The sequence below is a fragment of the Eschrichtius robustus genome, chromosome 7, assembly GCF_028021215.1.
Source record: "Eschrichtius robustus isolate mEscRob2 chromosome 7, mEscRob2.pri, whole genome shotgun sequence".
Taxonomy (NCBI): Eukaryota; Metazoa; Chordata; class Mammalia; order Artiodactyla; family Eschrichtiidae; genus Eschrichtius; species Eschrichtius robustus.
This window is the reverse complement of record NC_090830.1, coordinates 28,413,620-28,485,708: the sequence shown is the minus strand read 5'-3', so window position 1 is coordinate 28,485,708 and position 72,089 is coordinate 28,413,620.

Here is a 72,089-nt window from a genome sequence, read left to right as displayed (position 1 = left end):
TTTTGACCGCAGAAATTTTCTGGAGGGCGGGTGCCATTTACAGAACTGCAAGTTGGTGAAAATTTAGTGACCTTTTGCAGTGGGTTCAAAGCTGCTGTTGTGGGAAACGGCCTCAAGGAGGTAGCATTTCTCCATTCCCCAATCTGGGTACTAGGGCAGCAGAGCCTTTCTGGAAGTCATTGTCCTAGGTTGTAAATTAGAATGGAATTTGCCAGGAGAAATCCCCATAAGTTTATGTCTCATTACTTCTTCTTGGTTTTTAAATTTTTTTTTAATCTGTGTAAAGTTTGGAACATTGTCTGTCCTAGGTGTACACAATCTGGTTCATTTGTACATTATGTATGTCTATGAATGTACAGATCCTCTTCCCATGTAAAATATTACAGTGTTCCGTCGACCTCCCTTGCTATATGTTCGGTCTTTTTGATACATGGATATAATATGTATTTGTATATGTATAGTAACACTAATCTTCATTTCTCAATTTCCCCCCTCCTTTCCTTTTAGATGAGCATAGTTTGTTTTCTAAGCCTGTGAGTGTCTTTCTCTTTGGAAATATGTTCATCTGTGTCAGTTATTAGATAATGCCATAAGTGATAATATAGGCTATAGGTCTTTGGCTTTCCGACCTACTTCATGTTTTTTGATTATCTCCAGGCTCATCTATGGTGCCTCAAAGAGCAGTGCTTCAAGGTTTTCCATGGCTAATATTCCATTGTGTACATGGACCACTTCTTCTTGGTGCATTCCTCTGTTGATGGACATGTCCGTTGCTTCCAAGTGTTGCCTATGGTAAATATTGCTGGAGTGCAGGATTGCCAGCCTGTGATTATTGATTTTCATTTTCTCAGGTGATAGACCCAGCAGTGGGTATGATTGATTGACTGCTATGGTAGCTCAACGTTTACCTTTTCAAGGCACCTCAATTGTCCTTTCATTAGTGACTCTTACCACGTCCCCCTTAGAATCGAGGGGACGCATTTCTCCACAATCACGTCAGCATATATTGTTTGCAGGATTTTTGTTGATGGCCATTCTGACTGGTGTGAGCTGATAGGTTTTTGTAATTTGGGTTTACATGCCTGTCAAAATTCCTACAATTCATCATTTGTCCACGCCTTTTTCTTTTCTGTTAAAAGAAAAAAGAAAAAAAGTGTGAGTATAATATACCTCTTCAAATTTTCTTTTTGGAAGGTTGCACTCTAGAATTTTTTGGTCGATTTTCGACCTCAGTATTTTTTGGAGGGCAGGTGCCATTTACAGAACTGCCATTGGTGAATATTTAGTGACCTTTGGCAGTGGGTTTAAAGCTGCTGTTGTGGGAAACGGCCACAAGGATGCAGCATTTCTCCATTCCCAAATCTGGGTACTAGGGCAGCAGAGCCGTTCTGGAAGTCGTTTGCCTAGGTTGTAAATTTGGATGGAATGTGCCAGGAAAACCCCCCATAAGTTTATGTCTCATTACTCCTAGTTCGTTGTTTTAATTTTTTCATTTGGGGTAATGGTTAGAATGTTGCTTGTCCAAGGTGTACACACTCTGGTTCATCTACATATTCTATATACCTATTTATGTAGAGATCCTCTTCCCCTGTAAATTATTACAGAGTGTTCCGTAAACCTTCCTTGCTATAGGGTCGGTCTTTTTGATATATGTATATAATATGTATTTGTATACATATGGTAACGCTAATCTTCATTTATCCATCCCCCCCACCTTTCCTTTAGGTAAGCATAGTTGTTTTTTTTTTAAATAAGTCTGTGATTGACTTTCTTTGTGGAAATATGTTCATTTGTGTCCGTTATTAGATAACGCCTATAAGTGATATCATAGGATATAGGACTTTTGCTTTCCGACTTACCTCATGTTCTGTGATTATCTCCAAGATCATCTATGGTGCCTCAAAGAGCAGTGTTTCACTGTTTTCCATGCCTAGTATTCATTGTCTACATGGACCACCACTTCTTCTTTATCCTTTCATCTGTTGATGGACATTTTGGTTGCTTCACTGTCTTGTCTATTGTGAATAAGGCTGCAGTGCAGCTTTTGCAACCCGGGTCTTCTTCATTCTGGTCTTCTCAGGTGAGAGGCCCATTGGTGCGCCTGCTGGATTGAATGGTACCTCAGTTTTTCCTTTTCAACGCAGCTCCTTTCTGTTCTCATTATTAGCGTTTAACCCTTTTACATCTCACCAGCAGCTAGAGGATACACAGTTCTCTAAAACCTCTTCAGCATTTATTGTTTGTAGACTTTTTGCCAATGGTCAGTCGACTGGTGTGAGTTGAAAACTTTTTGTAGATTAGATTGCATGAGTCTAATACTTCCTGAGGTGGAACTTTTATCCATTTTCCTTTCTTTAAAAAGAGAGTGAGTAAAACTTACCTCTTTATACTATCTTGAAAATCCTGCGTGTTTTGATTTTTTTTTTTTATCCATTCCCTACCTCAGCACACTTTTTTAGGGCAGGTGTCCTTTACAGCCCTGAGTCCTTGTGAATGGTAAGTGACCATTAGCTGTGGGTTAAAAGCTGCTCTTGCGGGAATCGGCCACAAGGCGGCAGCATTTCTCCTTTACCAAATCTGGTTACTAGGGCAACAGAGCCTTACTGGAAGTGGTGTTCTAGGTTGTAAATTAGAATGGAATGTGCGAGGAAAAAGCCCTTTAAGTTTATGTCTCATTACTTCTTGTTGGTATTTTTAACTTAATTTTTATTTTTTATCACAGCAAACTTGATTACAATGTTTTCTTTGTTCTAGGTGTGCAAGATGTGGTTCTTTCACACATATGCATATATCTATTCTTCTTCGGATCCTTTTCCCATGTCGGTTATGACACAATGTTGAGTAGTCTCCTCTTGGTATTGCGTAGGTCTTTGGTGATTATATATTTCACATGTGTTTGTATCTCTCTGTTAACCTCAATATGGTAATGTATCCAATCTCACACCTTTCCATTTGGTGAACCATAAGTTTTTTTAATGAAGCTATGATAGTGTTTCTCTGTGGAAATATCTTTGTTTGTATCATTTTTTAGGTAACACCTATATGTGATATGATAGGATATGGGTCTTTCGCTTTCTCACTTACTCCAAGTTGCGTGATTACTTCTAGACTCATCTATGGTGCTGCAAATGGCATTGTTTCATTTTTTCACAAGCTCATATTCCATCTGTACATGTAGCAGTCCTTCTTTGTCCGCCCATCTGTCGGTGGACTTTCTGGTTACTTCCATATCTTGGCTATGGGAATACTATGCAATGCAGATTTGCGTACCTGTGTCCTTCCAATTCTGTCTTCTTAGTTTATAGGTCCAGGAATAGGTCTGCTGGATCCTATGGTAGCTCAATGTTTACATTTTAAAGGCACCTCTATTCTGTTCTCTTTAGTGGCTCTTTCCAGGTTACGTCCCACATAAAGTTGAGGGTATGCATTTCTTCCCAGCACCTTCAGCATTTATTCTTTGTAGTTTTTGCTGATGGTTATTCTGAGTGGTGTGAGCTGATACCTCTTTGTGGTTGAATTTGCATGTGTCTCATAATGCGTTGAAATTGAGCTTTTAGACATGTCCTTTTTATTTTTCCAGCTGTGATTAGAGCTTATTTCTTCAAAGTGTTTTCTTAAAGTATGTGTCACCATTTGAAATATTTTGGCCATTATCTCCCTCAAGATATTTTGAGGGCAGGTTTCATTTACAGCCCTGCAGTACTTGTTCATATGAAGTGACCATTAGCTCAGGCTTTAAACCTGCTTTTGCAGGTAACGGCCAGAGAGCGGCAGCCTTTCTACGTTCCCCATGCTGGTACCAGGGAAACAGACCTACCGGCCAGTGGTGTTCTTCGGTTATAAACTAGAGTGCAATGTGCCCGGATAAACCCACAAATGTTGATGTCTCCTTGCTTTTGTTTGTTTTTAAATTTAATTTATATTTATTATTAGAGTAATATTCCATTGTGTACGTGGACCACTTCTTCTTGGTGCATTCCTCGGTTGATGGACATTTTCATTGCTTCCAAGTACTGACTATGGTAAATCTTGCTGGCGTACAGGTTTGCCAGCCTGTGACTTTTTGATTCTCATTTTGTCAGGTGATAGGCCAAGCAGTGGTTGTGATTGATTGACTGGTAGCTCAATGTTTCCCTGTTCAAAGCGCCTACATTGTGTTTTCATTAGTGGCTCTTTACATGCCCCGCCCTTACAACCGAGGGTACGCATTTCTCCACACTCCCTTCACCATTTATTTTTTGTAGCATTTTTCCTAATGGCCATTCTGACTGCTCTGAGCTGATAGGTTTTGTAATATGGGTATGCATGTCATTAAAATTTTTAAAATTCATCATATTCCTACGCCTTTGTCTTTTCTCTTAAAAGAAAAAACCGTGAGTACAATATAGCTCTTGAAATTGTCTTCTTCGAAGGTTGCCCTCTTTTGAATTTTTTGGTCGATTTTTGACCGCAGAAATTTTCTGGAGGGCGGGTGCCATTTACAGAACTGCAAGTTGGTGAAAATTTAGTGACCTTTTGCAGTGGGTTCAAAGCTGCTGTTGTGGGAAACGGCCTCAAGGAGGTAGCATTTCTCCATTCCCCAATCTGGGTACTAGGGCAGCAGAGCCTTTCTGGAAGTCATTGTCCTAGGTTGTAAATTAGAATGGAATTTGCCAGGAGAAATCCCCATAAGTTTATATCTCATTAATTCTTCTTGGTTTTTAAATTTTTTTTTTAATCTGGGTAAATTTAGAACATTCTCTGTCCTAGGTGTACACAATCTGGTTCATTTGTACATTATGCATGTCTATGAATGTACAGATCCTCTTCCCATGTAAAATATTACAGTGTTCCGTCGACCTCCCTTGCTATATGTTCGGTCTTTTTGATACATGGATATAATATGTATTTGTATATGTATAGTAACACTAATCTTCATTTCTCAATTTCCCCCCTCCTTTCCTTTTAGATGAGCATAGTTTGTTTTCTAAGCCTGTGAGTGTCTTTCTCTTTGGAAATATGTTCATCTGTGTCAGTTATTAGATAATGCCATAAGTGATAATATAGGCTATAGGTCTTTGGCTTTCCGACCTACTTCATGTTTTTTGATTATCTCCAGGCTCATCTATGGTGCCTCAAAGAGCAGTGCTTCAAGGTTTTCCATGGCTAATATTCCATTGTGTACATGGACCACTTCTTCTTGGTGCATTCCTCTGTTGATGGACATGTCCGTTGCTTCCAAGTGTTGCCTATGGTAAATATTGCTGGAGTGCAGGATTGCCAGCCTGTGATTATTGATTTTCATTTTCTCAGGTGATAGACCCAGCAGTGGGTATGATTGATTGACTGCTATGGTAGCTCAACGTTTACCTTTTCAAGGCACCTCAATTGTCCTTTCATTAGTGACTCTTACCACGTCCCCCTTAGAATCGAGGGGACGCATTTCTCCACAATCACGTCAGCATATATTGTTTGCAGGATTTTTGTTGATGGCCATTCTGACTGGTGTGAGCTGATAGGTTTTTGTAATTTGGGTTTACATGCCTGTCAAAATTCCTACAATTCATCATTTGTCCACGCCTTTTTCTTTTCTGTTAAAAGAAAAAAGAAAAAAAGTGTGAGTATAATATACCTCTTCAAATTTTCTTTTTGGAAGGTTGCACTCTAGAATTTTTTGGTCGATTTTCGACCTCAGTATTTTTTGGAGGGCAGGTGCCATTTACAGAACTGCCATTGGTGAATATTTAGTGACCTTTGGCAGTGGGTTTAAAGCTGCTGTTGTGGGAAACGGCCACAAGGATGCAGCATTTCTCCATTCCCAAATCTGGGTACTAGGGCAGCAGAGCCGTTCTGGAAGTCGTTTGCCTAGGTTGTAAATTTGGATGGAATGTGCCAGGAAAACCCCCCATAAGTTTATGTCTCATTACTCCTAGTTCGTTGTTTTAATTTTTTCATTTGGGGTAATGGTTAGAATGTTGCTTGTCCAAGGTGTACACACTCTGGTTCATCTACATATTCTATATACCTATTTATGTAGAGATCCTCTTCCCCTGTAAATTATTACAGAGTGTTCCGTAAACCTTCCTTGCTATAGGGTCGGTCTTTTTGATATATGTATATAATATGTATTTGTATACATATGGTAACGCTAATCTTCATTTATCCATCCCCCCCACCTTTCCTTTAGGTAAGCATAGTTGTTTTTTTTTTAAATAAGTCTGTGATTGACTTTCTTTGTGGAAATATATTCATTTGTGTCCGTTATTAGATAACGCCTATAAGTGATATCATAGGATATAGGACTTTTGCTTTCCGACTTACCTCATGTTCTGTGATTATCTCCAAGATCATCTATGGTGCCTCAAAGAGCAGTGTTTCACTGTTTTCCATGCCTAGTATTCATTGTCTACATGGACCACCACTTCTTCTTTATCCTTTCATCTGTTGATGGACATTTTGGTTGCTTCACTGTCTTGTCTATTGTGAATAAGGCTGCAGTGCAGCTTTTGCAACCCGGGTCTTCTTCATTCTGGTCTTCTCAGGTGAGAGGCCCATTGGTGCGCCTGCTGGATTGAATGGTACCTCAGTTTTTCCTTTTCAACGCAGCTCCTTTCTGTTCTCATTATTAGCGTTTAACCCTTTTACATCTCACCAGCAGCTAGAGGATACACAGTTCTCTAAAACCTCTTCAGCATTTATTGTTTGTAGACTTTTTGCCAATGGTCAGTCGACTGGTGTGAGTTGAAAACTTTTTGTAGATTAGATTGCATGAGTCTAATACTTCCTGAGGTGGAACTTTTATCCATTTTCCTTTCTTTAAAAAGAGAGTGAGTAAAACTTACCTCTTTATACTATCTTGAAAATCCTGCGTGTTTTGATTTTTTTTTTTTATCCATTCCCTACCTCAGCACACTTTTTTAGGGCAGGTGTCCTTTACAGCCCTGAGTCCTTGTGAATGGTAAGTGACCATTAGCTGTGGGTTAAAAGCTGCTCTTGCGGGAATCGGCCACAAGGCGGCAGCATTTCTCCTTTACCAAATCTGGTTACTAGGGCAACAGAGCCTTACTGGAAGTGGTGTTCTAGGTTGTAAATTAGAATGGAATGTGCGAGGAAAAAGCCCTTTAAGTTTATGTCTCATTACTTCTTGTTGGTATTTTTAACTTAATTTTTATTTTTTATCACAGCAAACTTGATTACAATGTTTTCTTTGTTCTAGGTGTGCAAGATGTGGTTCTTTCACACATATGCATATATCTATTCTTCTTCGGATCCTTTTCCCATGTCGGTTATGACACAATGTTGAGTAGTCTCCTCTTGGTATTGCGTAGGTCTTTGGTGATTATATATTTCACATGTGTTTGTATCTCTCTGTTAACCTCAATATGGTAATGTATCCAATCTCACACCTTTCCATTTGGTGAACCATAAGTTTTTTTAATGAAGCTATGATAGTGTTTCTCTGTGGAAATATCTTTGTTTGTATCATTTTTTAGGTAACACCTATATGTGATATGATAGGATATGGGTCTTTCGCTTTCTCACTTACTCCAAGTGGCGTGATTACTTCTAGACTCATCTATGGTGCTGCAAATGGCATTGTTTCATTTTTTCACAAGCTCATATTCCATCTGTACATGTAGCAGTCCTTCTTTGTCCGCCCATCTGTCGGTGGACTTTCTGGTTACTTCCATATCTTGGCTATGGGAATACTATGCAATGCAGATTTGCGTACCTGTGTCCTTCCAATTCTGTCTTCTTAGTTTATAGGTCCAGGAATAGGTCTGCTGGATCCTATGGTAGCTCAATGTTTACATTTTAAAGGCACCTCTATTCTGTTCTCTTTAGTGGCTCTTTCCAGGTTACGTCCCACATAAAGTTGAGGGTATGCATTTCTTCCCAGCACCTTCAGCATTTATTCTTTGTAGTTTTTGCTGATGGTTATTCTGAGTGGTGTGAGCTGATACCTCTTTGTGGTTGAATTTGCATGTGTCTCATAATGCGTTGAAATTGAGCTTTTAGACATGTCCTTTTTATTTTTCCAGCTGTGATTAGAGCTTATTTCTTCAAAGTGTTTTCTTAAAGTATGTGTCACCATTTGAAATATTTTGGCCATTATCTCCCTCAAGATATTTTGAGGGCAGGTTTCATTTACAGCCCTGCAGTACTTGTTCATATGAAGTGACCATTAGCTCAGGCTTTAAACCTGCTTTTGCAGGTAACGGCCAGAGAGCGGCAGCCTTTCTACGTTCCCCATGCTGGTACCAGGGAAACAGACCTACCGGCCAGTGGTGTTCTTCGGTTATAAACTAGAGTGCAATGTGCCCGGATAAACCCACAAATGTTGATGTCTCCTTGCTTTTGTTTGTTTTTAAATTTAATTTATATTTATTATTAGAGTAATATTCCATTGTGTACGTGGACCACTTCTTCTTGGTGCATTCCTCGGTTGATGGACATTTTCATTGCTTCCAAGTACTGACTATGGTAAATCTTGCTGGCGTACAGGTTTGCCAGCCTGTGACTTTTTGATTCTCATTTTGTCAGGTGATAGGCCAAGCAGTGGTTGTGATTGATTGACTGGTAGCTCAATGTTTCCCTGTTCAAAGCGCCTACATTGTGTTTTCATTAGTGGCTCTTTACATGCCCCGCCCTTACAACCGAGGGTACGCATTTCTCCACACTCCCTTCACCATTTATTTTTTGTAGCATTTTTCCTAATGGCCATTCTGACTGCTCTGAGCTGATAGGTTTTGTAATATGGGTATGCATGTCATTAAAATTTTTAAAATTCATCATATTCCTACGCCTTTGTCTTTTCTCTTAAAAGAAAAAACCGTGAGTACAATATAGCTCTTGAAATTGTCTTCTTCGAAGGTTGCCCTCTTTTGAATTTTTTGGTCGATTTTTGACCGCAGAAATTTTCTGGAGGGCGGGTGCCATTTACAGAACTGCAAGTTGGTGAAAATTTAGTGACCTTTTGCAGTGGGTTCAAAGCTGCTGTTGTGGGAAACGGCCTCAAGGAGGTAGCATTTCTCCATTCCCCAATCTGGGTACTAGGGCAGCAGAGCCTTTCTGGAAGTCATTGTCCTAGGTTGTAAATTAGAATGGAATTTGCCAGGAGAAATCCCCATAAGTTTATGTCTCATTACTTCTTCTTGGTTTTTAAATTTTTTTTTAATCTGTGTAAAGTTTGGAACATTGTCTGTCCTAGGTGTACACAATCTGGTTCATTTGTACATTATGTATGTCTATGAATGTACAGATCCTCTTCCCATGTAAAATATTACAGTGTTCCGTCGACCTCCCTTGCTATATGTTCGGTCTTTTTGATACATGGATATAATATGTATTTGTATATGTATAGTAACACTAATCTTCATTTCTCAATTTCCCCCCTCCTTTCCTTTTAGATGAGCATAGTTTGTTTTCTAAGCCTGTGAGTGTCTTTCTCTTTGGAAATATGTTCATCTGTGTCAGTTATTAGATAATGCCATAAGTGATAATATAGGCTATAGGTCTTTGGCTTTCCGACCTACTTCATGTTTTTTGATTATCTCCAGGCTCATCTATGGTGCCTCAAAGAGCAGTGCTTCAAGGTTTTCCATGGCTAATATTCCATTGTGTACATGGACCACTTCTTCTTGGTGCATTCCTCTGTTGATGGACATGTCCGTTGCTTCCAAGTGTTGCCTATGGTAAATATTGCTGGAGTGCAGGATTGCCAGCCTGTGATTATTGATTTTCATTTTCTCAGGTGATAGACCCAGCAGTGGGTATGATTGATTGACTGCTATGGTAGCTCAACGTTTACCTTTTCAAGGCACCTCAATTGTCCTTTCATTAGTGACTCTTACCACGTCCCCCTTAGAATCGAGGGGACGCATTTCTCCACAATCACGTCAGCATATATTGTTTGCAGGATTTTTGTTGATGGCCATTCTGACTGGTGTGAGCTGATAGGTTTTTGTAATTTGGGTTTACATGCCTGTCAAAATTCCTACAATTCATCATTTGTCCACGCCTTTTTCTTTTCTGTTAAAAGAAAAAAGAAAAAAAGTGTGAGTATAATATACCTCTTCAAATTTTCTTTTTGGAAGGTTGCACTCTAGAATTTTTTGGTCGATTTTCGACCTCAGTATTTTTTGGAGGGCAGGTGCCATTTACAGAACTGCCATTGGTGAATATTTAGTGACCTTTGGCAGTGGGTTTAAAGCTGCTGTTGTGGGAAACGGCCACAAGGATGCAGCATTTCTCCATTCCCAAATCTGGGTACTAGGGCAGCAGAGCCGTTCTGGAAGTCGTTTGCCTAGGTTGTAAATTTGGATGGAATGTGCCAGGAAAACCCCCCATAAGTTTATGTCTCATTACTCCTAGTTCGTTGTTTTAATTTTTTCATTTGGGGTAATGGTTAGAATGTTGCTTGTCCAAGGTGTACACACTCTGGTTCATCTACATATTCTATATACCTATTTATGTAGAGATCCTCTTCCCCTGTAAATTATTACAGAGTGTTCCGTAAACCTTCCTTGCTATAGGGTCGGTCTTTTTGATATATGTATATAATATGTATTTGTATACATATGGTAACGCTAATCTTCATTTATCCATCCCCCCCACCTTTCCTTTAGGTAAGCATAGTTGTTTTTTTTTTAAATAAGTCTGTGATTGACTTTCTTTGTGGAAATATGTTCATTTGTGTCCGTTATTAGATAACGCCTATAAGTGATATCATAGGATATAGGACTTTTGCTTTCCGACTTACCTCATGTTCTGTGATTATCTCCAAGATCATCTATGGTGCCTCAAAGAGCAGTGTTTCACTGTTTTCCATGCCTAGTATTCATTGTCTACATGGACCACCACTTCTTCTTTATCCTTTCATCTGTTGATGGACATTTTGGTTGCTTCACTGTCTTGTCTATTGTGAATAAGGCTGCAGTGCAGCTTTTGCAACCCGGGTCTTCTTCATTCTGGTCTTCTCAGGTGAGAGGCCCATTGGTGCGCCTGCTGGATTGAATGGTACCTCAGTTTTTCCTTTTCAACGCAGCTCCTTTCTGTTCTCATTATTAGCGTTTAACCCTTTTACATCTCACCAGCAGCTAGAGGATACACAGTTCTCTAAAACCTCTTCAGCATTTATTGTTTGTAGACTTTTTGCCAATGGTCAGTCGACTGGTGTGAGTTGAAAACTTTTTGTAGATTAGATTGCATGAGTCTAATACTTCCTGAGGTGGAACTTTTATCCATTTTCCTTTCTTTAAAAAGAGAGTGAGTAAAACTTACCTCTTTATACTATCTTGAAAATCCTGCGTGTTTTGATTTTTTTTTTTTATCCATTCCCTACCTCAGCACACTTTTTTAGGGCAGGTGTCCTTTACAGCCCTGAGTCCTTGTGAATGGTAAGTGACCATTAGCTGTGGGTTAAAAGCTGCTCTTGCGGGAATCGGCCACAAGGCGGCAGCATTTCTCCTTTACCAAATCTGGTTACTAGGGCAACAGAGCCTTACTGGAAGTGGTGTTCTAGGTTGTAAATTAGAATGGAATGTGCGAGGAAAAAGCCCTTTAAGTTTATGTCTCATTACTTCTTGTTGGTATTTTTAACTTAATTTTTATTTTTTATCACAGCAAACTTGATTACAATGTTTTCTTTGTTCTAGGTGTGCAAGATGTGGTTCTTTCACACATATGCATATATCTATTCTTCTTCGGATCCTTTTCCCATGTCGGTTATGACACAATGTTGAGTAGTCTCCTCTTGGTATTGCGTAGGTCTTTGGTGATTATATATTTCACATGTGTTTGTATCTCTCTGTTAACCTCAATATGGTAATGTATCCAATCTCACACCTTTCCATTTGGTGAACCATAAGTTTTTTTAATGAAGCTATGATAGTGTTTCTCTGTGGAAATATCTTTGTTTGTATCATTTTTTAGGTAACACCTATATGTGATATGATAGGATATGGGTCTTTCGCTTTCTCACTTACTCCAAGTTGCGTGATTACTTCTAGACTCATCTATGGTGCTGCAAATGGCATTGTTTCATTTTTTCACAAGCTCATATTCCATCTGTACATGTAGCAGTCCTTCTTTGTCCGCCCATCTGTCGGTGGACTTTCTGGTTACTTCCATATCTTGGCTATGGGAATACTATGCAATGCAGATTTGCGTACCTGTGTCCTTCCAATTCTGTCTTCTTAGTTTATAGGTCCAGGAATAGGTCTGCTGGATCCTATGGTAGCTCAATGTTTACATTTTAAAGGCACCTCTATTCTGTTCTCTTTAGTGGCTCTTTCCAGGTTACGTCCCACATAAAGTTGAGGGTATGCATTTCTTCCCAGCACCTTCAGCATTTATTCTTTGTAGTTTTTGCTGATGGTTATTCTGAGTGGTGTGAGCTGATACCTCTTTGTGGTTGAATTTGCATGTGTCTCATAATGCGTTGAAATTGAGCTTTTAGACATGTCCTTTTTATTTTTCCAGCTGTGATTAGAGCTTATTTCTTCAAAGTGTTTTCTTAAAGTATGTGTCACCATTTGAAATATTTTGGCCATTATCTCCCTCAAGATATTTTGAGGGCAGGTTTCATTTACAGCCCTGCAGTACTTGTTCATATGAAGTGACCATTAGCTCAGGCTTTAAACCTGCTTTTGCAGGTAACGGCCAGAGAGCGGCAGCCTTTCTACGTTCCCCATGCTGGTACCAGGGAAACAGACCTACCGGCCAGTGGTGTTCTTCGGTTATAAACTAGAGTGCAATGTGCCCGGATAAACCCACAAATGTTGATGTCTCCTTGCTTTTGTTTGTTTTTAAATTTAATTTATATTTATTATTAGAGTAATATTCCATTGTGTACGTGGACCACTTCTTCTTGGTGCATTCCTCGGTTGATGGACATTTTCATTGCTTCCAAGTACTGACTATGGTAAATCTTGCTGGCGTACAGGTTTGCCAGCCTGTGACTTTTTGATTCTCATTTTGTCAGGTGATAGGCCAAGCAGTGGTTGTGATTGATTGACTGGTAGCTCAATGTTTCCCTGTTCAAAGCGCCTACATTGTGTTTTCATTAGTGGCTCTTTACATGCCCCGCCCTTACAACCGAGGGTACGCATTTCTCCACACTCCCTTCACCATTTATTTTTTGTAGCATTTTTCCTAATGGCCATTCTGACTGCTCTGAGCTGATAGGTTTTGTAATATGGGTATGCATGTCATTAAAATTTTTAAAATTCATCATATTCCTACGCCTTTGTCTTTTCTCTTAAAAGAAAAAACCGTGAGTACAATATAGCTCTTGAAATTGTCTTCTTCGAAGGTTGCCCTCTTTTGAATTTTTTGGTCGATTTTTGACCGCAGAAATTTTCTGGAGGGCGGGTGCCATTTACAGAACTGCAAGTTGGTGAAAATTTAGTGACCTTTTGCAGTGGGTTCAAAGCTGCTGTTGTGGGAAACGGCCTCAAGGAGGTAGCATTTCTCCATTCCCCAATCTGGGTACTAGGGCAGCAGAGCCTTTCTGGAAGTCATTGTCCTAGGTTGTAAATTAGAATGGAATTTGCCAGGAGAAATCCCCATAAGTTTATATCTCATTAATTCTTCTTGGTTTTTAAATTTTTTTTTTAATCTGGGTAAATTTAGAACATTCTCTGTCCTAGGTGTACACAATCTGGTTCATTTGTACATTATGCATGTCTATGAATGTACAGATCCTCTTCCCATGTAAAATATTACAGTGTTCCGTCGACCTCCCTTGCTATATGTTCGGTCTTTTTGATACATGGATATAATATGTATTTGTATATGTATAGTAACACTAATCTTCATTTCTCAATTTCCCCCCTCCTTTCCTTTTAGATGAGCATAGTTTGTTTTCTAAGCCTGTGAGTGTCTTTCTCTTTGGAAATATGTTCATCTGTGTCAGTTATTAGATAATGCCATAAGTGATAATATAGGCTATAGGTCTTTGGCTTTCCGACCTACTTCATGTTTTTTGATTATCTCCAGGCTCATCTATGGTGCCTCAAAGAGCAGTGCTTCAAGGTTTTCCATGGCTAATATTCCATTGTGTACATGGACCACTTCTTCTTGGTGCATTCCTCTGTTGATGGACATGTCCGTTGCTTCCAAGTGTTGCCTATGGTAAATATTGCTGGAGTGCAGGATTGCCAGCCTGTGATTATTGATTTTCATTTTCTCAGGTGATAGACCCAGCAGTGGGTATGATTGATTGACTGCTATGGTAGCTCAACGTTTACCTTTTCAAGGCACCTCAATTGTCCTTTCATTAGTGACTCTTACCACGTCCCCCTTAGAATCGAGGGGACGCATTTCTCCACAATCACGTCAGCATATATTGTTTGCAGGATTTTTGTTGATGGCCATTCTGACTGGTGTGAGCTGATAGGTTTTTGTAATTTGGGTTTACATGCCTGTCAAAATTCCTACAATTCATCATTTGTCCACGCCTTTTTCTTTTCTGTTAAAAGAAAAAAGAAAAAAAGTGTGAGTATAATATACCTCTTCAAATTTTCTTTTTGGAAGGTTGCACTCTAGAATTTTTTGGTCGATTTTCGACCTCAGTATTTTTTGGAGGGCAGGTGCCATTTACAGAACTGCCATTGGTGAATATTTAGTGACCTTTGGCAGTGGGTTTAAAGCTGCTGTTGTGGGAAACGGCCACAAGGATGCAGCATTTCTCCATTCCCAAATCTGGGTACTAGGGCAGCAGAGCCGTTCTGGAAGTCGTTTGCCTAGGTTGTAAATTTGGATGGAATGTGCCAGGAAAACCCCCCATAAGTTTATGTCTCATTACTCCTAGTTCGTTGTTTTAATTTTTTCATTTGGGGTAATGGTTAGAATGTTGCTTGTCCAAGGTGTACACACTCTGGTTCATCTACATATTCTATATACCTATTTATGTAGAGATCCTCTTCCCCTGTAAATTATTACAGAGTGTTCCGTAAACCTTCCTTGCTATAGGGTCGGTCTTTTTGATATATGTATATAATATGTATTTGTATACATATGGTAACGCTAATCTTCATTTATCCATCCCCCCCACCTTTCCTTTAGGTAAGCATAGTTGTTTTTTTTTTAAATAAGTCTGTGATTGACTTTCTTTGTGGAAATATATTCATTTGTGTCCGTTATTAGATAACGCCTATAAGTGATATCATAGGATATAGGACTTTTGCTTTCCGACTTACCTCATGTTCTGTGATTATCTCCAAGATCATCTATGGTGCCTCAAAGAGCAGTGTTTCACTGTTTTCCATGCCTAGTATTCATTGTCTACATGGACCACCACTTCTTCTTTATCCTTTCATCTGTTGATGGACATTTTGGTTGCTTCACTGTCTTGTCTATTGTGAATAAGGCTGCAGTGCAGCTTTTGCAACCCGGGTCTTCTTCATTCTGGTCTTCTCAGGTGAGAGGCCCATTGGTGCGCCTGCTGGATTGAATGGTACCTCAGTTTTTCCTTTTCAACGCAGCTCCTTTCTGTTCTCATTATTAGCGTTTAACCCTTTTACATCTCACCAGCAGCTAGAGGATACACAGTTCTCTAAAACCTCTTCAGCATTTATTGTTTGTAGACTTTTTGCCAATGGTCAGTCGACTGGTGTGAGTTGAAAACTTTTTGTAGATTAGATTGCATGAGTCTAATACTTCCTGAGGTGGAACTTTTATCCATTTTCCTTTCTTTAAAAAGAGAGTGAGTAAAACTTACCTCTTTATACTATCTTGAAAATCCTGCGTGTTTTGATTTTTTTTTTTTATCCATTCCCTACCTCAGCACACTTTTTTAGGGCAGGTGTCCTTTACAGCCCTGAGTCCTTGTGAATGGTAAGTGACCATTAGCTGTGGGTTAAAAGCTGCTCTTGCGGGAATCGGCCACAAGGCGGCAGCATTTCTCCTTTACCAAATCTGGTTACTAGGGCAACAGAGCCTTACTGGAAGTGGTGTTCTAGGTTGTAAATTAGAATGGAATGTGCGAGGAAAAAGCCCTTTAAGTTTATGTCTCATTACTTCTTGTTGGTATTTTTAACTTAATTTTTATTTTTTATCACAGCAAACTTGATTACAATGTTTTCTTTGTTCTAGGTGTGCAAGATGTGGTTCTTTCACACATATGCATATATCTATTCTTCTTCGGATCCTTTTCCCATGTCGGTTATGACACAATGTTGAGTAGTCTCCTCTTGGTATTGCGTAGGTCTTTGGTGATTATATATTTCACATGTGTTTGTATCTCTCTGTTAACCTCAATATGGTAATGTATCCAATCTCACACCTTTCCATTTGGTGAACCATAAGTTTTTTTAATGAAGCTATGATAGTGTTTCTCTGTGGAAATATCTTTGTTTGTATCATTTTTTAGGTAACACCTATATGTGATATGATAGGATATGGGTCTTTCGCTTTCTCACTTACTCCAAGTGGCGTGATTACTTCTAGACTCATCTATGGTGCTGCAAATGGCATTGTTTCATTTTTTCACAAGCTCATATTCCATCTGTACATGTAGCAGTCCTTCTTTGTCCGCCCATCTGTCGGTGGACTTTCTGGTTACTTCCATATCTTGGCTATGGGAATACTATGCAATGCAGATTTGCGTACCTGTGTCCTTCCAATTCTGTCTTCTTAGTTTATAGGTCCAGGAATAGGTCTGCTGGATCCTATGGTAGCTCAATGTTTACATTTTAAAGGCACCTCTATTCTGTTCTCTTTAGTGGCTCTTTCCAGGTTACGTCCCACATAAAGTTGAGGGTATGCATTTCTTCCCAGCACCTTCAGCATTTATTCTTTGTAGTTTTTGCTGATGGTTATTCTGAGTGGTGTGAGCTGATACCTCTTTGTGGTTGAATTTGCATGTGTCTCATAATGCGTTGAAATTGAGCTTTTAGACATGTCCTTTTTATTTTTCCAGCTGTGATTAGAGCTTATTTCTTCAAAGTGTTTTCTTAAAGTATGTGTCACCATTTGAAATATTTTGGCCATTATCTCCCTCAAGATATTTTGAGGGCAGGTTTCATTTACAGCCCTGCAGTACTTGTTCATATGAAGTGACCATTAGCTCAGGCTTTAAACCTGCTTTTGCAGGTAACGGCCAGAGAGCGGCAGCCTTTCTACGTTCCCCATGCTGGTACCAGGGAAACAGACCTACCGGCCAGTGGTGTTCTTCGGTTATAAACTAGAGTGCAATGTGCCCGGATAAACCCACAAATGTTGATGTCTCCTTGCTTTTGTTTGTTTTTAAATTTAATTTATATTTATTATTAGAGTAATATTCCATTGTGTACGTGGACCACTTCTTCTTGGTGCATTCCTCGGTTGATGGACATTTTCATTGCTTCCAAGTACTGACTATGGTAAATCTTGCTGGCGTACAGGTTTGCCAGCCTGTGACTTTTTGATTCTCATTTTGTCAGGTGATAGGCCAAGCAGTGGTTGTGATTGATTGACTGGTAGCTCAATGTTTCCCTGTTCAAAGCGCCTACATTGTGTTTTCATTAGTGGCTCTTTACATGCCCCCCCCTTACAACCGAGGGTACGCATTTCTCCACACTCCCTTCACCATTTATTTTTTGTAGCATTTTTCCTAATGGCCATTCTGACTGCTCTGAGCTGATAGGTTTTGTAATATGGGTATGCATGTCATTAAAATTTTTAAAATTCATCATATTCCTACGCCTTTGTCTTTTCTCTTAAAAGAAAAAACCGTGAGTACAATATAGCTCTTGAAATTGTCTTCTTCGAAGGTTGCCCTCTTTTGAATTTTTTGGTCGATTTTTGACCGCAGAAATTTTCTGGAGGGCGGGTGCCATTTACAGAACTGCAAGTTGGTGAAAATTTAGTGACCTTTTGCAGTGGGTTCAAAGCTGCTGTTGTGGGAAACGGCCTCAAGGAGGTAGCATTTCTCCATTCCCCAATCTGGGTACTAGGGCAGCAGAGCCTTTCTGGAAGTCATTGTCCTAGGTTGTAAATTAGAATGGAATTTGCCAGGAGAAATCCCCATAAGTTTATATCTCATTAATTCTTCTTGGTTTTTAAATTTTTTTTTTTAATCTGGGTAAATTTAGAACATTCTCTGTCCTAGGTGTACACAATCTGGTTCATTTGTACATTATGCATGTCTATGAATGTACAGATCCTCTTCCCATGTAAAATATTACAGTGTTCCGTCGACCTCCCTTGCTATATGTTCGGTCTTTTTGATACATGGATATAATATGTATTTGTATATGTATAGTAACACTAATCTTCATTTCTCAATTTCCCCCCTCCTTTCCTTTTAGATGAGCATAGTTTGTTTTCTAAGCCTGTGAGTGTCTTTCTCTTTGGAAATATGTTCATCTGTGTCAGTTATTAGATAATGCCATAAGTGATAATATAGGCTATAGGTCTTTGGCTTTCCGACCTACTTCATGTTTTTTGATTATCTCCAGGCTCATCTATGGTGCCTCAAAGAGCAGTGCTTCAAGGTTTTCCATGGCTAATATTCCATTGTGTACATGGACCACTTCTTCTTGGTGCATTCCTCTGTTGATGGACATGTCCGTTGCTTCCAAGTGTTGCCTATGGTAAATATTGCTGGAGTGCAGGATTGCCAGCCTGTGATTATTGATTTTCATTTTCTCAGGTGATAGACCCAGCAGTGGGTATGATTGATTGACTGCTATGGTAGCTCAACGTTTACCTTTTCAAGGCACCTCAATTGTCCTTTCATTAGTGACTCTTACCACGTCCCCCTTAGAATCGAGGGGACGCATTTCTCCACAATCACGTCAGCATATATTGTTTGCAGGATTTTTGTTGATGGCCATTCTGACTGGTGTGAGCTGATAGGTTTTTGTAATTTGGGTTTACATGCCTGTCAAAATTCCTACAATTCATCATTTGTCCACGCCTTTTTCTTTTCTGTTAAAAGAAAAAAGAAAAAAAGTGTGAGTATAATATACCTCTTCAAATTTTCTTTTTGGAAGGTTGCACTCTAGAATTTTTTGGTCGATTTTCGACCTCAGTATTTTTTGGAGGGCAGGTGCCATTTACAGAACTGCCATTGGTGAATATTTAGTGACCTTTGGCAGTGGGTTTAAAGCTGCTGTTGTGGGAAACGGCCACAAGGATGCAGCATTTCTCCATTCCCAAATCTGGGTACTAGGGCAGCAGAGCCGTTCTGGAAGTCGTTTGCCTAGGTTGTAAATTTGGATGGAATGTGCCAGGAAAACCCCCCATAAGTTTATGTCTCATTACTCCTAGTTCGTTGTTTTAATTTTTTCATTTGGGGTAATGGTTAGAATGTTGCTTGTCCAAGGTGTACACACTCTGGTTCATCTACATATTCTATATACCTATTTATGTAGAGATCCTCTTCCCCTGTAAATTATTACAGAGTGTTCCGTAAACCTTCCTTGCTATAGGGTCGGTCTTTTTGATATATGTATATAATATGTATTTGTATACATATGGTAACGCTAATCTTCATTTATCCATCCCCCCCACCTTTCCTTTAGGTAAGCATAGTTGTTTTTTTTTTAAATAAGTCTGTGATTGACTTTCTTTGTGGAAATATGTTCATTTGTGTCCGTTATTAGATAACGCCTATAAGTGATATCATAGGATATAGGACTTTTGCTTTCCGACTTACCTCATGTTCTGTGATTATCTCCAAGATCATCTATGGTGCCTCAAAGAGCAGTGTTTCACTGTTTTCCATGCCTAGTATTCATTGTCTACATGGACCACCACTTCTTCTTTATCCTTTCATCTGTTGATGGACATTTTGGTTGCTTCACTGTCTTGTCTATTGTGAATAAGGCTGCAGTGCAGCTTTTGCAACCCGGGTCTTCTTCATTCTGGTCTTCTCAGGTGAGAGGCCCATTGGTGCGCCTGCTGGATTGAATGGTACCTCAGTTTTTCCTTTTCAACGCAGCTCCTTTCTGTTCTCATTATTAGCGTTTAACCCTTTTACATCTCACCAGCAGCTAGAGGATACACAGTTCTCTAAAACCTCTTCAGCATTTATTGTTTGTAGACTTTTTGCCAATGGTCAGTCGACTGGTGTGAGTTGAAAACTTTTTGTAGATTAGATTGCATGAGTCTAATACTTCCTGAGGTGGAACTTTTATCCATTTTCCTTTCTTTAAAAAGAGAGTGAGTAAAACTTACCTCTTTATACTATCTTGAAAATCCTGCGTGTTTTGATTTTTTTTTTTATCCATTCCCTACCTCAGCACACTTTTTTAGGGCAGGTGTCCTTTACAGCCCTGAGTCCTTGTGAATGGTAAGTGACCATTAGCTGTGGGTTAAAAGCTGCTCTTGCGGGAATCGGCCACAAGGCGGCAGCATTTCTCCTTTACCAAATCTGGTTACTAGGGCAACAGAGCCTTACTGGAAGTGGTGTTCTAGGTTGTAAATTAGAATGGAATGTGCGAGGAAAAAGCCCTTTAAGTTTATGTCTCATTACTTCTTGTTGGTATTTTTAACTTAATTTTTATTTTTTATCACAGCAAACTTGATTACAATGTTTTCTTTGTTCTAGGTGTGCAAGATGTGGTTCTTTCACACATATGCATATATCTATTCTTCTTCGGATCCTTTTCCCATGTCGGTTATGACACAATGTTGAGTAGTCTCCTCTTGGTATTGCGTAGGTCTTTGGTGATTATATATTTCACATGTGTTTGTATCTCTCTGTTAACCTCAATATGGTAATGTATCCAATCTCACACCTTTCCATTTGGTGAACCATAAGTTTCTTTAATGAAGCTATGATAGTGTTTCTCTGTGGAAATATCTTTGTTTGTATCATTTTTTAGGTAACACCTATATGTGATATGATAGGATATGGGTCTTTCGCTTTCTCACTTACTCCAAGTTGCGTGATTACTTCTAGACTCATCTATGGTGCTGCAAATGGCATTGTTTCATTTTTTCACAAGCTCATATTCCATCTGTACATGTAGCAGTCCTTCTTTGTCCGCCCATCTGTCGGTGGACTTTCTGGTTACTTCCATATCTTGGCTATGGGAATACTATGCAATGCAGATTTGCGTACCTGTGTCCTTCCAATTCTGTCTTCTTAGTTTATAGGTCCAGGAATAGGTCTGCTGGATCCTATGGTAGCTCAATGTTTACATTTTAAAGGCACCTCTATTCTGTTCTCTTTAGTGGCTCTTTCCAGGTTACGTCCCACATAAAGTTGAGGGTATGCATTTCTTCCCAGCACCTTCAGCATTTATTCTTTGTAGTTTTTGCTGATGGTTATTCTGAGTGGTGTGAGCTGATACCTCTTTGTGGTTGAATTTGCATGTGTCTCATAATGCGTTGAAATTGAGCTTTTAGACATGTCCTTTTTATTTTTCCAGCTGTGATTAGAGCTTATTTCTTCAAAGTGTTTTCTTAAAGTATGTGTCACCATTTGAAATATTTTGGCCATTATCTCCCTCAAGATATTTTGAGGGCAGGTTTCATTTACAGCCCTGCAGTACTTGTTCATATGAAGGGACCATTAGCTCAGGCTTTAAACCTGCTTTTGCAGGTAACGGCCAGAGAGCGGCAGCCTTTCTACGTTCCCCATGCTGGTACCAGGGAAACAGACCTACCGGCCAGTGGTGTTCTTCGGTTATAAACTAGAGTGCAATGTGCCCGGATAAACCCACAAATGTTGATGTCTCCTTGCTTTTGTTTGTTTTTAAATTTAATTTATATTTATTATTAGAGTAATATTCCATTGTGTACGTGGACCACTTCTTCTTGGTGCATTCCTCGGTTGATGGACATTTTCATTGCTTCCAAGTACTGACTATGGTAAATCTTGCTGGCGTACAGGTTTGCCAGCCTGTGACTTTTTGATTCTCATTTTGTCAGGTGATAGGCCAAGCAGTGGTTGTGATTGATTGACTGGTAGCTCAATGTTTCCCTGTTCAAAGCGCCTACATTGTGTTTTCATTAGTGGCTCTTTACATGCCCCCCCCTTACAACCGAGGGTACGCATTTCTCCACACTCCCTTCACCATTTATTTTTTGTAGCATTTTTCCTAATGGCCATTCTGACTGCTCTGAGCTGATAGGTTTTGTAATATGGGTATGCATGTCATTAAAATTTTTAAAATTCATCATATTCCTACGCCTTTGTCTTTTCTCTTAAAAGAAAAAACCGTGAGTACAATATAGCTCTTGAAATTGTCTTCTTCGAAGGTTGCCCTCTTTTGAATTTTTTGGTCGATTTTTGACCGCAGAAATTTTCTGGAGGGCGGGTGCCATTTACAGAACTGCAAGTTGGTGAAAATTTAGTGACCTTTTGCAGTGGGTTCAAAGCTGCTGTTGTGGGAAACGGCCTCAAGGAGGTAGCATTTCTCCATTCCCCAATCTGGGTACTAGGGCAGCAGAGCCTTTCTGGAAGTCATTGTCCTAGGTTGTAAATTAGAATGGAATTTGCCAGGAGAAATCCCCATAAGTTTATGTCTCATTACTTCTTCTTGGTTTTTAAATTTTTTTTTAATCTGTGTAAAGTTTGGAACATTGTCTGTCCTAGGTGTACACAATCTGGTTCATTTGTACATTATGTATGTCTATGAATGTACAGATCCTCTTCCCATGTAAAATATTACAGTGTTCCGTCGACCTCCCTTGCTATATGTTCGGTCTTTTTGATACATGGATATAATATGTATTTGTATATGTATAGTAACACTAATCTTCATTTCTCAATTTCCCCCCTCCTTTCCTTTTAGATGAGCATAGTTTGTTTTCTAAGCCTGTGAGTGTCTTTCTCTTTGGAAATATGTTCATCTGTGTCAGTTATTAGATAATGCCATAAGTGATAATATAGGCTATAGGTCTTTGGCTTTCCGACCTACTTCATGTTTTTTGATTATCTCCAGGCTCATCTATGGTGCCTCAAAGAGCAGTGCTTCAAGGTTTTCCATGGCTAATATTCCATTGTGTACATGGACCACTTCTTCTTGGTGCATTCCTCTGTTGATGGACATGTCCGTTGCTTCCAAGTGTTGCCTATGGTAAATATTGCTGGAGTGCAGGATTGCCAGCCTGTGATTATTGATTTTCATTTTCTCAGGTGATAGACCCAGCAGTGGGTATGATTGATTGACTGCTATGGTAGCTCAACGTTTACCTTTTCAAGGCACCTCAATTGTCCTTTCATTAGTGACTCTTACCACGTCCCCCTTAGAATCGAGGGGACGCATTTCTCCACAATCACGTCAGCATATATTGTTTGCAGGATTTTTGTTGATGGCCATTCTGACTGGTGTGAGCTGATAGGTTTTTGTAATTTGGGTTTACATGCCTGTCAAAATTCCTACAATTCATCATTTGTCCACGCCTTTTTCTTTTCTGTTAAAAGAAAAAAGAAAAAAAGTGTGAGTATAATATACCTCTTCAAATTTTCTTTTTGGAAGGTTGCACTCTAGAATTTTTTGGTCGATTTTCGACCTCAGTATTTTTTGGAGGGCAGGTGCCATTTACAGAACTGCCATTGGTGAATATTTAGTGACCTTTGGCAGTGGGTTTAAAGCTGCTGTTGTGGGAAACGGCCACAAGGATGCAGCATTTCTCCATTCCCAAATCTGGGTACTAGGGCAGCAGAGCCGTTCTGGAAGTCGTTTGCCTAGGTTGTAAATTTGGATGGAATGTGCCAGGAAAACCCCCCATAAGTTTATGTCTCATTACTCCTAGTTCGTTGTTTTAATTTTTTCATTTGGGGTAATGGTTAGAATGTTGCTTGTCCAAGGTGTACACACTCTGGTTCATCTACATATTCTATATACCTATTTATGTAGAGATCCTCTTCCCCTGTAAATTATTACAGAGTGTTCCGTAAACCTTCCTTGCTATAGGGTCGGTCTTTTTGATATATGTATATAATATGTATTTGTATACATATGGTAACGCTAATCTTCATTTATCCATCCCCCCCACCTTTCCTTTAGGTAAGCATAGTTGTTTTTTTTTTAAATAAGTCTGTGATTGACTTTCTTTGTGGAAATATGTTCATTTGTGTCCGTTATTAGATAACGCCTATAAGTGATATCATAGGATATAGGACTTTTGCTTTCCGACTTACCTCATGTTCTGTGATTATCTCCAAGATCATCTATGGTGCCTCAAAGAGCAGTGTTTCACTGTTTTCCATGCCTAGTATTCATTGTCTACATGGACCACCACTTCTTCTTTATCCTTTCATCTGTTGATGGACATTTTGGTTGCTTCACTGTCTTGTCTATTGTGAATAAGGCTGCAGTGCAGCTTTTGCAACCCGGGTCTTCTTCATTCTGGTCTTCTCAGGTGAGAGGCCCATTGGTGCGCCTGCTGGATTGAATGGTACCTCAGTTTTTCCTTTTCAACGCAGCTCCTTTCTGTTCTCATTATTAGCGTTTAACCCTTTTACATCTCACCAGCAGCTAGAGGATACACAGTTCTCTAAAACCTCTTCAGCATTTATTGTTTGTAGACTTTTTGCCAATGGTCAGTCGACTGGTGTGAGTTGAAAACTTTTTGTAGATTAGATTGCATGAGTCTAATACTTCCTGAGGTGGAACTTTTATCCATTTTCCTTTCTTTAAAAAGAGAGTGAGTAAAACTTACCTCTTTATACTATCTTGAAAATCCTGCGTGTTTTGATTTTTTTTTTTTATCCATTCCCTACCTCAGCACACTTTTTTAGGGCAGGTGTCCTTTACAGCCCTGAGTCCTTGTGAATGGTAAGTGACCATTAGCTGTGGGTTAAAAGCTGCTCTTGCGGGAATCGGCCACAAGGCGGCAGCATTTCTCCTTTACCAAATCTGGTTACTAGGGCAACAGAGCCTTACTGGAAGTGGTGTTCTAGGTTGTAAATTAGAATGGAATGTGCGAGGAAAAAGCCCTTTAAGTTTATGTCTCATTACTTCTTGTTGGTATTTTTAACTTAATTTTTATTTTTTATCACAGCAAACTTGATTACAATGTTTTCTTTGTTCTAGGTGTGCAAGATGTGGTTCTTTCACACATATGCATATATCTATTCTTCTTCGGATCCTTTTCCCATGTCGGTTATGACACAATGTTGAGTAGTCTCCTCTTGGTATTGCGTAGGTCTTTGGTGATTATATATTTCACATGTGTTTGTATCTCTCTGTTAACCTCAATATGGTAATGTATCCAATCTCACACCTTTCCATTTGGTGAACCATAAGTTTTTTTAATGAAGCTATGATAGTGTTTCTCTGTGGAAATATCTTTGTTTGTATCATTTTTTAGGTAACACCTATATGTGATATGATAGGATATGGGTCTTTCACTTTCTCACTTACTCCAAGTGGCGTGATTACTTCTAGACTCATCTATGGTGCTGCAAATGGCATTGTTTCATTTTTTCACAAGCTCATATTCCATCTGTACATGTAGCAGTCCTTCTTTGTCCGCCCATCTGTCGGTGGACTTTCTGGTTACTTCCATATCTTGGCTATGGGAATACTATGCAATGCAGATTTGCGTACCTGTGTCCTTCCAATTCTGTCTTCTTAGTTTATAGGTCCAGGAATAGGTCTGCTGGATCCTATGGTAGCTCAATGTTTACATTTTAAAGGCACCTCTATTCTGTTCTCTTTAGTGGCTCTTTCCAGGTTACGTCCCACATAAAGTTGAGGGTATGCATTTCTTCCCAGCACCTTCAGCATTTATTCTTTGTAGTTTTTGCTGATGGTTATTCTGAGTGGTGTGAGCTGATACCTCTTTGTGGTTGAATTTGCATGTGTCTCATAATGCGTTGAAATTGAGCTTTTAGACATGTCCTTTTTATTTTTCCAGCTGTGATTAGAGCTTATTTCTTCAAAGTGTTTTCTTAAAGTATGTGTCACCATTTGAAATATTTTGGCCATTATCTCCCTCAAGATATTTTGAGGGCAGGTTTCATTTACAGCCCTGCAGTACTTGTTCATATGAAGTGACCATTAGCTCAGGCTTTAAACCTGCTTTTGCAGGTAACGGCCAGAGAGCGGCAGCCTTTCTACGTTCCCCATGCTGGTACCAGGGAAACAGACCTACCGGCCAGTGGTGTTCTTCGGTTATAAACTAGAGTGCAATGTGCCTGGATAAACCCACAAATGTTGATGTCTCCTTGCTTTTGTTTGTTTTTAAATTTAATTTATATTTATTATTAGAGTAATATTCCATTGTGTACGTGGACCACTTCTTCTTGGTGCATTCCTCGGTTGATGGACATTTTCATTGCTTCCAAGTACTGACTATGGTAAATCTTGCTGGCGTACAGGTTTGCCAGCCTGTGACTTTTTGATTCTCATTTTCTCAGGTGATAGGCCAAGCAGTGGTTGTGATTGATTGACTGGTAGCTCAATGTTTCCCTGTTCAAAGCGCCTACATTGTGTTTTCATTAGTGGCTCTTTACATGCCCCGCCCTTACAACCGAGGGTACGCATTTCTCCACACTCCCTTCACCATTTATTTTTTGTAGCATTTTTCCTAATGGCCATTCTGACTGCTCTGAGCTGATAGGTTTTGTAATATGGGTATGCATGTCATTAAAATTTTTAAAATTCATCATATTCCTACGCCTTTGTCTTTTCTCTTAAAAGAAAAAACCGTGAGTACAATATAGCTCTTGAAATTGTCTTCTTCGAAGGTTGCCCTCTTTTGAATTTTTTCGTCGATTTTTGACCGCAGAAATTTTCTGGAGGGCGGGTGCCATTTACAGAACTGCAAGTTGGTGAAAATTTAGTGACCTTTTGCAGTGGGTTCAAAGCTGCTGTTGTGGGAAACGGCCTCAAGGAGGTAGCATTTCTCAATTCCCCAATCTGGGTACTAGGGCAGCAGAGCCTTTCTGGAAGTCATTGTCCTAGGTTGTAAATTAGAATGGAATTTGCCAGGAGAAATCCCCATAAGTTTATATCTCATTACTTCTTCTTGGTTTTTAATTTTTTTTTTAATCTGGGTAAATTTAGAACATTGTCTGTCCTAGGTGTACACAATCTGGTTCATTTGTACATTATGCATGTCTATGAATGTACAGATCCTCTTCCCATGTAAAATATTACAGTGTTCCGTCGACCTCCCTTGCTATATGTTCGGTCTTTTTGATACATGGATATAATATGTATTTGTATATGTATAGTAACACTAATCTTCATTTCTCAATTTCCCCCCTCCTTTCCTTTTAGATGAGCATAGTTTGTTTTCTAAGCCTGTGAGTGTCTTTCTCTTTGGAAATATGTTCATCTGTGTCAGTTATTAGATAATGCCATAAGTGATAATATAGGCTATAGGTCTTTGGCTTTCCGACCTACTTCATGTTTTGTGATTATCTCCAGGCTCATCTATGGTGCCTCAAAGAGCAGTGCTTCAAGGTTTTCCATGGCTAATATTCCATTGTGTACATGGACCACTTCTTCTTGGTGCATTCCTCTGTTGATGGACATGTCCGTTGCTTCCAAGTGTTGCCTATGGTAAATATTGCTGGAGTGCAGGATTGCCAGCCTGTGATTATTGATTTTCATTTTCTCAGGTGATAGACCCAGCAGTGGGTATGATTGATTGACTGCTATGGTAGCTCAACGTTTACCTTTTCAAGGCACCTCAATTGTCCTTTCATTAGTGACTCTTACCACGTCCCCATTAGAATCGAGGGGACGCATTTCTCCACAATCACGTCAGCATATATTGTTTGCAGGATTTTTGTTGATGGCCATTCTGACTGGTGTGAGCTGATAGGTTTTTGTAATTTGGGTTTACATGCCTGTCAAAATTCCTACAATTCATCATTTGTCCACGCCTTTTTCTTTTCTGTTAAAAGAAAAAAGAAAAAAACTGTGAGTATAATATACCTCTTCAAATTTTCTTTTTGGAAGGTTGCACTCTAGAAATTTTTGGTCGATTTTCGACCTCAGTATTTTTTGGAGGGCAGGTGCCATTTACAGAACTGCCATTGGTGAATATTTAGTGACCTTTGGCAGTGGGTTTAAAGCTGCTGTTGTGGGAAACGGCCACAAGGATGCAGCATTTCTCCATTCCCAAATCTGGGTACTAGGGCAGCAGAGCCGTTCTGGAAGTCGTTTGCCTAGGTTGTAAATTTGGATGGAATGTGCCAGGAAAACCCCCCATAAGTTTATGTCTCATTACTCCTAGTTCGTTGTTTTAATTTTTTTCAATTGGGGTAATGGTTAGAATGTTGCTTGTCCAAGGTGTACACACTCTGGTTCATCTACATATTCTATATACCTATTTATGTAGAGATCCTCTTCCCCTGTAAATTATTACAGAGTGTTCTGTAAACCTTCCTTGCTATAGGGTCGGTCTTTTTGATATATGTATATAATATGTATCTGTATACATATGGTAATGCTAATCTTCATTTATCCATCCCCCCCACCTTTCCTTTTAGATAAGCATAGTTTTTTTTTTAATAAATCTGTGATTGACTTTCTTTGTGGAAATATGTTCATTTGTGTCCGTTATTAGATAACGCCTATAAGTGATATCATAGGATATAGGACTTTTGCTTTCCGACTTACCTCATGTTCTGTGATTATCTCCAAGATCATCTATGGTGCCTCAAAGAGCAGTGTTTCACTGTTTTCCATGGCTAGTATTCATTGTCTACATGGACCACCACTTCTTCTTTATCCTTTCATCTGTTGATGGACATTTTGGTTGCTTCACTGTCTTGTCTATTGTGAATAAGGCTGCAGTGCAGCTTTTGCAACCCGGGTCTTCTTCATTCTGGTCTTCTCAGGTGAGAGGCCCATTGGTGCGCCTGCTGGATTGAATGGTACCTCAGTTTTTCCTTTTCAACGCAGCTCCTTTCTGTTCTCATTATTAGCGTTTAACCCTTTTACATCTCACCAGCAGCTAGAGGATACACAGTTCTCTAAAACCTCTTCAGCATTTATTGTTTGTAGACTTTTTGCCAATGGTCAGTCGACTGGTGTGAGTTGAAAACTTTTTGTAGATTAGATTGCATGAGTCTAATACTTCCTGAGGTGGAACTTTTATCCATTTTCCTTTCTTTAAAAAGAGAGTGAGTAAAACTTACCTCTTTATACTATCTTGAAAATCCTGCGTGTTTTGATTTTTTTTTTTTATCCATTCCCTACCTCAGCACACTTTTTTAGGGCAGGTGTCCTTTACAGCCCTGAGTCCTTGTGAATGGTAAGTGACCATTAGCTGTGGGTTAAAAGCTGCTCTTGCGGGAATCGGCCACAAGGCGGCAGCATTTCTCCTTTACCAAATCTGGTTACTAGGGCAACAGAGCCTTACTGGAAGTGGTGTTCTAGGTTGTAAATTAGAATGGAATGTGCGAGGAAAAAGCCCTTTAAGTTTATGTCTCATTACTTCTTGTTGGTATTTTTAACTTAATTTTTATTTTTTATCACAGCAAACTTGATTACAATGTTTTCTTTGTTCTAGGTGTGCAAGATGTGGTTCTTTCACACATATGCATATATCTATTCTTCTTCGGATCCTTTTCCCATGTCGGTTATGACACAATGTTGAGTAGTCTCCTCTTGGTATTGCGTAGGTCTTTGGTGATTATATATTTCACATGTGTTTGTATCTCTCTGTTAACCTCAATATGGTAATGTATCCAATCTCACACCTTTCCATTTGGTGAACCATAAGTTTTTTTAATGAAGCTATGATAGTGTTTCTCTGTGGAAATATCTTTGTTTGTATCATTTTTTAGGTAACACCTATATGTGATATGATAGGATATGGGTCTTTCGCTTTCTCACTTACTCCAAGTGGCGTGATTACTTCTAGACTCATCTATGGTGCTGCAAATGGCATTGTTTCATTTTTTCACAAGCTCATATTCCATCTGTACATGTAGCAGTCCTTCTTTGTCCGCCCATCTGTCGGTGGACTTTCTGGTTACTTCCATATCTTGGCTATGGGAATACTATGCAATGCAGATTTGCGTACCTGTGTCCTTCCAATTCTGTCTTCTTAGTTTATAGGTCCAGGAATAGGTCTGCTGGATCCTATGGTAGCTCAATGTTTACATTTTAAAGGCACCTCTATTCTGTTCTCTTTAGTGGCTCTTTCCAGGTTACGTCCCACATAAAGTTGAGGGTATGCATTTCTTCCCAGCACCTTCAGCATTTATTCTTTGTAGTTTTTGCTGATGGTTATTCTGAGTGGTGTGAGCTGATACCTCTTTGTGGTTGAATTTGCATGTGTCTCATAATGCGTTGAAATTGAGCTTTTAGACATGTCCTTTTTATTTTTCCAGCTGTGATTAGAGCTTATTTCTTCAAAGTGTTTTCTTAAAGTATGTGTCACCATTTGAAATATTTTGGCCATTATCTCCCTCAAGATATTTTGAGGGCAGGTTTCATTTACAGCCCTGCAGTACTTGTTCATATGAAGTGACCATTAGCTCAGGCTTTAAACCTGCTTTTGCAGGTAACGGCCAGAGAGCGGCAGCCTTTCTACGTTCCCCATGCTGGTACCAGGGAAACAGACCTACCGGCCAGTGGTGTTCTTCGGTTATAAACTAGAGTGCAATGTGCCCGGATAAACCCACAAATGTTGATGTCTCCTTGCTTTTGTTTGTTTTTAAATTTAATTTATATTTATTATTAGAGTAATATTCCATTGTGTACGTGGACCACTTCTTCTTGGTGCATTCCTCGGTTGATGGACATTTTCATTGCTTCCAAGTACTGACTATGGTAAATCTTGCTGGCGTACAGGTTTGCCAGCCTGTGACTTTTTGATTCTCATTTTCTCAGGTGATAGGCCAAGCAGTGGTTGTGATTGATTGACTGGTAGCTCAATGTTTCCCTGTTCAAAGCGCCTACATTGTGTTTTCATTAGTGGCTCTTTACATGCCCCCCCCTTACAACCGAGGGTACGCATTTCTCCACACTCCCTTCACCATTTATTTTTTGTAGCATTTTTCCTAATGGCCATTCTGACTGCTCTGAGCTGATAGGTTTTGTAATATGGGTATGCATGTCATTAAAATTTTTAAAATTCATCATATTCCTACGCCTTTGTCTTTTCTCTTAAAAGAAAAAACCGTGAGTACAATATAGCTCTTGAAATTGTCTTCTTCGAAGGTTGCCCTCTTTTGAATTTTTTGGTCGATTTTTGACCGCAGAAATTTTCTGGAGGGCGGGTGCCATTTACAGAACTGCAAGTTGGTGAAAATTTAGTGACCTTTTGCAGTGGGTTCAAAGCTGCTGTTGTGGGAAACGGCCTCAAGGAGGTAGCATTTCTCCATTCCCCAATCTGGGTACTAGGGCAGCAGAGCCTTTCTGGAAGTCATTGTCCTAGGTTGTAAATTAGAATGGAATTTGCCAGGAGAAATCCCCATAAGTTTATATCTCATTAATTCTTCTTGGTTTTTAATTTTTTTTTTTTTAATCTGGGTAAATTTAGAACATTCTCTGTCCTAGGTGTACACAATCTGGTTCATTTGTACATTATGCATGTCTATGAATGTACAGATCCTCTTCCCATGTAAAATATTACAGTGTTCCGTCGACCTCCCTTGCTATATGTTCGGTCTTTTTGATACATGGATATAATATGTATTTGTATATGTATAGTAACACTAATCTTCATTTCTCAATTTCCCCCCTCCTTTCCTTTTAGATGAGCATAGTTTGTTTTCTAAGCCTGTGAGTGTCTTTCTCTTTGGAAATATGTTCATCTGTGTCAGTTATTAGATAATGCCATAAGTGATAATATAGGCTATAGGTCTTTGGCTTTCCGAGCTACTTCATGTTTTTTGATTATCTCCAGGCTCATCTATGGTGCCTCAAAGAGCAGTGCTTCAAGGTTTTCCATGGCTAATATTCCATTGTGTACATGGACCACTTCTTCTTGGTGCATTCCTCTGTTGATGGACATGTCCGTTGCTTCCAAGTGTTGCCTATGGTAAATATTGCTGGAGTGCAGGATTGCCAGCCTGTGATTATTGATTTTCATTTTCTCAGGTGATAGACCCAGCAGTGGGTATGATTGATTGACTGCTATGGTAGCTCAACGTTTACCTTTTCAAGGCACCTCAATTGTCCTTTCATTAGTGACTCTTACCACGTCCCCCTTAGAATCGAGGGGACGCATTTCTCCACAATCACGTCAGCATATATTGTTTGCAGGATTTTTGTTGATGGCCATTCTGACTGGTGTGAGCTGATAGGTTTTTGTAATTTGGGTTTACATGCCTGTCAAAATTCCTACAATTCATCATTTGTCCACGCCTTTTTCTTTTCTGTTAAAAGAAAAAAGAAAAAAAGTGTGAGTATAATATACCTCTTCAAATTTTCTTTTTGGAAGGTTGCACTCTAGAATTTTTTGGTCGATTTTCGACCTCAGTATTTTTTGGAGGGCAGGTGCCATTTACAGAACTGCCATTGGTGAATATTTAGTGACCTTTGGCAGTGGGTTTAAAGCTGCTGTTGTGGGAAACGGCCACAAGGATGCAGCATTTCTCCATTCCCAAATCTGGGTACTAGGGCAGCAGAGCCGTTCTGGAAGTCGTTTGCCTAGGTTGTAAATTTGGATGGAATGTGCCAGGAAAACCCCCCATAAGTTTATGTCTCATTACTCCTAGTTCGTTGTTTTAATTTTTTCATTTGGGGTAATGGTTAGAATGTTGCTTGTCCAAGGTGTACACACTCTGGTTCATCTACATATTCTATATACCTATTTATGTAGAGATCCTCTTCCCCTGTAAATTATTACAGAGTGTTCCGTAAACCTTCCTTGCTATAGGGTCGGTCTTTTTGATATATGTATATAATATGTATTTGTATACATATGGTAACGCTAATCTTCATTTATCCATCCCCCCCACCTTTCCTTTAGGTAAGCATAGTTGTTTTTTTTTTAAATAAGTCTGTGATTGACTTTCTTTGTGGAAATATGTTCATTTGTGTCCGTTATTAGATAACGCCTATAAGTGATATCATAGGATATAGGACTTTTGCTTTCCGACTTACCTCATGTTCTGTGATTATCTCCAAGATCATCTATGGTGCCTCAAAGAGCAGTGTTTCACTGTTTTCCATGCCTAGTATTCATTGTCTACATGGACCACCACTTCTTCTTTATCCTTTCATCTGTTGATGGACATTTTGGTTGCTTCACTGTCTTGTCTATTGTGAATAAGGCTGCAGTGCAGCTTTTGCAACCCGGGTCTTCTTCATTCTGGTCTTCTCAGGTGAGAGGCCCATTGGTGCGCCTGCTGGATTGAATGGTACCTCAGTTTTTCCTTTTCAACGCAGCTCCTTTCTGTTCTCATTATTAGCGTTTAACCCTTTTACATCTCACCAGCAGCTAGAGGATACACAGTTCTCTAAAACCTCTTCAGCATTTATTGTTTGTAGACTTTTTGCCAATGGTCAGTCGACTGGTGTGAGTTGAAAACTTTTTGTAGATTAGATTGCATGAGTCTAATACTTCCTGAGGTGGAACTTTTATCCATTTTCCTTTCTTTAAAAAGAGAGTGAGTAAAACTTACCTCTTTATACTATCTTGAAAATCCTGCGTGTTTTGATTTTTTTTTTTTATCCATTCCCTACCTCAGCACACTTTTTTAGGGCAGGTGTCCTTTACAGCCCTGAGTCCTTGTGAATGGTAAGTGACCATTAGCTGTGGGTTAAAAGCTGCTCTTGCGGGAATCGGCCACAAGGCGGCAGCATTTCTCCTTTACCAAATCTGGTTACTAGGGCAACAGAGCCTTACTGGAAGTGGTGTTCTAGGTTGTAAATTAGAATGGAATGTGCGAGGAAAAAGCCCTTTAAGTTTATGTCTCATTACTTCTTGTTGGTATTTTTAACTTAATTTTTATTTTTTATCACAGCAAACTTGATTACAATGTTTTCTTTGTTCTAGGTGTGCAAGATGTGGTTCTTTCACACATATGCATATATCTATTCTTCTTCGGATCCTTTTCCCATGTCGGTTATGACACAATGTTGAGTAGTCTCCTCTTGGTATTGCGTAGGTCTTTGGTGATTATATATTTCACATGTGTTTGTATCTCTCTGTTAACCTCAATATGGTAATGTATCCAATCTCACACCTTTCCATTTGGTGAACCATAAGTTTTTTTAATGAAGCTATGATAGTGTTTCTCTGTGGAAATATCTTTGTTTGTATCATTTTTTAGGTAACACCTATATGTGATATGATAGGATATGGGTCTTTCGCTTTCTCACTTACTCCAAGTTGCGTGATTACTTCTAGACTCATCTATGGTGCTGCAAATGGCATTGTTTCACTTTTTCACAAGCTCATATTCCATCTGTACATGTAGCAGTCCTTCTTTGTCCGCCCATCTGTCGGTGGACTTTCTGGTTACTTCCATATCTTGGCTATGGGAATACTATGCAATGCAGATTTGCGTACCTGTGTCCTTCCAATTCTGTCTTCTTAGTTTATAGGTCCAGGAATAGGTCTGCTGGATCCTATGGTAGCTCAATGTTTACATTTTAAAGGCACCTCTATTCTGTTCTCTTTAGTGGCTCTTTCCAGGTTACGTCCCACATAAAGTTGAGGGTATGCATTTCTTCCCAGCACCTTCAGCATTTATTCTTTGTAGTTTTTGCTGATGGTTATTCTGAGTGGTGTGAGCTGATACCTCTTTGTGGTTGAATTTGCATGTGTCTCATAATGCGTTGAAATTGAGCTTTTAGACATGTCCTTTTTATTTTTCCAGCTGTGATTAGAGCTTATTTCTTCAAAGTGTTTTCTTAAAGTATGTGTCACCATTTGAAATATTTTGGCCATTATCTCCCTCAAGATATTTTGAGGGCAGGTTTCATTTACAGCCCTGCAGTACTTGTTCATATGAAGTGACCATTAGCTCAGGCTTTAAACCTGCTTTTGCAGGTAACGGCCAGAGAGCGGCAGCCTTTCTACGTTCCCCATGCTGGTACCAGGGAAACAGACCTACCGGCCAGTGGTGTTCTTCGGTTATAAACTAGAGTGCAATGTGCCCGGATAAACCCACAAATGTTGATGTCTCCTTGCTTTTGTTTGTTTTTAAATTTAATTTATATTTATTATTAGAGTAATATTCCATTGTGTACGTGGACCACTTCTTCTTGGTGCATTCCTCGGTTGATGGACATTTTCATTGCTTCCAAGTACTGACTATGGTAAATCTTGCTGGCGTACAGGTTTGCCAGCCTGTGACTTTTTGATTCTCATTTTCTCAGGTGATAGGCCAAGCAGTGGTTGTGATTGATTGACTGGTAGCTCAATGTTTCCCTGTTCAAAGCGCCTACATTGTGTTTTCATTAGTGGCTCTTTACATGCCCCCCCCCTTACAACCGAGGGTACGCATTTCTCCACACTCCCTTCACCATTTATTTTTTGCAGCATTTTTCCTAATGGCCATTCTGACTGCTCTGAGCTGATAGGTTTTGTAATATGGGTATGCATGTCATTAAAATTTTTAAAATTCATCATATTCCTACGCCTTTGTCTTTTCTCTTAAAAGAAAAAACCGTGAGTACAATATAGCTCTTGAAATTGTCTTCTTCGAAGGTTGCCCTCTTTTGAATTTTTTGGTCGATTTTTGACCGCAGAAATTTTCTGGAGGGCGGGTGCCATTTACAGAACTGCAAGTTGGTGAAAATTTAGTGACCTTTTGCAGTGGGTTCAAAGCTGCTGTTGTGGGAAACGGCCTCAAGGAGGTAGCATTTCTCCATTCCCCAATCTGGGTACTAGGGCAGCAGAGCCTTTCTGGAAGTCATTGTCCTAGGTTGTAAATTAGAATGGAATTTGCCAGGAGAAATCCCCATAAGTTTATATCTCATTACTTCTTCTTGGTTTTTAAATTTTTTTTTTAATCTGTGTAAAGTTTGGAACATTGTCTGTCCTAGGTGTACACAATCTGGTTCATTTGTACATTATGTATGTCTATGAATGTACAGATCCTCTTCCCATGTAAAATATTACAGTGTTCCGTCGACCTCCCTTGCTATATGTTCGGTCTTTTTGATACATGGATATAATATGTATTTGTATATGTATAGTAACACTAATCTTCATTTCTCAATTTCCCCCCTCCTTTCCTTTTAGATGAGCATAGTTTGTTTTCTAAGCCTGTGAGTGTCTTTCTCTTTGGAAATATGTTCATCTGTGTCAGTTATTAGATAATGCCATAAGTGATAATATAGGCTATAGGTCTTTGGCTTTCCGACCTACTTCATGTTTTTTGATTATCTCCAGGCTCATCTATGGTGCCTCAAAGAGCAGTGCTTCAAGGTTTTCCATGGCTAATATTCCATTGTGTACATGGACCACTTCTTCTTGGTGCATTCCTCTGTTGATGGACATGTCCGTTGCTTCCAAGTGTTGCCTATGGTAAATATTGCTGGAGTGCAGGATTGCCAGCCTGTGATTATTGATTTTCATTTTCTCAGGTGATAGACCCAGCAGTGGGTATGATTGATTGACTGCTATGGTAGCTCAACGTTTACCTTTTCAAGGCACCTCAATTGTCCTTTCATTAGTGACTCTTACCACGTCCCCCTTAGAATCGAGGGGACGCATTTCTCCACAATCACGTCAGCATATATTGTTTGCAGGATTTTTGTTGATGGCCATTCTGACTGGTGTGAGCTGATAGGTTTTTGTAATTTGGGTTTACATGCCTGTCAAAATTCCTACAATTCATCATTTGTCCACGCCTTTTTCTTTTCTGTTAAAAGAAAAAAGAAAAAAACTGTGAGTATAATATACCTCTTCAAATTTTCTTTTTGGAAGGTTGCACTCTAGAATTTTTTGGTCGATTTTCGACCTCAGTATTTTTTGGAGGGCAGGTGCCATTTACAGAACTGCCATTGGTGAATATTTAGTGACCTTTGGCAGTGGGTTTAAAGCTGCTGTTGTGGGAAACGACCACAAGGATGCAGCATTTCTCCATTGCCAAATCTGGGTACCAGGGCAGCAGAGCCGTTCTGGAAGTCGTTTGCCTAGGTTGTAAATTTGGATGGAATGTGCCAGGAAAACCCCCCATAAGTTTATGTCTCATTACTCCTAGTTCGTTGTTTTAATTTTTTCATTTGGGGTAATGGTTAGAATGTTGCTTTTCCAAGGTGTACACACTCTGGTTCATCTACATATTCTATATACCTATTTATGTAGAGATCCTCTTCCCCTGTAAATTATTACAGAGTGTTCCGTAAACCTTCCTTGCTATAGGGTCGGTCTTTTTGATATATGTATATAATATGTATTTGTATACATATGGTAACGCTAATCTTCATTTATCCATCCCCCCCACCTTTCCTTTTAGATAAGCATAGTTTTTTTTTTTAAATAAGTCTGTGATTGACTTTCTTTGTGGAAATATGTTCATTTGTGTCCGTTATTAGATAACGCCTATAAGTGATATCATAGGATATAGGACTTTTGCTTTCCGACTTACCTCATGTTCTGTGATTATCTCCAAGATCATCTATGGTGCCTCAAAGAGCAGTGTTTCACTGTTTTCCATGCCTAGTATTCATTGTCTACATGGACCACCACTTCTTCTTTATCCTTTCATCTGTTGATGGACATTTTGGTTGCTTCACTGTCTTGTCTATTGTGAATAAGGCTGCAGTGCAGCTTTTGCAACCCGGGTCTTCTTCATTCTGGTCTTCTCAGGTGAGAGGCCCATTGGTGCGCCTGCTGGATTGAATGGTACCTCAGTTTTTCCTTTTCAACGCAGCTCCTTTCTGTTCTCATTATTAGCGTTTAGCCCTTTTACATCTCACCAGCAGCTAGAGGGTACACATTTCTCTAAAACCTCTTCAGCATTTATTGTTTGTAGACTTTTTGCCAATGGTCAGTCGACTGGTGTGAGTTGAAAACTTTTTGTAGATTAGATTGCATGAGTCTAATACTTCCTGAGGTGGAACTTTTATCCATTTTCCTTTCTTTAAAAAGAGAGTGAGTAAAACTTACCTCTTTATACTATCTTGAAAATCCTGCGTGTTTTGAATTTTTTTTTTATCCATTCCCTACCTCAGCACACTTTTTTAGGGCAGGTGTCCTTTACAGCCCTGAGTCCTTGTGAATGGTAAGTGACCATTAGCTGTGGGTTAAAAGCTGCTCTTGCGGGAATCGGCCACAAGGCGGCAGCATTTCTCCTTTACCAAATCTGGTTACTAGGGCAACAGAGCCTTACTGGAAGTGGTGTTCTTGGTTGTAAATTAGAATGGAATGTGCGAGGAAAAAGCCCTTTAAGTTTATGTCTCATTACTTCTTGTTGGTATTTTTAACTTAATTTTTATTTTTTATCACAGCAAACTTGATTACAATGTTTTCTTTGTTCTAGGTGTGCAAGATGTGGTTCTTTCACACATATGCATATATCTATTCTTCTTCGGATCCTTTTCCCATGTCGGTTATGACACAATGTTGAGTAGTCTCCTCTTGGTATTGCGTAGGTCTTTGGTGATTATATATTTCACATGTGTTTGTATCTCTCTGTTAACCTCAATATGGTAATGTATCCAATCTCACACCTTTCCATTTGGTGAACCATAAGTTTTTTTAATGAAGCTATGATAGTGTTTCTCTGTGGAAATATCTTTGTTTGTATCATTTTTTAGGTAACACCTATATGTGATATGATAGGATATGGGTCTTTCGCTTTCTCACTTACTCCAAGTGGCGTGATTACTTCTAGACTCATCTATGGTGCTGCAAATGGCATTGTTTCATTTTTTCACAAGCTCATATTCCATCTGTACATGTAGCAGTCCTTCTTTGTCCGCCCATCTGTCGGTGGACTTTCTGGTTACTTCCATATCTTGGCTATGGGAATACTATGCAATGCAGATTTGCGTACCTGTGTCCTTCCAATTCTGTCTTCTTAGTTTATAGGTCCAGGAATAGGTCTGCTGGATCCTATGGTAGCTCAATGTTTACATTTTAAAGGCACCTCTATTCTGTTCTCTTTAGTGGCTCTTTCCAGGTTACGTCCCACATAAAGTTGAGGGTATGCATTTCTTCCCAGCACCTTCAGCATTTATTCTTTGTAGTTTTTGCTGATGGTTATTCTGAGTGGTGTGAGCTGATACCTCTTTGTGGTTGAATTTGCATGTGTCTCATAATGCGTTGAAATTGAGCTTTTAGACATGTCCTTTTTATTTTTCCAGCTGTGATTAGAGCTTATTTCTTCAAAGTGTTTTCTTAAAGTATGTGTCACCATTTGAAATATTTTGGCCATTATCTCCCTCAAGATATTTTGAGGGCAGGTTTCATTTACAGCCCTGCAGTACTTGTTCATATGAAGTGACCATTAGCTCAGGCTTTAAACCTGCTTTTGCAGGTAACGGCCAGAGAGCGGCAGCCTTTCTACGTTCCCCATGCTGGTACCAGGGAAACAGACCTACCGGCCAGTGGTGTTCTTCGGTTATAAACTAGAGTGCAATGTGCCCGGATAAACCCACAAATGTTGATGTCTCCTTGCTTTTGTTTGTTTTTAAATTTAATTTATATTTATTATTAGAGTAATATTCCATTGTGTACGTGGACCACTTCTTCTTGGTGCATTCCTCGGTTGATGGACATTTTCATTGCTTCCAAGTACTGACTATGGTAAATCTTGCTGGCGTACAGGTTTGCCAGCCTGTGACTTTTTGATTCTCATTTTCTCAGGTGATAGGCCAAGCAGTGGTTGTGATTGATTGACTGGTAGCTCAATGTTTCCCTGTTCAAAGCGCCTACATTGTGTTTTCATTAGTGGCTCTTTACATGCCCCGCCCTTACAACCGAGGGTACGCATTTCTCCACACTCCCTTCACCATTTATTTTTTGTAGCATTTTTCCTAATGGCCATTCTGACTGCTCTGAGCTGATAGGTTTTGTAATATGGGTATGCATGTCATTAAAATTTTTAAAATTCATCATATTCCTACGCCTTTGTCTTTTCTCTTAAAAGAAAAAACCGTGAGTACAATATAGCTCTTGAAATTGTCTTCTTCGAAGGTTGCCCTCTTTTGAATTTTTTGGTCGATTTTTGACCGCAGAAATTTTCTGGAGGGCGGGTGCCATTTACAGAACTGCAAGTTGGTGAAAATTTAGTGACCTTTTGCAGTGGGTTCAAAGCTGCTGTTGTGGGAAACGGCCTCAAGGAGGTAGCATTTCTCCATTCCCCAATCTGGGTACTAGGGCAGCAGAGCCTTTCTGGAAGTCATTGTCCTAGGTTGTAAATTAGAATGGAATTTGCCAGGAGAAATCCCCATAAGTTTATATCTCATTAATTCTTCTTGGTTTTTAAATTTTTTTTTTTAATCTGGGTAAATTTAGAACATTCTCTGTCCTAGGTGTACACAATCTGGTTCATTTGTACATTATGCATGTCTATGAATGTACAGATCCTCTTCCCATGTAAAATATTACAGTGTTCCGTCGACCTCCCTTGCTATATGTTCGGTCTTTTTGATACATGGATATAATATGTATTTGTATATGTATAGTAACACTAATCTTCATTTCTCAATTTCCCCCCTCCTTTCCTTTTAGATGAGCATAGTTTGTTTTCTAAGCCTGTGAGTGTCTTTCTCTTTGGAAATATGTTCATCTGTGTCAGTTATTAGATAATGCCATAAGTGATAATATAGGCTATAGGTCTTTGGCTTTCCGACCTACTTCATGTTTTTTGATTATCTCCAGGCTCATCTATGGTGCCTCAAAGAGCAGTGCTTCAAGGTTTTCCATGGCTAATATTCCATTGTGTACATGGACCACTTCTTCTTGGTGCATTCCTCTGTTGATGGACATGTCCGTTGCTTCCAAGTGTTGCCTATGGTAAATATTGCTGGAGTGCAGGATTGCCAGCCTGTGATTATTGATTTTCATTTTCTCAGGTGATAGACCCAGCAGTGGGTATGATTGATTGACTGCTATGGTAGCTCAACGTTTACCTTTTCAAGGCACCTCAATTGTCCTTTCATTAGTGACTCTTACCACGTCCCCCTTAGAATCGAGGGGACGCATTTCTCCACAATCACGTCAGCATATATTGTTTGCAGGATTTTTGTTGATGGCCATTCTGACTGGTGTGAGCTGATAGGTTTTTGTAATTTGGGTTTACATGCCTGTCAAAATTCCTACAATTCATCATTTGTCCACGCCTTTTTCTTTTCTGTTAAAAGAAAAAAGAAAAAAACTGTGAGTATAATATACCTCTTCAAATTTTCTTTTTGGAAGGTTGCACTCTAGAATTTTTTGGTCGATTTTCGACCTCAGTATTTTTTGGAGGGCAGGTGCCATTTACAGAACTGCCATTGGTGAATATTTAGTGACCTTTGGCAGTGGGTTTAAAGCTGCTGTTGTGGGAAACGACCACAAGGATGCAGCATTTCTCCATTGCCAAATCTGGGTACCAGGGCAGCAGAGCCGTTCTGGAAGTCGTTTGCCTAGGTTGTAAATTTGGATGGAATGTGCCAGGAAAACCCCCCATAAGTTTATGTCTCATTACTCCTAGTTCGTTGTTTTAATTTTTTCATTTGGGGTAATGGTTAGAATGTTGCTTGTCCAAGGTGTACACACTCTGGTTCATCTACATATTCTATATACCTATTTATGTAGAGATCCTCTTCCCCTGTAAATTATTACAGAGTGTTCCGTAAACCTTCCTTGCTATAGGGTCGGTCTTTTTGATATATGTATATAATATGTATTTGTATACATATGGTAACGCTAATCTTCATTTATCCATCCCCCCCACCTTTCCTTTTAGATAAGCATAGTTTTTTTTTTTAAATAAGTCTGTGATTGACTTTCTTTGTGGAAATATGTTCATTTGTGTCCGTTATTAGATAACGCCTATAAGTGATATCATAGGATATAGGACTTTTGCTTTCCGACTTACCTCATGTTCTGTGATTATCTCCAAGATCATCTATGGTGCCTCAAAGAGCAGTGTTTCACTGTTTTCCATGCCTAGTATTCATTGTCTACATGGACCACCACTTCTTCTTTATCCTTTCATCTGTTGATGGACATTTTGGTTGCTTCACTGTCTTGTCTATTGTGAATAAGGCTGCAGTGCAGCTTTTGCAACCCGGGTCTTCTTCATTCTGGTCTTCTCAGGTGAGAGGCCCATTGGTGCGCCTGCTGGATTGAATGGTACCTCAGTTTTTCCTTTTCAACGCAGCTCCTTTCTGTTCTCATTATTAGCGTTTAGCCCTTTTACATCTCACCAGCAGCTAGAGGGTACACATTTCTCTAAAACCTCTTCAGCATTTATTGTTTGTAGACTTTTTGCCAATGGTCAGTCGACTGGTGTGAGTTGAAAACTTTTTGTAGATTAGATTGCATGAGTCTAATACTTCCTGAGGTGGAACTTTTATCCATTTTCCTTTCTTTAAAAAGAGAGTGAGTAAAACTTACCTCTTTATACTATCTTGAAAATCCTGCGTGTTTTGAATTTTTTTTTTATCCATTCCCTACCTCAGCACACTTTTTTAGGGCAGGTGTCCTTTACAGCCCTGAGTCCTTGTGAATGGTAAGTGACCATTAGCTGTGGGTTAAAAGCTGCTCTTGCGGGAATCGGCCACAAGGCGGCAGCATTTCTCCTTTACCAAATCTGGTTACTAGGGCAACAGAGCCTTACTGGAAGTGGTGTTCTTGGTTGTAAATTAGAATGGAATGTGCGAGGAAAAAGCCCTTTAAGTTTATGTCTCATTACTTCTTGTTGGTATTTTTAACTTAATTTTTATTTTTTATCACAGCAAACTTGATTACAATGTTTTCTTTGTTCTAGGTGTGCAAGATGTGGTTCTTTCACACATATGCATATATCTATTCTTCTTCGGATCCTTTTCCCATGTCGGTTATGACACAATGTTGAGTAGTCTCCTCTTGGTATTGCGTAGGTCTTTGGTGATTATATATTTCACATGTGTTTGTATCTCTCTGTTAACCTCAATATGGTAATGTATCCAATCTCACACCTTTCCATTTGGTGAACCATAAGTTTTTTTAATGAAGCTATGATAGTGTTTCTCTGTGGAAATATCTTTGTTTGTATCATTTTTTAGGTAACACCTATATGTGATATGATAGGATATGGGTCTTTCGCTTTCTCACTTACTCCAAGTGGCGTGATTACTTCTAGACTCATCTATGGTGCTGCAAATGGCATTGTTTCATTTTTTCACAAGCTCATATTCCATCTGTACATGTAGCAGTCCTTCTTTGTCCGCCCATCTGTCGGTGGACTTTCTGGTTACTTCCATATCTTGGCTATGGGAATACTATGCAATGCAGATTTGCGTACCTGTGTCCTTCCAATTCTGTCTTCTTAGTTTATAGGTCCAGGAATAGGTCTGCTGGATCCTATGGTAGCTCAATGTTTACATTTTAAAGGCACCTCTATTCTGTTCTCTTTAGTGGCTCTTTCCAGGTTACGTCCCACATAAAGTTGAGGGTATGCATTTCTTCCCAGCACCTTCAGCATTTATTCTTTGTAGTTTTTGCTGATGGTTATTCTGAGTGGTGTGAGCTGATACCTCTTTGTGGTTGAATTTGCATGTGTCTCATAATGCGTTGAAATTGAGCTTTTAGACATGTCCTTTTTATTTTTCCAGCTGTGATTAGAGCTTATTTCTTCAAAGTGTTTTCTTAAAGTATGTGTCACCATTTGAAATATTTTGGCCATTATCTCCCTCAAGATATTTTGAGGGCAGGTTTCATTTACAGCCCTGCAGTACTTGTTCATATGAAGTGACCATTAGCTCAGGCTTTAAACCTGCTTTTGCAGGTAACGGCCAGAGAGCGGCAGCCTTTCTACGTTCCCCATGCTGGTACCAGGGAAACAGACCTACCGGCCAGTGGTGTTCTTCGGTTATAAACTAGAGTGCAATGTGCCCGGATAAACCCACAAATGTTGATGTCTCCTTGCTTTTGTTTGTTTTTAAATTTAATTTATATTTATTATTAGAGTAATATTCCATTGTGTACGTGGACCACTTCTTCTTGGTGCATTCCTCGGTTGATGGACATTTTCATTGCTTCCAAGTACTGACTATGGTAAATCTTGCTGGCGTACAGGTTTGCCAGCCTGTGACTTTTTGATTCTCATTTTCTCAGGTGATAGGCCAAGCAGTGGTTGTGATTGATTGACTGGTAGCTCAATGTTTCCCTGTTCAAAGCGCCTACATTGTGTTTTCATTAGTGGCTCTTTACATGCCCCCCCCCTTACAACCGAGGGTACGCATTTCTCCACACTCCCTTCACCATTTATTTTTTGCAGCATTTTTCCTAATGGCCATTCTGACTGCTCTGAGCTGATAGGTTTTGTAATATGGGTATGCATGTCATTAAAATTTTTAAAATTCATCATATTCCTACGCCTTTGTCTTTCTCTTAAAAGAAAAAACCGTGAGTACAATATAGCTCTTGAAATTGTCTTCTTCGAAGGTTGCCCTCTTTTGAATTTTTTGGTCGATTTTTGACCGCAGAAATTTTCTGGAGGGCGGGTGCCATTTACAGAACTGCAAGTTGGTGAAAATTTAGTGACCTTTTGCAGTGGGTTCAAAGCTGCTGTTGTGGGAAACGGCCTCAAGGAGGTAGCATTTCTCCATTCCCCAATCTGGGTACTAGGGCAGCAGAGCCTTTCTGGAAGTCATTGTCCTAGGTTGTAAATTAGAATGGAATTTGCCAGGAGAAATCCCCATAAGTTTATATCTCATTACTTCTTCTTGGTTTTTAAATTTTTTTTTAATCTGTGTAAAGTTTGGAACATTGTCTGTCCTAGGTGTACACAATCTGGTTCATTTGTACATTATGTATGTCTATGAATGTACAGATCCTCTTCCCATGTAAAATATTACAGTGTTCCGTCGACCTCCCTTGCTATATGTTCGGTCTTTTTGATACATGGATATAATATGTATTTGTATATGTATAGTAACACTAATCTTCATTTCTCAATTTCCCCCCTCCTTTCCTTTTAGATGAGCATAGTTTGTTTTCTAAGCCTGTGAGTGTCTTTCTCTTTGGAAATATGTTCATCTGTGTCAGTTATTAGATAATGCCATAAGTGATAATATAGGCTATAGGTCTTTGGCTTTCCGACCTACTTCATGTTTTTTGATTATCTCCAGGCTCATCTATGGTGCCTCAAAGAGCAGTGCTTCAAGGTTTTCCATGGCTAATATTCCATTGTGTACATGGACCACTTCTTCTTGGTGCATTCCTCTGTTGATGGACATGTCCGTTGCTTCCAAGTGTTGCCTATGGTAAATATTGCTGGAGTGCAGGATTGCCAGCCTGTGATTATTGATTTTCATTTTCTCAGGTGATAGACCCAGCAGTGGGTATGATTGATTGACTGCTATGGTAGCTCAACGTTTACCTTTTCAAGGCACCTCAATTGTCCTTTCATTAGTGACTCTTACCACGTCCCCCTTAGAATCGAGGGGACGCATTTCTCCACAATCACGTCAGCATATATTGTTTGCAGGATTTTTGTTGATGGCCATTCTGACTGGTGTGAGCTGATAGGTTTTTGTAATTTGGGTTTACATGCCTGTCAAAATTCCTACAATTCATCATTTGTCCACGCCTTTTTCTTTTCTGTTAAAAGAAAAAAGAAAAAAACTGTGAGTATAATATACCTCTTCAAATTTTCTTTTTGGAAGGTTGCACTCTAGAATTTTTTGGTCGATTTTCGACCTCAGTATTTTTTGGAGGGCAGGTGCCATTTACAGAACTGCCATTGGTGAATATTTAGTGACCTTTGGCAGTGGGTTTAAAGCTGCTGTTGTGGGAAACGACCACAAGGATGCAGCATTTCTCCATTGCCAAATCTGGGTACCAGGGCAGCAGAGCCGTTCTGGAAGTCGTTTGCCTAGGTTGTAAATTTGGATGGAATGTGCCAGGAAAACCCCCCATAAGTTTATGTCTCATTACTCCTAGTTCGTTGTTTTAATTGTTTCATTTGGGGTAATGGTTAAAATGTTGCTTGTCCAAGGTGTACACACTCTGGTTCATCTACATATTCTATATACCTATTTATGTAGAGATCCTCTTCCCCTGTAAATTATTACAGAGTGTTCCGTAAACCTTCCTTGCTATAGGGTCGGTCTTTTTGATATATGTATATAATATGTATTTGTATACATATGGTAACGCTAATCTTCATTTATCCATCCCCCCCACCTTTCCTTTTAGATAAGCATAGTTTTTTTTTTTAAATAAGTCTGTGATTGACTTTCTTTGTGGAAATATGTTCATTTGTGTCCGTTATTAGATAACGCCTATAAGTGATATCATAGGATATAGGACTTTTGCTTTCCGACTTACCTCATGTTCTGTGATTATCTCCAAGATCATCTATGGTGCCTCAAAGAGCAGTGTTTCACTGTTTTCCATGCCTAGTATTCATTGTCTACATGGACCACCACTTCTTCTTTATCCTTTCATCTGTTGATGGACATTTTGGTTGCTTCACTGTCTTGTCTATTGTGAATAAGGCTGCAGTGCAGCTTTTGCAACCCGGGTCTTCTTCATTCTGGTCTTCTCAGGTGAGAGGCCCATTGGTGCGCCTGCTGGATTGAATGGTACCTCAGTTTTTCCTTTTCAACGCAGCTCCTTTCTGTTCTCATTATTAGCGTTTAGCCCTTTTACATCTCACCAGCAGCTAGAGGGTACACATTTCTCTAAAACCTCTTCAGCATTTATTGTTTGTAGACTTTTTGCCAATGGTCAGTCGACTGGTGTGAGTTGAAAACTTTTTGTAGATTAGATTGCATGAGTCTAATACTTCCTGAGGTGGAACTTTTATCCATTTTCCTTTCTTTAAAAAGAGAGTGAGTAAAACTTACCTCTTTATACTATCTTGAAAATCCTGCGTGTTTTGAATTTTTTTTTTATCCATTCCCTACCTCAGCACACTTTTTTAGGGCAGGTGTCCTTTACAGCCCTGAGTCCTTGTGAATGGTAAGTGACCATTAGCTGTGGGTTAAAAGCTGCTCTTGCGGGAATCGGCCACAAGGCGGCAGCATTTCTCCTTTACCAAATCTGGTTACTAGGGCAACAGAGCCTTACTGGAAGTGGTGTTCTTGGTTGTAAATTAGAATGGAATGTGCGAGGAAAAAGCCCTTTAAGTTTATGTCTCATTACTTCTTGTTGGTATTTTTAACTTAATTTTTATTTTTTATCACAGCAAACTTGATTACAATGTTTTCTTTGTTCTAGGTGTGCAAGATGTGGTTCTTTCACACATATGCATATATCTATTCTTCTTCGGATCCTTTTCCCATGTCGGTTATGACACAATGTTGAGTAGTCTCCTCTTGGTATTGCGTAGGTCTTTGGTGATTATATATTTCACATGTGTTTGTATCTCTCTGTTAACCTCAATATGGTAATGTATCCAATCTCACACCTTTCCATTTGGTGAACCATAAGTTTTTTTAATGAAGCTATGATAGTGTTTCTCTGTGGAAATATCTTTGTTTGTATCATTTTTTAGGTAACACCTATATGTGATATGATAGGATATGGGTCTTTCGCTTTCTCACTTACTCCAAGTGGCGTGATTACTTCTAGACTCATCTATGGTGCTGCAAATGGCATTGTTTCATTTTTTCACAAGCTCATATTCCATCTGTACATGTAGCAGTCCTTCTTTGTCCGCCCATCTGTCGGTGGACTTTCTGGTTACTTCCATATCTTGGCTATGGGAATACTATGCAATGCAGATTTGCGTACCTGTGTCCTTCCAATTCTGTCTTCTTAGTTTATAGGTCCAGGAATAGGTCTGCTGGATCCTATGGTAGCTCAATGTTTACATTTTAAAGGCACCTCTATTCTGTTCTCTTTAGTGGCTCTTTCCAGGTTACGTCCCACATAAAGTTGAGGGTATGCATTTCTTCCCAGCACCTTCAGCATTTATTCTTTGTAGTTTTTGCTGATGGTTATTCTGAGTGGTGTGAGCTGATACCTCTTTGTGGTTGAATTTGCATGTGTCTCATAATGCGTTGAAATTGAGCTTTTAGACATGTCCTTTTTATTTTTCCAGCTGTGATTAGAGCTTATTTCTTCAAAGTGTTTTCTTAAAGTATGTGTCACCATTTGAAATATTTTGGCCATTATCTCCCTCAAGATATTTTGAGGGCAGGTTTCATTTACAGCCCTGCAGTACTTGTTCATATGAAGTGACCATTAGCTCAGGCTTTAAACCTGCTTTTGCAGGTAACGGCCAGAGAGCGGCAGCCTTTCTACGTTCCCCATGCTGGTACCAGGGAAACAGACCTACCGGCCAGTGGTGTTCTTCGGTTATAAACTAGAGTGCAATGTGCCCGGATAAACCCACAAATGTTGATGTCTCCTTGCTTTTGTTTGTTTTTAAATTTAATTTATATTTATTATTAGAGTAATATTCCATTGTGTACGTGGACCACTTCTTCTTGGTGCATTCCTCGGTTGATGGACATTTTCATTGCTTCCAAGTACTGACTATGGTAAATCTTGCTGGCGTACAGGTTTGCCAGCCTGTGACTTTTTGATTCTCATTTTCTCAGGTGATAGGCCAAGCAGTGGTTGTGATTGATTGACTGGTAGCTCAATGTTTCCCTGTTCAAAGCGCCTACATTGTGTTTTCATTAGTGGCTCTTTACATGCCCCGCCCTTACAACCGAGGGTACGCATTTCTCCACACTCCCTTCACCATTTATTTTTTGTAGCATTTTTCCTAATGGCCATTCTGACTGCTCTGAGCTGATAGGTTTTGTAATATGGGTATGCATGTCATTAAAATTTTTAAAATTCATCATATTCCTACGCCTTTGTCTTTTCTCTTAAAAGAAAAAACCGTGAGTACAATATAGCTCTTGAAATTGTCTTCTTCGAAGGTTGCCCTCTTTTGAATTTTTTGGTCGATTTTTGACCGCAGAAATTTTCTGGAGGGCGGGTGCCATTTACAGAACTGCAAGTTGGTGAAAATTTAGTGACCTTTTGCAGTGGGTTCAAAGCTGCTGTTGTGGGAAACGGCCTCAAGGAGGTAGCATTTCTCCATTCCCCAATCTGGGTACTAGGGCAGCAGAGCCTTTCTGGAAGTCATTGTCCTAGGTTGTAAATTAGAATGGAATTTGCCAGGAGAAATCCCCATAAGTTTATATCTCATTAATTCTTCTTGGTTTTTAAATTTTTTTTTTAATCTGGGTAAATTTAGAACATTCTCTGTCCTAGGTGTACACAATCTGGTTCATTTGTACATTATGCATGTCTATGAATGTACAGATCCTCTTCCCATGTAAAATATTACAGTGTTCCGTCGACCTCCCTTGCTATATGTTCGGTCTTTTTGATACATGGATATAATATGTATTTGTATATGTATAGTAACACTAATCTTCATTTCTCAATTTCCCCCCTCCTTTCCTTTTAGATGAGCATAGTTTGTTTTCTAAGCCTGTGAGTGTCTTTCTCTTTGGAAATATGTTCATCTGTGTCAGTTATTAGATAATGCCATAAGTGATAATATAGGCTATAGGTCTTTGGCTTTCCGACCTACTTCATGTTTTTTGATTATCTCCAGGCTCATCTATGGTGCCTCAAAGAGCAGTGCTTCAAGGTTTTCCATGGCTAATATTCCATTGTGTACATGGACCACTTCTTCTTGGTGCATTCCTCTGTTGATGGACATGTCCGTTGCTTCCAAGTGTTGCCTATGGTAAATATTGCTGGAGTGCAGGATTGCCAGCCTGTGATTATTGATTTTCATTTTCTCAGGTGATAGACCCAGCAGTGGGTATGATTGATTGACTGCTATGGTAGCTCAACGTTTACCTTTTCAAGGCACCTCAATTGTCCTTTCATTAGTGACTCTTACCACGTCCCCCTTAGAATCGAGGGGACGCATTTCTCCACAATCACGTCAGCATATATTGTTTGCAGGATTTTTGTTGATGGCCATTCTGACTGGTGTGAGCTGATAGGTTTTTGTAATTTGGGTTTACATGCCTGTCAAAATTCCTACAATTCATCATTTGTCCACGCCTTTTTCTTTTCTGTTAAAAGAAAAAAGAAAAAAACTGTGAGTATAATATACCTCTTCAAATTTTCTTTTTGGAAGGTTGCACTCTAGAATTTTTTGGTCGATTTTCGACCTCAGTATTTTTTGGAGGGCAGGTGCCATTTACAGAACTGCCATTGGTGAATATTTAGTGACCTTTGGCAGTGGGTTTAAAGCTGCTGTTGTGGGAAACGACCACAAGGATGCAGCATTTCTCCATTGCCAAATCTGGGTACCAGGGCAGCAGAGCCGTTCTGGAAGTCGTTTGCCTAGGTTGTAAATTTGGATGGAATGTGCCAGGAAAACCCCCCATAAGTTTATGTCTCATTACTCCTAGTTCGTTGTTTTAATTTTTTCATTTGGGGTAATGGTTAGAATGTTGCTTTTCCAAGGTGTACACACTCTGGTTCATCTACATATTCTATATACCTATTTATGTAGAGATCCTCTTCCCCTGTAAATTATTACAGAGTGTTCCGTAAACCTTCCTTGCTATAGGGTCGGTCTTTTTGATATATGTATATAATATGTATTTGTATACATATGGTAACGCTAATCTTCATTTATCCATCCCCCCCACCTTTCCTTTTAGATAAGCATAGTTTTTTTTTTTAAATAAGTCTGTGATTGACTTTCTTTGTGGAAATATGTTCATTTGTGTCCGTTATTAGATAACGCCTATAAGTGATATCATAGGATATAGGACTTTTGCTTTCCGACTTACCTCATGTTCTGTGATTATCTCCAAGATCATCTATGGTGCCTCAAAGAGCAGTGTTTCACTGTTTTCCATGCCTAGTATTCATTGTCTACATGGACCACCACTTCTTCTTTATCCTTTCATCTGTTGATGGACATTTTGGTTGCTTCACTGTCTTGTCTATTGTGAATAAGGCTGCAGTGCAGCTTTTGCAACCCGGGTCTTCTTCATTCTGGTCTTCTCAGGTGAGAGGCCCATTGGTGCGCCTGCTGGATTGAATGGTACCTCAGTTTTTCCTTTTCAACGCAGCTCCTTTCTGTTCTCATTATTAGCGTTTAGCCCTTTTACATCTCACCAGCAGCTAGAGGGTACACATTTCTCTAAAACCTCTTCAGCATTTATTGTTTGTAGACTTTTTGCCAATGGTCAGTCGACTGGTGTGAGTTGAAAACTTTTTGTAGATTAGATTGCATGAGTCTAATACTTCCTGAGGTGGAACTTTTATCCATTTTCCTTTCTTTAAAAAGAGAGTGAGTAAAACTTACCTCTTTATACTATCTTGAAAATCCTGCGTGTTTTGAATTTTTTTTTTATCCATTCCCTACCTCAGCACACTTTTTTAGGGCAGGTGTCCTTTACAGCCCTGAGTCCTTGTGAATGGTAAGTGACCATTAGCTGTGGGTTAAAAGCTGCTCTTGCGGGAATCGGCCACAAGGCGGCAGCATTTCTCCTTTACCAAATCTGGTTACTAGGGCAACAGAGCCTTACTGGAAGTGGTGTTCTTGGTTGTAAATTAGAATGGAATGTGCGAGGAAAAAGCCCTTTAAGTTTATGTCTCATTACTTCTTGTTGGTATTTTTAACTTAATTTTTATTTTTTATCACAGCAAACTTGATTACAATGTTTTCTTTGTTCTAGGTGTGCAAGATGTGGTTCTTTCACACATATGCATATATCTATTCTTCTTCGGATCCTTTTCCCATGTCGGTTATGACACAATGTTGAGTAGTCTCCTCTTGGTATTGCGTAGGTCTTTGGTGATTATATATTTCACATGTGTTTGTATCTCTCTGTTAACCTCAATATGGTAATGTATCCAATCTCACACCTTTCCATTTGGTGAACCATAAGTTTTTTTAATGAAGCTATGATAGTGTTTCTCTGTGGAAATATCTTTGTTTGTATCATTTTTTAGGTAACACCTATATGTGATATGATAGGATATGGGTCTTTCGCTTTCTCACTTACTCCAAGTGGCGTGATTACTTCTAGACTCATCTATGGTGCTGCAAATGGCATTGTTTCATTTTTTCACAAGCTCATATTCCATCTGTACATGTAGCAGTCCTTCTTTGTCCGCCCATCTGTCGGTGGACTTTCTGGTTACTTCCATATCTTGGCTATGGGAATACTATGCAATGCAGATTTGCGTACCTGTGTCCTTCCAATTCTGTCTTCTTAGTTTATAGGTCCAGGAATAGGTCTGCTGGATCCTATGGTAGCTCAATGTTTACATTTTAAAGGCACCTCTATTCTGTTCTCTTTAGTGGCTCTTTCCAGGTTACGTCCCACATAAAGTTGAGGGTATGCATTTCTTCCCAGCACCTTCAGCATTTATTCTTTGTAGTTTTTGCTGATGGTTATTCTGAGTGGTGTGAGCTGATACCTCTTTGTGGTTGAATTTGCATGTGTCTCATAATGCGTTGAAATTGAGCTTTTAGACATGTCCTTTTTATTTTTCCAGCTGTGATTAGAGCTTATTTCTTCAAAGTGTTTTCTTAAAGTATGTGTCACCATTTGAAATATTTTGGCCATTATCTCCCTCAAGATATTTTGAGGGCAGGTTTCATTTACAGCCCTGCAGTACTTGTTCATATGAAGTGACCATTAGCTCAGGCTTTAAACCTGCTTTTGCAGGTAACGGCCAGAGAGCGGCAGCCTTTCTACGTTCCCCATGCTGGTACCAGGGAAACAGACCTACCGGCCAGTGGTGTTCTTCGGTTATAAACTAGAGTGCAATGTGCCCGGATAAACCCACAAATGTTGATGTCTCCTTGCTTTTGTTTGTTTTTAAATTTAATTTATATTTATTATTAGAGTAATATTCCATTGTGTACGTGGACCACTTCTTCTTGGTGCATTCCTCGGTTGATGGACATTTTCATTGCTTCCAAGTACTGACTATGGTAAATCTTGCTGGCGTACAGGTTTGCCAGCCTGTGACTTTTTGATTCTCATTTTCTCAGGTGATAGGCCAAGCAGTGGTTGTGATTGATTGACTGGTAGCTCAATGTTTCCCTGTTCAAAGCGCCTACATTGTGTTTTCATTAGTGGCTCTTTACATGCCCCGCCCTTACAACCGAGGGTACGCATTTCTCCACACTCCCTTCACCATTTATTTTTTGTAGCATTTTTCCTAATGGCCATTCTGACTGCTCTGAGCTGATAGGTTTTGTAATATGGGTATGCATGTCATTAAAATTTTTAAAATTCATCATATTCCTACGCCTTTGTCTTTTCTCTTAAAAGAAAAAACCGTGAGTACAATATAGCTCTTGAAATTGTCTTCTTCGAAGGTTGCCCTCTTTTGAATTTTTTGGTCGATTTTTGACCGCAGAAATTTTCTGGAGGGCGGGTGCCATTTACAGAACTGCAAGTTGGTGAAAATTTAGTGACCTTTTGCAGTGGGTTCAAAGCTGCTGTTGTGGGAAACGGCCTCAAGGAGGTAGCATTTCTCCATTCCCCAATCTGGGTACTAGGGCAGCAGAGCCTTTCTGGAAGTCATTGTCCTAGGTTGTAAATTAGAATGGAATTTGCCAGGAGAAATCCCCATAAGTTTATATCTCATTAATTCTTCTTGGTTTTTAAATTTTTTTTTTAATCTGGGTAAATTTAGAACATTCTCTGTCCTAGGTGTACACAATCTGGTTCATTTGTACATTATGCATGTCTATGAATGTACAGATCCTCTTCCCATGTAAAATATTACAGTGTTCCGTCGACCTCCCTTGCTATATGTTCGGTCTTTTTGATACATGGATATAATATGTATTTGTATATGTATAGTAACACTAATCTTCATTTCTCAATTTCCCCCCTCCTTTCCTTTTAGATGAGCATAGTTTGTTTTCTAAGCCTGTGAGTGTCTTTCTCTTTGGAAATATGTTCATCTGTGTCAGTTATTAGATAATGCCATAAGTGATAATATAGGCTATAGGTCTTTGGCTTTCCGACCTACTTCATGTTTTTTGATTATCTCCAGGCTCATCTATGGTGCCTCAAAGAGCAGTGCTTCAAGGTTTTCCATGGCTAATATTCCATTGTGTACATGGACCACTTCTTCTTGGTGCATTCCTCTGTTGATGGACATGTCCGTTGCTTCCAAGTGTTGCCTATGGTAAATATTGCTGGAGTGCAGGATTGCCAGCCTGTGATTATTGATTTTCATTTTCTCAGGTGATAGACCCAGCAGTGGGTATGATTGATTGACTGCTATGGTAGCTCAACGTTTACCTTTTCAAGGCACCTCAATTGTCCTTTCATTAGTGACTCTTACCACGTCCCCCTTAGAATCGAGGGGACGCATTTCTCCACAATCACGTCAGCATATATTGTTTGCAGGATTTTTGTTGATGGCCATTCTGACTGGTGTGAGCTGATAGGTTTTTGTAATTTGGGTTTACATGCCTGTCAAAATTCCTACAATTCATCATTTGTCCACGCCTTTTTCTTTTCTGTTAAAAGAAAAAAGAAAAAAACTGTGAGTATAATATACCTCTTCAAATTTTCTTTTTGGAAGGTTGCACTCTAGAATTTTTTGGTCGATTTTCGACCTCAGTATTTTTTGGAGGGCAGGTGCCATTTACAGAACTGCCATTGGTGAATATTTAGTGACCTTTGGCAGTGGGTTTAAAGCTGCTGTTGTGGGAAACGACCACAAGGATGCAGCATTTCTCCATTGCCAAATCTGGGTACCAGGGCAGCAGAGCCGTTCTGGAAGTCGTTTGCCTAGGTTGTAAATTTGGATGGAATGTGCCAGGAAAACCCCCCATAAGTTTATGTCTCATTACTCCTAGTTCGTTGTTTTAATTTTTTCATTTGGGGTAATGGTTAGAATGTTGCTTGTCCAAGGTGTACACACTCTGGTTCATCTACATATTCTATATACCTATTTATGTAGAGATCCTCTTCCCCTGTAAATTATTACAGAGTGTTCCGTAAACCTTCCTTGCTATAGGGTCGGTCTTTTTGATATATGTATATAATATGTATTTGTATACATATGGTAACGCTAATCTTCATTTATCCATCCCCCCCACCTTTCCTTTTAGATAAGCATAGTTTTTTTTTTTAAATAAGTCTGTGATTGACTTTCTTTGTGGAAATATGTTCATTTGTGTCCGTTATTAGATAACGCCTATAAGTGATATCATAGGATATAGGACTTTTGCTTTCCGACTTACCTCATGTTCTGTGATTATCTCCAAGATCATCTATGGTGCCTCAAAGAGCAGTGTTTCACTGTTTTCCATGCCTAGTATTCATTGTCTACATGGACCACCACTTCTTCTTTATCCTTTCATCTGTTGATGGACATTTTGGTTGCTTCACTGTCTTGTCTATTGTGAATAAGGCTGCAGTGCAGCTTTTGCAACCCGGGTCTTCTTCATTCTGGTCTTCTCAGGTGAGAGGCCCATTGGTGCGCCTGCTGGATTGAATGGTACCTCAGTTTTTCCTTTTCAACGCAGCTCCTTTCTGTTCTCATTATTAGCGTTTAGCCCTTTTACATCTCACCAGCAGCTAGAGGGTACACATTTCTCTAAAACCTCTTCAGCATTTATTGTTTGTAGACTTTTTGCCAATGGTCAGTCGACTGGTGTGAGTTGAAAACTTTTTGTAGATTAGATTGCATGAGTCTAATACTTCCTGAGGTGGAACTTTTATCCATTTTCCTTTCTTTAAAAAGAGAGTGAGTAAAACTTACCTCTTTATACTATCTTGAAAATCCTGCGTGTTTTGAATTTTTTTTTTATCCATTCCCTACCTCAGCACACTTTTTTAGGGCAGGTGTCCTTTACAGCCCTGAGTCCTTGTGAATGGTAAGTGACCATTAGCTGTGGGTTAAAAGCTGCTCTTGCGGGAATCGGCCACAAGGCGGCAGCATTTCTCCTTTACCAAATCTGGTTACTAGGGCAACAGAGCCTTACTGGAAGTGGTGTTCTTGGTTGTAAATTAGAATGGAATGTGCGAGGAAAAAGCCCTTTAAGTTTATGTCTCATTACTTCTTGTTGGTATTTTTAACTTAATTTTTATTTTTTATCACAGCAAACTTGATTACAATGTTTTCTTTGTTCTAGGTGTGCAAGATGTGGTTCTTTCACACATATGCATATATCTATTCTTCTTCGGATCCTTTTCCCATGTCGGTTATGACACAATGTTGAGTAGTCTCCTCTTGGTATTGCGTAGGTCTTTGGTGATTATATATTTCACATGTGTTTGTATCTCTCTGTTAACCTCAATATGGTAATGTATCCAATCTCACACCTTTCCATTTGGTGAACCATAAGTTTTTTTAATGAAGCTATGATAGTGTTTCTCTGTGGAAATATCTTTGTTTGTATCATTTTTTAGGTAACACCTATATGTGATATGATAGGATATGGGTCTTTCGCTTTCTCACTTACTCCAAGTGGCGTGATTACTTCTAGACTCATCTATGGTGCTGCAAATGGCATTGTTTCATTTTTTCACAAGCTCATATTCCATCTGTACATGTAGCAGTCCTTCTTTGTCCGCCCATCTGTCGGTGGACTTTCTGGTTACTTCCATATCTTGGCTATGGGAATACTATGCAATGCAGATTTGCGTACCTGTGTCCTTCCAATTCTGTCTTCTTAGTTTATAGGTCCAGGAATAGGTCTGCTGGATCCTATGGTAGCTCAATGTTTACATTTTAAAGGCACCTCTATTCTGTTCTCTTTAGTGGCTCTTTCCAGGTTACGTCCCACATAAAGTTGAGGGTATGCATTTCTTCCCAGCACCTTCAGCATTTATTCTTTGTAGTTTTTGCTGATGGTTATTCTGAGTGGTGTGAGCTGATACCTCTTTGTGGTTGAATTTGCATGTGTCTCATAATGCGTTGAAATTGAGCTTTTAGACATGTCCTTTTTATTTTTCCAGCTGTGATTAGAGCTTATTTCTTCAAAGTGTTTTCTTAAAGTATGTGTCACCATTTGAAATATTTTGGCCATTATCTCCCTCAAGATATTTTGAGGGCAGGTTTCATTTACAGCCCTGCAGTACTTGTTCATATGAAGTGACCATTAGCTCAGGCTTTAAACCTGCTTTTGCAGGTAACGGCCAGAGAGCGGCAGCCTTTCTACGTTCCCCATGCTGGTACCAGGGAAACAGACCTACCGGCCAGTGGTGTTCTTCGGTTATAAACTAGAGTGCAATGTGCCCGGATAAACCCACAAATGTTGATGTCTCCTTGCTTTTGTTTGTTTTTAAATTTAATTTATATTTATTATTAGAGTAATATTCCATTGTGTACGTGGACCACTTCTTCTTGGTGCATTCCTCGGTTGATGGACATTTTCATTGCTTCCAAGTACTGACTATGGTAAATCTTGCTGGCGTACAGGTTTGCCAGCCTGTGACTTTTTGATTCTCATTTTCTCAGGTGATAGGCCAAGCAGTGGTTGTGATTGATTGACTGGTAGCTCAATGTTTCCCTGTTCAAAGCGCCTACATTGTGTTTTCATTAGTGGCTCTTTACATGCCCCGCCCTTACAACCGAGGGTACGCATTTCTCCACACTCCCTTCACCATTTATTTTTTGTAGCATTTTTCCTAATGGCCATTCTGACTGCTCTGAGCTGATAGGTTTTGTAATATGGGTATGCATGTCATTAAAATTTTTAAAATTCATCATATTCCTACGCCTTTGTCTTTTCTCTTAAAAGAAAAAACCGTGAGTACAATATAGCTCTTGAAATTGTCTTCTTCGAAGGTTGCCCTCTTTTGAATTTTTTGGTCGATTTTTGACCGCAGAAATTTTCTGGAGGGCGGGTGCCATTTACAGAACTGCAAGTTGGTGAAAATTTAGTGACCTTTTGCAGTGGGTTCAAAGCTGCTGTTGTGGGAAACGGCCTCAAGGAGGTAGCATTTCTCCATTCCCCAATCTGGGTACTAGGGCAGCAGAGCCTTTCTGGAAGTCATTGTCCTAGGTTGTAAATTAGAATGGAATTTGCCAGGAGAAATCCCCATAAGTTTATATCTCATTAATTCTTCTTGGTTTTTAAATTTTTTTTTTAATCTGGGTAAATTTAGAACATTCTCTGTCCTAGGTGTACACAATCTGGTTCATTTGTACATTATGCATGTCTATGAATGTACAGATCCTCTTCCCATGTAAAATATTACAGTGTTCCGTCGACCTCCCTTGCTATATGTTCGGTCTTTTTGATACATGGATATAATATGTATTTGTATATGTATAGTAACACTAATCTTCATTTCTCAATTTCCCCCCTCCTTTCCTTTTAGATGAGCATAGTTTGTTTTCTAAGCCTGTGAGTGTCTTTCTCTTTGGAAATATGTTCATCTGTGTCAGTTATTAGATAATGCCATAAGTGATAATATAGGCTATAGGTCTTTGGCTTTCCGACCTACTTCATGTTTTTTGATTATCTCCAGGCTCATCTATGGTGCCTCAAAGAGCAGTGCTTCAAGGTTTTCCATGGCTAATATTCCATTGTGTACATGGACCACTTCTTCTTGGTGCATTCCTCTGTTGATGGACATGTCCGTTGCTTCCAAGTGTTGCCTATGGTAAATATTGCTGGAGTGCAGGATTGCCAGCCTGTGATTATTGATTTTCATTTTCTCAGGTGATAGACCCAGCAGTGGGTATGATTGATTGACTGCTATGGTAGCTCAACGTTTACCTTTTCAAGGCACCTCAATTGTCCTTTCATTAGTGACTCTTACCACGTCCCCCTTAGAATCGAGGGGACGCATTTCTCCACAATCACGTCAGCATATATTGTTTGCAGGATTTTTGTTGATGGCCATTCTGACTGGTGTGAGCTGATAGGTTTTTGTAATTTGGGTTTACATGCCTGTCAAAATTCCTACAATTCATCATTTGTCCACGCCTTTTTCTTTTCTGTTAAAAGAAAAAAGAAAAAAACTGTGAGTATAATATACCTCTTCAAATTTTCTTTTTGGAAGGTTGCACTCTAGAATTTTTTGGTCGATTTTCGACCTCAGTATTTTTTGGAGGGCAGGTGCCATTTACAGAACTGCCATTGGTGAATATTTAGTGACCTTTGGCAGTGGGTTTAAAGCTGCTGTTGTGGGAAACGACCACAAGGATGCAGCATTTCTCCATTGCCAAATCTGGGTACCAGGGCAGCAGAGCCGTTCTGGAAGTCGTTTGCCTAGGTTGTAAATTTGGATGGAATGTGCCAGGAAAACCCCCCATAAGTTTATGTCTCATTACTCCTAGTTCGTTGTTTTAATTTTTTCATTTGGGGTAATGGTTAGAATGTTGCTTTTCCAAGGTGTACACACTCTGGTTCATCTACATATTCTATATACCTATTTATGTAGAGATCCTCTTCCCCTGTAAATTATTACAGAGTGTTCCGTAAACCTTCCTTGCTATAGGGTCGGTCTTTTTGATATATGTATATAATATGTATTTGTATACATATGGTAACGCTAATCTTCATTTATCCATCCCCCCCACCTTTCCTTTTAGATAAGCATAGTTTTTTTTTTTAAATAAGTCTGTGATTGACTTTCTTTGTGGAAATATGTTCATTTGTGTCCGTTATTAGATAACGCCTATAAGTGATATCATAGGATATAGGACTTTTGCTTTCCGACTTACCTCATGTTCTGTGATTATCTCCAAGATCATCTATGGTGCCTCAAAGAGCAGTGTTTCACTGTTTTCCATGCCTAGTATTCATTGTCTACATGGACCACCACTTCTTCTTTATCCTTTCATCTGTTGATGGACATTTTGGTTGCTTCACTGTCTTGTCTATTGTGAATAAGGCTGCAGTGCAGCTTTTGCAACCCGGGTCTTCTTCATTCTGGTCTTCTCAGGTGAGAGGCCCATTGGTGCGCCTGCTGGATTGAATGGTACCTCAGTTTTTCCTTTTCAACGCAGCTCCTTTCTGTTCTCATTATTAGCGTTTAGCCCTTTTACATCTCACCAGCAGCTAGAGGGTACACATTTCTCTAAAACCTCTTCAGCATTTATTGTTTGTAGACTTTTTGCCAATGGTCAGTCGACTGGTGTGAGTTGAAAACTTTTTGTAGATTAGATTGCATGAGTCTAATACTTCCTGAGGTGGAACTTTTATCCATTTTCCTTTCTTTAAAAAGAGAGTGAGTAAAACTTACCTCTTTATACTATCTTGAAAATCCTGCGTGTTTTGAATTTTTTTTTTATCCATTCCCTACCTCAGCACACTTTTTTAGGGCAGGTGTCCTTTACAGCCCTGAGTCCTTGTGAATGGTAAGTGACCATTAGCTGTGGGTTAAAAGCTGCTCTTGCGGGAATCGGCCACAAGGCGGCAGCATTTCTCCTTTACCAAATCTGGTTACTAGGGCAACAGAGCCTTACTGGAAGTGGTGTTCTTGGTTGTAAATTAGAATGGAATGTGCGAGGAAAAAGCCCTTTAAGTTTATGTCTCATTACTTCTTGTTGGTATTTTTAACTTAATTTTTATTTTTTATCACAGCAAACTTGATTACAATGTTTTCTTTGTTCTAGGTGTGCAAGATGTGGTTCTTTCACACATATGCATATATCTATTCTTCTTCGGATCCTTTTCCCATGTCGGTTATGACACAATGTTGAGTAGTCTCCTCTTGGTATTGCGTAGGTCTTTGGTGATTATATATTTCACATGTGTTTGTATCTCTCTGTTAACCTCAATATGGTAATGTATCCAATCTCACACCTTTCCATTTGGTGAACCATAAGTTTTTTTAATGAAGCTATGATAGTGTTTCTCTGTGGAAATATCTTTGTTTGTATCATTTTTTAGGTAACACCTATATGTGATATGATAGGATATGGGTCTTTCGCTTTCTCACTTACTCCAAGTGGCGTGATTACTTCTAGACTCATCTATGGTGCTGCAAATGGCATTGTTTCATTTTTTCACAAGCTCATATTCCATCTGTACATGTAGCAGTCCTTCTTTGTCCGCCCATCTGTCGGTGGACTTTCTGGTTACTTCCATATCTTGGCTATGGGAATACTATGCAATGCAGATTTGCGTACCTGTGTCCTTCCAATTCTGTCTTCTTAGTTTATAGGTCCAGGAATAGGTCTGCTGGATCCTATGGTAGCTCAATGTTTACATTTTAAAGGCACCTCTATTCTGTTCTCTTTAGTGGCTCTTTCCAGGTTACGTCCCACATAAAGTTGAGGGTATGCATTTCTTCCCAGCACCTTCAGCATTTATTCTTTGTAGTTTTTGCTGATGGTTATTCTGAGTGGTGTGAGCTGATACCTCTTTGTGGTTGAATTTGCATGTGTCTCATAATGCGTTGAAATTGAGCTTTTAGACATGTCCTTTTTATTTTTCCAGCTGTGATTAGAGCTTATTTCTTCAAAGTGTTTTCTTAAAGTATGTGTCACCATTTGAAATATTTTGGCCATTATCTCCCTCAAGATATTTTGAGGGCAGGTTTCATTTACAGCCCTGCAGTACTTGTTCATATGAAGTGACCATTAGCTCAGGCTTTAAACCTGCTTTTGCAGGTAACGGCCAGAGAGCGGCAGCCTTTCTACGTTCCCCATGCTGGTACCAGGGAAACAGACCTACCGGCCAGTGGTGTTCTTCGGTTATAAACTAGAGTGCAATGTGCCCGGATAAACCCACAAATGTTGATGTCTCCTTGCTTTTGTTTGTTTTTAAATTTAATTTATATTTATTATTAGAGTAATATTCCATTGTGTACGTGGACCACTTCTTCTTGGTGCATTCCTCGGTTGATGGACATTTTCATTGCTTCCAAGTACTGACTATGGTAAATCTTGCTGGCGTACAGGTTTGCCAGCCTGTGACTTTTTGATTCTCATTTTCTCAGGTGATAGGCCAAGCAGTGGTTGTGATTGATTGACTGGTAGCTCAATGTTTCCCTGTTCAAAGCGCCTACATTGTGTTTTCATTAGTGGCTCTTTACATGCCCCCCCCCTTACAACCGAGGGTACGCATTTCTCCACACTCCCTTCACCATTTATTTTTTGCAGCATTTTTCCTAATGGCCATTCTGACTGCTCTGAGCTGATAGGTTTTGTAATATGGGTATGCATGTCATTAAAATTTTTAAAATTCATCATATTCCTACGCCTTTGTCTTTCTCTTAAAAGAAAAAACCGTGAGTACAATATAGCTCTTGAAATTGTCTTCTTCGAAGGTTGCCCTCTTTTGAATTTTTTGGTCGATTTTTGACCGCAGAAATTTTCTGGAGGGCGGGTGCCATTTACAGAACTGCAAGTTGGTGAAAATTTAGTGACCTTTTGCAGTGGGTTCAAAGCTGCTGTTGTGGGAAACGGCCTCAAGGAGGTAGCATTTCTCCATTCCCCAATCTGGGTACTAGGGCAGCAGAGCCTTTCTGGAAGTCATTGTCCTAGGTTGTAAATTAGAATGGAATTTGCCAGGAGAAATCCCCATAAGTTTATATCTCATTACTTCTTCTTGGTTTTTAAATTTTTTTTTAATCTGTGTAAAGTTTGGAACATTGTCTGTCCTAGGTGTACACAATCTGGTTCATTTGTACATTATGTATGTCTATGAATGTACAGATCCTCTTCCCATGTAAAATATTACAGTGTTCCGTCGACCTCCCTTGCTATATGTTCGGTCTTTTTGATACATGGATATAATATGTATTTGTATATGTATAGTAACACTAATCTTCATTTCTCAATTTCCCCCCTCCTTTCCTTTTAGATGAGCATAGTTTGTTTTCTAAGCCTGTGAGTGTCTTTCTCTTTGGAAATATGTTCATCTGTGTCAGTTATTAGATAATGCCATAAGTGATAATATAGGCTATAGGTCTTTGGCTTTCCGACCTACTTCATGTTTTGTGATTATCTCCAGGCTCATCTATGGTGCCTCAAAGAGCAGTGCTTCAAGGTTTTCCATGGCTAATATTCCATTGTGTACATGGACCACTTCTTCTTGGTGCATTCCTCTGTTGATGGACATGTCCGTTGCTTCCAAGTGTTGCCTATGGTAAATATTGCTGGAGTGCAGGATTGCCAGCCTGTGATTATTGATTTTCATTTTCTCAGGTGATAGACCCAGCAGTGGGTATGATTGATTGACTGCTATGGTAGCTCAACGTTTACCTTTTCAAGGCACCTCAATTGTCCTTTCATTAGTGACTCTTACCACGTCCCCCTTAGAATCGAGGGGACGCATTTCTCCACAATCACGTCAGCATATATTGTTTGCAGGATTTTTGTTGATGGCCATTCTGACTGGTGTGAGCTGATAGGTTTTTGTAATTTGGGTTTACATGCCTGTCAAAATTCCTACAATTCATCATTTGTCCACGCCTTTTTCTTTTCTGTTAAAAGAAAAAAGAAAAAAACTGTGAGTATAATATACCTCTTCAAATTTTCTTTTTGGAAGGTTGCACTCTAGAATTTTTTGGTCGATTTTCGACCTCAGTATTTTTTGGAGGGCAGGTGCCATTTACAGAACTGCCATTGGTGAATATTTAGTGACCTTTGGCAGTGGGTTTAAAGCTGCTGTTGTGGGAAACGACCACAAGGATGCAGCATTTCTCCATTGCCAAATCTGGGTACCAGGGCAGCAGAGCCGTTCTGGAAGTCGTTTGCCTAGGTTGTAAATTTGGATGGAATGTGCCAGGAAAACCCCCCATAAGTTTATGTCTCATTACTCCTAGTTCGTTGTTTTAATTTTTTCATTTGGGGTAATGGTTAGAATGTTGCTTGTCCAAGGTGTACACACTCTGGTTCATCTACATATTCTATATACCTATTTATGTAGAGATCCTCTTCCCCTGTAAATTATTACAGAGTGTTCCGTAAACCTTCCTTGCTATAGGGTCGGTCTTTTTGATATATGTATATAATATGTATTTGTATACATATGGTAACGCTAATCTTCATTTATCCATCCCCCCCACCTTTCCTTTTAGATAAGCATAGTTTTTTTTTTTTAAATAAGTCTGTGATTGACTTTCTTTGTGGAAATATGTTCATTTGTGTCCGTTATTAGATAACGCCTATAAGTGATATCATAGGATATAGGACTTTTGCTTTCCGACTTACCTCATGTTCTGTGATTATCTCCAAGATCATCTATGGTGCCTCAAAGAGCAGTGTTTCACTGTTTTCCATGCCTAGTATTCATTGTCTACATGGACCACCACTTCTTCTTTATCCTTTCATCTGTTGATGGACATTTTGGTTGCTTCACTGTCTTGTCTATTGTGAATAAGGCTGCAGTGCAGCTTTTGCAACCCGGGTCTTCTTCATTCTGGTCTTCTCAGGTGAGAGGCCCATTGGTGCGCCTGCTGGATTGAATGGTACCTCAGTTTTTCCTTTTCAACGCAGCTCCTTTCTGTTCTCATTATTAGCGTTTAGCCCTTTTACATCTCACCAGCAGCTAGAGGGTACACATTTCTCTAAAACCTCTTCAGCATTTATTGTTTGTAGACTTTTTGCCAATGGTCAGTCGACTGGTGTGAGTTGAAAACTTTTTGTAGATTAGATTGCATGAGTCTAATACTTCCTGAGGTGGAACTTTTATCCATTTTCCTTTCTTTAAAAAGAGAGTGAGTAAAACTTACCTCTTTATACTATCTTGAAAATCCTGCGTGTTTTGAATTTTTTTTTTATCCATTCCCTACCTCAGCACACTTTTTTAGGGCAGGTGTCCTTTACAGCCCTGAGTCCTTGTGAATGGTAAGTGACCATTAGCTGTGGGTTAAAAGCTGCTCTTGCGGGAATCGGCCACAAGGCGGCAGCATTTCTCCTTTACCAAATCTGGTTACTAGGGCAACAGAGCCTTACTGGAAGTGGTGTTCTTGGTTGTAAATTAGAATGGAATGTGCGAGGAAAAAGCCCTTTAAGTTTATGTCTCATTACTTCTTGTTGGTATTTTTAACTTAATTTTTATTTTTTATCACAGCAAACTTGATTACAATGTTTTCTTTGTTCTAGGTGTGCAAGATGTGGTTCTTTCACACATATGCATATATCTATTCTTCTTCGGATCCTTTTCCCATGTCGGTTATGACACAATGTTGAGTAGTCTCCTCTTGGTATTGCGTAGGTCTTTGGTGATTATATATTTCACATGTGTTTGTATCTCTCTGTTAACCTCAATATGGTAATGTATCCAATCTCACACCTTTCCATTTGGTGAACCATAAGTTTTTTTAATGAAGCTATGATAGTGTTTCTCTGTGGAAATATCTTTGTTTGTATCATTTTTTAGGTAACACCTATATGTGATATGATAGGATATGGGTCTTTCGCTTTCTCACTTACTCCAAGTGGCGTGATTACTTCTAGACTCATCTATGGTGCTGCAAATGGCATTGTTTCATTTTTTCACAAGCTCATATTCCATCTGTACATGTAGCAGTCCTTCTTTGTCCGCCCATCTGTCGGTGGACTTTCTGGTTACTTCCATATCTTGGCTATGGGAATACTATGCAATGCAGATTTGCGTACCTGTGTCCTTCCAATTCTGTCTTCTTAGTTTATAGGTCCAGGAATAGGTCTGCTGGATCCTATGGTAGCTCAATGTTTACATTTTAAAGGCACCTCTATTCTGTTCTCTTTAGTGGCTCTTTCCAGGTTACGTCCCACATAAAGTTGAGGGTATGCATTTCTTCCCAGCACCTTCAGCATTTATTCTTTGTAGTTTTTGCTGATGGTTATTCTGAGTGGTGTGAGCTGATACCTCTTTGTGGTTGAATTTGCATGTGTCTCATAATGCGTTGAAATTGAGCTTTTAGACATGTCCTTTTTATTTTTCCAGCTGTGATTAGAGCTTATTTCTTCAAAGTGTTTTCTTAAAGTATGTGTCACCATTTGAAATATTTTGGCCATTATCTCCCTCAAGATATTTTGAGGGCAGGTTTCATTTACAGCCCTGCAGTACTTGTTCATATGAAGTGACCATTAGCTCAGGCTTTAAACCTGCTTTTGCAGGTAACGGCCAGAGAGCGGCAGCCTTTCTACGTTCCCCATGCTGGTACCAGGGAAACAGACCTACCGGCCAGTGGTGTTCTTCGGTTATAAACTAGAGTGCAATGTGCCCGGATAAACCCACAAATGTTGATGTCTCCTTGCTTTTGTTTGTTTTTAAATTTAATTTATATTTATTATTAGAGTAATATTCCATTGTGTACGTGGACCACTTCTTCTTGGTGCATTCCTCGGTTGATGGACATTTTCATTGCTTCCAAGTACTGACTATGGTAAATCTTGCTGGCGTACAGGTTTGCCAGCCTGTGACTTTTTGATTCTCATTTTCTCAGGTGATAGGCCAAGCAGTGGTTGTGATTGATTGACTGGTAGCTCAATGTTTCCCTGTTCAAAGCGCCTACATTGTGTTTTCATTAGTGGCTCTTTACATGCCCCGCCCTTACAACCGAGGGTACGCATTTCTCCACACTCCCTTCACCATTTATTTTTTGTAGCATTTTTCCTAATGGCCATTCTGACTGCTCTGAGCTGATAGGTTTTGTAATATGGGTATGCATGTCATTAAAATTTTTAAAATTCATCATATTCCTACGCCTTTGTCTTTTCTCTTAAAAGAAAAAACCGTGAGTACAATATAGCTCTTGAAATTGTCTTCTTCGAAGGTTGCCCTCTTTTGAATTTTTTGGTCGATTTTTGACCGCAGAAATTTTCTGGAGGGCGGGTGCCATTTACAGAACTGCAAGTTGGTGAAAATTTAGTGACCTTTTGCAGTGGGTTCAAAGCTGCTGTTGTGGGAAACGGCCTCAAGGAGGTAGCATTTCTCCATTCCCCAATCTGGGTACTAGGGCAGCAGAGCCTTTCTGGAAGTCATTGTCCTAGGTTGTAAATTAGAATGGAATTTGCCAGGAGAAATCCCCATAAGTTTATATCTCATTAATTCTTCTTGGTTTTTAATTTTTTTTTTTTAATCTGGGTAAATTTAGAACATTCTCTGTCCTAGGTGTACACAATCTGGTTCATTTGTACATTATGCATGTCTATGAATGTACAGATCCTCTTCCCATGTAAAATATTACAGTGTTCCGTCGACCTCCCTTGCTATATGTTCGGTCTTTTTGATACATGGATATAATATGTATTTGTATATGTATAGTAACACTAATCTTCATTTCTCAATTTCCCCCCTCCTTTCCTTTTAGATGAGCATAGTTTGTTTTCTAAGCCTGTGAGTGTCTTTCTCTTTGGAAATATGTTCATCTGTGTCAGTTATTAGATAATGCCATAAGTGATAATATAGGCTATAGGTCTTTGGCTTTCCGACCTACTTCATGTTTTTTGATTATCTCCAGGCTCATCTATGGTGCCTCAAAGAGCAGTGCTTCAAGGTTTTCCATGGCTAATATTCCATTGTGTACATGGACCACTTCTTCTTGGTGCATTCCTCTGTTGATGGACATGTCCGTTGCTTCCAAGTGTTGCCTATGGTAAATATTGCTGGAGTGCAGGATTGCCAGCCTGTGATTATTGATTTTCATTTTCTCAGGTGATAGACCCAGCAGTGGGTATGATTGATTGACTGCTATGGTAGCTCAACGTTTACCTTTTCAAGGCACCTCAATTGTCCTTTCATTAGTGACTCTTACCACGTCCCCCTTAGAATCGAGGGGACGCATTTCTCCACAATCACGTCAGCATATATTGTTTGCAGGATTTTTGTTGATGGCCATTCTGACTGGTGTGAGCTGATAGGTTTTTGTAATTTGGGTTTACATGCCTGTCAAAATTCCTACAATTCATCATTTGTCCACGCCTTTTTCTTTTCTGTTAAAAGAAAAAAGAAAAAAACTGTGAGTATAATATACCTCTTCAAATTTTCTTTTTGGAAGGTTGCACTCTAGAATTTTTTGGTCGATTTTCGACCTCAGTATTTTTTGGAGGGCAGGTGCCATTTACAGAACTGCCATTGGTGAATATTTAGTGACCTTTGGCAGTGGGTTTAAAGCTGCTGTTGTGGGAAACGACCACAAGGATGCAGCATTTCTCCATTGCCAAATCTGGGTACCAGGGCAGCAGAGCCGTTCTGGAAGTCGTTTGCCTAGGTTGTAAATTTGGATGGAATGTGCCAGGAAAACCCCCCATAAGTTTATGTCTCATTACTCCTAGTTCGTTGTTTTAATTTTTTCATTTGGGGTAATGGTTAGAATGTTGCTTGTCCAAAGTGTACACACTCTGGTTCATCTACATATTCTATATACCTATTTATGTAGAGATCCTCTTCCCCTGTAAATTATTACAGAGTGTTCCGTAAACCTTCCTTGCTATAGGGTCGGTCTTTTTGATATATGTATATAATATGTATTTGTATACATATGGTAACGCTAATCTTCATTTATCCATCCCCCCCACCTTTCCTTTTAGATAAGCATAGTTTTTTTTTTTTAAATAAGTCTGTGATTGACTTTCTTTGTGGAAATATGTTCATTTGTGTCCGTTATTAGATAACGCCTATAAGTGATATCATAGGATATAGGACTTTTGCTTTCCGACTTACCTCATGTTCTGTGATTATCTCCAAGATCATCTATGGTGCCTCAAAGAGCAGTGTTTCACTGTTTTCCATGCCTAGTATTCATTGTCTACATGGACCACCACTTCTTCTTTATCCTTTCATCTGTTGATGGACATTTTGGTTGCTTCACTGTCTTGTCTATTGTGAATAAGGCTGCAGTGCAGCTTTTGCAACCCGGGTCTTCTTCATTCTGGTCTTCTCAGGTGAGAGGCCCATTGGTGCGCCTGCTGGATTGAATGGTACCTCAGTTTTTCCTTTTCAACGCAGCTCCTTTCTGTTCTCATTATTAGCGTTTAGCCCTTTTACATCTCACCAGCAGCTAGAGGGTACACATTTCTCTAAAACCTCTTCAGCATTTATTGTTTGTAGACTTTTTGCCAATGGTCAGTCGACTGGTGTGAGTTGAAAACTTTTTGTAGATTAGATTGCATGAGTCTAATACTTCCTGAGGTGGAACTTTTATCCATTTTCCTTTCTTTAAAAAGAGAGTGAGTAAAACTTACCTCTTTATACTATCTTGAAAATCCTGCGTGTTTTGAATTTTTTTTTTATCCATTCCCTACCTCAGCACACTTTTTTAGGGCAGGTGTCCTTTACAGCCCTGAGTCCTTGTGAATGGTAAGTGACCATTAGCTGTGGGTTAAAAGCTGCTCTTGCGGGAATCGGCCACAAGGCGGCAGCATTTCTCCTTTACCAAATCTGGTTACTAGGGCAACAGAGCCTTACTGGAAGTGGTGTTCTTGGTTGTAAATTAGAATGGAATGTGCGAGGAAAAAGCCCTTTAAGTTTATGTCTCATTACTTCTTGTTGGTATTTTTAACTTAATTTTTATTTTTTATCACAGCAAACTTGATTACAATGTTTTCTTTGTTCTAGGTGTGCAAGATGTGGTTCTTTCACACATATGCATATATCTATTCTTCTTCGGATCCTTTTCCCATGTCGGTTATGACACAATGTTGAGTAGTCTCCTCTTGGTATTGCGTAGGTCTTTGGTGATTATATATTTCACATGTGTTTGTATCTCTCTGTTAACCTCAATATGGTAATGTATCCAATCTCACACCTTTCCATTTGGTGAACCATAAGTTTTTTTAATGAAGCTATGATAGTGTTTCTCTGTGGAAATATCTTTGTTTGTATCATTTTTTAGGTAACACCTATATGTGATATGATAGGATATGGGTCTTTCGCTTTCTCACTTACTCCAAGTGGCGTGATTACTTCTAGACTCATCTATGGTGCTGCAAATGGCATTGTTTCATTTTTTCACAAGCTCATATTCCATCTGTACATGTAGCAGTCCTTCTTTGTCCGCCCATCTGTCGGTGGACTTTCTGGTTACTTCCATATCTTGGCTATGGGAATACTATGCAATGCAGATTTGCGTACCTGTGTCCTTCCAATTCTGTCTTCTTAGTTTATAGGTCCAGGAATAGGTCTGCTGGATCCTATGGTAGCTCAATGTTTACATTTTAAAGGCACCTCTATTCTGTTCTCTTTAGTGGCTCTTTCCAGGTTACGTCCCACATAAAGTTGAGGGTATGCATTTCTTCCCAGCACCTTCAGCATTTATTCTTTGTAGTTTTTGCTGATGGTTATTCTGAGTGGTGTGAGCTGATACCTCTTTGTGGTTGAATTTGCATGTGTCTCATAATGCGTTGAAATTGAGCTTTTAGACATGTCCTTTTTATTTTTCCAGCTGTGATTAGAGCTTATTTCTTCAAAGTGTTTTCTTAAAGTATGTGTCACCATTTGAAATATTTTGGCCATTATCTCCCTCAAGATATTTTGAGGGCAGGTTTCATTTACAGCCCTGCAGTACTTGTTCATATGAAGTGACCATTAGCTCAGGCTTTAAACCTGCTTTTGCAGGTAACGGCCAGAGAGCGGCAGCCTTTCTACGTTCCCCATGCTGGTACCAGGGAAACAGACCTACCGGCCAGTGGTGTTCTTCGGTTATAAACTAGAGTGCAATGTGCCCGGATAAACCCACAAATGTTGATGTCTCCTTGCTTTTGTTTGTTTTTAAATTTAATTTATATTTATTATTAGAGTAATATTCCATTGTGTACGTGGACCACTTCTTCTTGGTGCATTCCTTGGTTGATGGACATTTTCATTGCTTCCAAGTACTGACTATGGTAAATCTTGCTGGCGTACAGGTTTGCCAGCCTGTGACTTTTTGATTCTCATTTTCTCAGGTGATAGGCCAAGCAGTGGTTGTGATTGATTGACTGGTAGCTCAATGTTTCCCTGTTCAAAGCGCCTACATTGTGTTTTCATTAGTGGCTCTTTACATGCCCCCCCCCTTACAACCGAGGGTACGCATTTCTCCACACTCCCTTCACCATTTATTTTTTGCAGCATTTTTCCTAATGGCCATTCTGACTGCTCTGAGCTGATAGGTTTTGTAATATGGGTATGCATGTCATTAAAATTTTGAAAATTCATCATATTCCTACGCCTTTGTCTTTCTCTTAAAAGAAAAAACCGTGAGTACAATATAGCTCTTGAAATTGTCTTCTTCGAAGGTTGCCCTCTTTTGAATTTTTTGGTCGATTTTTGACCGCAGAAATTTTCTGGAGGGCGGGTGCCATTTACAGAACTGCAAGTTGGTGAAAATTTAGTGACCTTTTGCAGTGGGTTCAAAGCTGCTGTTGTGGGAAACGGCCTCAAGGAGGTAGCATTTCTCCATTCCCCAATCTGGGTACTAGGGCAGCAGAGCCTTTCTGGAAGTCATTGTCCTAGGTTGTAAATTAGAATGGAATTTGCCAGGAGAAATCCCCATAAGTTTATATCTCATTACTTCTTCTTGGTTTTTAAATTTTTTTTTAATCTGTGTAAAGTTTGGAACATTGTCTGTCCTAGGTGTACACAATCTGGTTCATTTGTACATTATGTATGTCTATGAATGTACAGATCCTCTTCCCATGTAAAATATTACAGTGTTCCGTCGACCTCCCTTGCTATATGTTCGGTCTTTTTGATACATGGATATAATATGTATTTGTATATGTATAGTAACACTAATCTTCATTTCTCAATTTCCCCCCTCCTTTCCTTTTAGATGAGCATAGTTTGTTTTCTAAGCCTGTGAGTGTCTTTCTCTTTGGAAATATGTTCATCTGTGTCAGTTATTAGATAATGCCATAAGTGATAATATAGGCTATAGGTCTTTGGCTTTCCGACCTACTTCATGTTTTGTGATTATCTCCAGGCTCATCTATGGTGCCTCAAAGAGCAGTGCTTCAAGGTTTTCCATGGCTAATATTCCATTGTGTACATGGACCACTTCTTCTTGGTGCATTCCTCTGTTGATGGACATGTCCGTTGCTTCCAAGTGTTGCCTATGGTAAATATTGCTGGAGTGCAGGATTGCCAGCCTGTGATTATTGATTTTCATTTTCTCAGGTGATAGACCCAGCAGTGGGTATGATTGATTGACTGCTATGGTAGCTCAACGTTTACCTTTTCAAGGCACCTCAATTGTCCTTTCATTAGTGACTCTTACCACGTCCCCCTTAGAATCGAGGGGACGCATTTCTCCACAATCACGTCAGCATATATTGTTTGCAGGATTTTTGTTGATGGCCATTCTGACTGG